General features: G+C 40.5%; 1 protein-coding gene across 1 annotated transcript; it reads right to left on the reverse strand.

Annotated features, from left to right (window-relative positions):
• Positions 1–22,980: 22,980 nt before the first annotated feature.
• On the reverse strand, positions 22,981–55,330 carry tesc.S (tescalcin S homeolog). Its single transcript, XM_018244237.2, has 8 exons — positions 55,005–55,330; positions 40,870–40,939; positions 34,696–34,776; positions 31,626–31,765; positions 30,129–30,190; positions 29,931–30,038; positions 27,501–27,548; positions 22,981–23,365 (listed from the first exon to the last, which is right to left on the reverse strand). Exons 1-8 carry the CDS (start codon positions 55,060–55,062, stop codon positions 23,288–23,290), a joined length of 645 nt encoding a protein of 214 aa, XP_018099726.1. The 5' UTR covers positions 55,063–55,330; the 3' UTR covers positions 22,981–23,287.
• Between the last annotated feature and the right edge of the window lie 16,759 nt (positions 55,331–72,089).

The raw sequence follows: 72,089 nt of genomic DNA on the forward strand, positions 1-72,089 counted from the left end.
ATCCATCCAACCTGAGCATCTGCCGGTCTGGTCTGCCCCACTGCTTGGATACGAAGGTAGGAAGTCACACAGCTACTATTAGTTATACCTTCATTCGCCTTCATGTGGGGACAGAACAGTCAAAAACTGCCTTAATGCCCATACCCCAAGCCACAGATTACCTCACAGTTCAGTACCATACTCAGAAATCTCCCTGGCAACAGGCCCACCTGCAGCAAATCTGCCCAGATACAGTGCACGTCACAGAAGCCAAAGAGCAAGCACCACGTGTCTGCAGTATCTATACTCTCACCTGAAAGTCCTCCACAACCCATCAAGCCATTCCTACATCCTGTATTAACCTTTGCTTGCATAGTACAAGAATTGCGAATGCACGCGGGGTCCCCACCTTACCAAACCCCGCAATTCACCAAAAACACTTGAGGAACCTTGTCAGGGTGCCTCAGCGGAGCCGCACCGCTATTTTCAGCCCCCAATTCAAAAGTTTATTTTCTTAAAGAGACAGCGCACCTTAAATCAAAATGGCCGAAAAAGACCTCCCACAGTTCCCCAGTGATGAAACAACGATAATGCAACCTGATACTGATCATTATGAAGAACAGGAAGCAGATTCCACACTTCCAGCAGACCAAGTCGTGCGACCAAGACGCTCTCTCAAACCGACAATAAAAGTCAGAGAAAACTATCAAACCAGGAAAGATGAGCTATGCGATAGCCTGGAAGAGCTATGGGAACGAGTCTCCTCCATCATGGCAGGACTTAAATCCTTAGGTGATGCCACAAGCTTACAAGTTGCTATAGAACGGCTGAATACAGCTCATGAAAGATATAAGAGACTGTCCACCAAGTATATAACCTTTCTAAAAGATGTTAATAATGATGAAGCCCCGTCAGAACTAAGCAAGGCAGAATTAATAGACAGTCAAAGAGACGCCATGGTGCTGCGCGCTAAAGATAAAGCGGAACTCCGTATCTCCCATCTGCAAGAAACTAGATCCCACAGATCAAATTCATCTAAACATTCCTCTCGGTCATACAGATCATCGTGCTCAAGAAGCTCAGCTCTAAGCGACCGACTACTAGAGGCCCGCATAAATGCAGAGCAATCCAAGGTGAGACGCTCCTTCACTGAAAAAGAAGCTCTCGCAAGGGCAGAAGCAGAGACAAAAAGAGCAGACGCAGAGGCCAAGAGGGCAGAAGCAGAGGCTCGAATAAAGATTCTTGAATCAGAGATGGAAGAGGAAATTGCATTAGCTAAAGTAAGACTACTTGAGCAAGCATTGAGCCAAGGCCTTGACCCAGTCTGCTTGCCACCACAGGAGATAGATGATCCAGCTGATCGCACCAGTGACTATGTACTGAAGCAGTTACCTGCACCACCCCCAGTTTGCAGTACTGTCCAAGCCGACAACACTGAAACCCTCAAGTCAACTCTACCTACAGTGCCAGTGCCACCCACAGCACCTGAGCAACCTGATGACGTTCACCCAGATGTGCCCTACCAAGGACAGGTGTTACAGCAAAAAGGCTACCCGGCATTTCCCGGCCTACCGCCACAGCTCAAGCAGCAGTCATCACAATCTACAGAGGCTAGACCACAGCTCAAGCAGCAGTCATCACAATCTACAGAGGCTAGACCACAGCTCAACCCTGCAGCAACATCATTCTACCCGGAAGCATCTCACCCTTTCACGCCACGCAGCCCACACGCCCTGGAGGCATCACAAGTTGTCATGACAACAAGCAGTGAGAAATCGGATATGTCTGAGTTTGCCAGGTTTATGGTGAGCAGAGAGCTAATTAACACAAGTCTCTCAAAATTTGATGACCGTGCAGAGAGCTACAGAGCCTGGAAAGCAACCTTCAAAGCCGCCATTGCCAACCTCAACCTGACCGCAGAGCAGGAGCTCGACCTCTTGATCAAATGGCTGGGCCCAGGCGCCACAAGTCGTATTAAGAGCCTCAGAACTGTCTATGTGGGACAAGCGGAAGCAGGTCTCGCTGCCGCCTGGCAGAGACTCGAACGTACATTCGGCAGTGCAGAAGCAATAGAGAAAGCCCTATTCAAGAGACTGCAGAACGTCCCAAAGATCAATCTCAAAGATGTCCATAAGCTTCAGGATTTGAGTGATCTGCTCATGGAATTAGAGCTTGCCAAAAGAGACACTCGCTTGACCGACCTGTGCTACCTGGATACAGCCCATGGAGTGAACCCAATTGTCGTGAAGTTACCCTACAGTCTGCAAGAAAAGTGGGCGGCATCAGTCTCAAGGTACAAAAGAGTGCATGACGTCATCTTTCCCCCATTTATTCATTTCTGCAGATTCATCGATGAACAGTCCCAGATGAGGAATGACCCCAGCCTCGATTTCCTGGAGTTCAACACTACAGCTTCAGCGACACCATCTTCAAGGTATGAAAGTGTCTTGCATAAAAACAGAGACTTTAAGAGCAGCGTGAGTGTCAGAAAGACTAACCTACCATCACCTGCAGCACCCACGGGTAAACAGTACAATACCTCATCAGGAGACAAGTCCTTCAATCGTGAATGTCCCATTCATAAAAAACCACACTCACTGAACAAATGCAGAGGGTTTAGATCTAAAACCATACAGGAGCGGAAGAAAGTCCTCAGCGAGCTTGGGGTATGTTTCAGATGCTGCGCTTCATTGGAGCACATGGCTAAGGACTGTAAATCCATCATCAAGTGTGAGGAGTGTCATAGTGAAAGACATGCCTCAGCTATGCACCCAATTCCGCTCACCAGAGACTCATCAGCTGTCTTCACCACCAGTCCCGCTCCAAGTCATGGCGGGGAGCCTCAGAATCACACTAACTCAGCCACCGCCGTTTCCTGCTCATGTTTGGAAGTATGTGGCGACAGCCAGAGTGAGAAATGTTGTGCCCGAATATGCCTAATCAAGGTCTATCCAGAGGGACTACCAGAAAAGGCAGTAAAAATGTATGCTATCATTGACGACCAAAGCAACCGGTCCCTAGCAGGACCTAAATTCTTCGATGCCTTTGGAATTGAGGGACCATCAGAACCCTACATCTTAAACACCTGCTCGGGCCGCATAGAGACTAGCGGAAGGAGGGCACAAGGATTCATTGCTTCTCCCATCAATGGGAATACAGAAATACCCCTACCAACACTCATCGAATGCGATCAAATACCTAACCATAGGGATGAGATCCCTACCCCAGAAGCTGCATTTCACCAGCCACACCTAAGGCACCTTGCCAACGTTATCCCACCTATGGACAACAACGCAGAGATTCTACTCCTGCTCGGCAGAGACAATCTAAGAGTGCACAAGGTGCGCCAACAATGTAATGGTCCCGACTACGCGCCATATGCCCAGAGACTGGACTTGGGATGGGTAGTCATAGGAAATGTATGCTTGGATCAACCAAGAATTAACTCCTTCAAAACGTACGTGCGTGGAGATGGACGCACAACTTGCATTAAGCCGTGTCCTCATCATTATGAAGTGAAAGAGAAGTCTCCAGACCTCATACAACCACCTGACATCATTTCTCCCCTCTTTGCTGACAACTTGGGGAGATCGGTCTTTCACACAACCAAAGATGACGATAAAGTGGCCTTGTCAGTAGAGGACAGAGAGTTTGTCAAGATAATGGACAGTGAGTTCTTTAAAGACAAAACCAATCACTGGGTTTCTCCATTACCCTTCCGAGCCACTAGGCCTATGTCTATAGGTTCTTTTACTAACTGTTCTTGGCTTACAGGTCCAGAGTTTCTGCTAGGAGAGGCGGATGAACGTGTACAGGAAGATTTCAGCATCCAGGATCCGGATAATGATCCAGAAATCCGCGCTGAAGTTAGTGCATTAGTCACTGAAGCAAGGCAAGCCTCCAGCCTCCATTGTCATCGCTTTGAACGTTTCTCAAGTTGGATGAGACTCATCAGAACTATTGCAAGGTTAGTGCACATCGCTAGATGTTATCGCAATGCTCAGGAAGATAAAGATTGTCATGGTTGGCACGTCTGCCATAAACCCTTCTCTGCTGGGGACATTTCTCATAGCGAGTCTCTCATAATACGTCATGTCCAGCAGGGAGAATTTAACGTAGAATGGAAGTGCTTGTACAACAGACAGCAGATTCCTATAAAGAGTCCTCTTGCCAACCTAAATCCATTTATAGACAGTTTTGGCCTGCTCAGAGTTGGTGGTCGTTTGAATCAAGCCCGCCTAGGAGTTGCAGAACAAAATCCTCTAATTATTCCCAGCAAACATCATATCACCATGTTGCTGATCCGACATTACCACAAAAAGGCTGAACACCAGGGCAGACAAATCACTGAAGGCAAGTTAAGGTCTGCAGGTCTTTGGATTATAGGTATGAAAAAACTTGTAGCCCGAATACTGCATGACTGTGTGCACTGTCGCAAAGCAAGAGGGAAACTGCTACACCAACAAATGGCCGATTTGCCTGCAGATAGACTATGTTCAGAACCGCCCTTCATCTATACTGGCCTGGACGTCTTTGGGCCATGGATGGTGTCCGCACGCAGAACCCGTGGCGGTCACGCATACAGTAAACGTTGGGCTGTGCTATTTACTTGCATGAGTGTGCGAGCCGTTCAAATAGAGGTGATAGAATCCATGGACACATCCAGTCTCAATGCCTTAAGACGGTTCTTCGCAATCAGAGGACCAGTGAAACAGTTGAGGTCAGACCAAGGAAGTAACTTCATTGGAGCCTGTAGAGAACTGAACATCGACACTAAGCCCATTCAAGATCAGTTGGCGGAGAAAGGTTGCACCTGGATCTTCAATCCTCCTCATAGTTCCCATATGGGGGGTTCCTGGGAGAGAATGATCGGGATCTCACGCAACATCTTAAATTCTATGTTGATGGATGTAAACTCTTCAAGACTCACACATGAGACTCTTGTCACCCTTCTTGCCGAAGTTTCGGCTATTATCAATTCAAGACCCCTTGTGCCGGTGTCTATGGATCCTGAAACACCAGCCATACTGACTCCAGCTACTCTACTTACCCAAAAAACTGAGAATATACTAATGCCTAGTGGAGAATTTACTCACGCGAATATCTACCAAAAACACTGGAAACGTGTACAATACCTGGCGGATTACTTCTGGAACAGATGGCGAAAGGAGTATCTCAATATTCTTCAAGGAAGAAGAAAATGGCAACACCAAAAACCAAACTTGAAAGAAGGAGACCTTGTATTGATGAAGGAGCAACAAACCGAAAGGATTGCCTGGCCTATGGGACTAATTACAAAGGTTTTCCCTAGCAAGGATGGCAAAGTCCGAAAAGTGGAATTGAAGATCTTCAGGAAGGGCGAGCTTAAAACGTTCGCAAGGCCAATTAACGAACTCATTTTGATATTACCAATCGAGAACGTTCCTGCAGGATGAACAGGACTGATGTTGAACTATAGACATCTTCTTCATTACAAGCCAAGAAAGCCAACTATATTGTTATGTTTATTGCATTCTAACATGTTTTTGTTGCAGGTTTGTGTTATATTTCATGGACATTCGTCATAGTGAAATCTCCAAAGTAAATTTCAGACGGGGAGTGTGCTGTTCTCCTCATAGTTAATTGCATATGTTATTATCAATCCTTCTTTATCTATGTTATTTTCTGTGCATTGTTGTACTGCTGCCATCTGCTGGCCAAAATTTGCATGCTGCACACCTCTGTTCTTGTTAGTAAAGTTTTTCCTCTCAGGGTGTGGTTTTCTGCCAGCTCTGTCCTTCTCACTTCCTGCAGCCATTTTTAGTGCCTCATTACTGTGTGACTGGACATTCAGACATTTTGGGCTTGTGAAGGCATCAGTTTTTGACCAGCAGTTAGCCTCAGGAAAGTCATCTACAGGACAGTATTGATACCACTACTACAGAACAGTATTGTATCACCGTTTATTGCTGTATTCTGGATCAAATAAACTCAGGCTGATTTCATCTCTGTGTCTACGTTTGGATCCATCCAACCTGAGCATCTGCCGGTCCGGTCTGCCCCACTGCTTGGATACGAAGGTAGGAAGTCACACAGCTACTATTAGTTATACCTTCATTCGCCTTCATGTGGGGACAGAACACATATGTGAGCAGGTTCTTTGTAGAATCCGACCGATTAGTTGTGAGATGAACTGATGAATATCATAAGAGAAGCCATATGCAGGATGGACGCCTTTCTGTTTTTCTGCTCATATGGGTCGGCAGCCTAAATGATTGGAACAGCAGGAAGTGCAGAGAAGATACAGCTCCTTTTCTTTACCTGCAGATTTATGACCAGTTTTATTCCATATTTAACACTTCAACTCAATCCATGACTTCCTGGACAGGGATAATCCAAGCTGCTATTTTTAACATAGTTTTAGGTTTTAGGTAAATTTCCTTCATTCGATTCATGGCTCTAGTGATAATGATTTACCTCTTTAAGGTAGAAGAATCTGAAAAACTCCTGCACTCGACATATGGCCATCCAGTCACCTGCTTGGACATCTCTCCTACCATGCAACATTTGGTGTTAAAAGCTTTGGCTGGTTCTCTAATCATGGCAAAAAGGTACTAAAGGCACTTTCCATGGAAGGAACAGCATGCACTCACAGATCTCACAAGCAGTCATGGTAAACAGCAGACTTCATTTTACGCAAATATAATGCATATATATTTGCTTGAAATAAGGTCTGCAGCTTCTTTACAATGGCTGTTCACGGGCTCTGTGAGTGTCTGTTGTTTTTTCCATGGTATTTTTATCCTCAACTGTAGGTGAGGGGCATGTGCACCCAGACCCCTGGTTTGGCTATTGTGGTCATGTACTTAAAAGCCCATCATTCGTTTTCTGTTACTTAAACCCTTGCATTGTATATGTTTTAAGCAACTTTTGGAATTCTCATCTACATGGTCTTGGTTTCCTTTTATATGGATTTCTTGTTCATTCACTTCAAAAAGCAACCTTAATACTGTGCCCTAAAGCTGGCCGTAGACGCAAAGATTCGTACAATTTTTGAATCGTGTGGAGTGTCCCGACATTTATCTTGCCATGTCGCTCGGTCATTCAGTCGATCGGACAGGTTAAAAGATTTCTGTTGGCTGACGATCATGTCTCTGCATGTATTGCCGATCTGACAATCTTCAGTGGGAGACTGTCAGCTTTGTCGGACATAAACTTTCCTACGATTGCTGTAGGGCAGAACTTCGGCTGATCTGTTCTTTACTGCTTTGTTTGATCTGAATGGTTAGTGGCAGGTCGGGAGATGAGGACTTATGATCGTTCGTCCGATATTGCAGGGAAATCTTTGCGTCTATGGCCAGCTTAAGGGAGGTCCAAGGTAGTGTAAACGTTTTTACAGTTGGTGTTTTTCTGGGGTTTTTTTCCTCCCCAAATGGTATCTATGTCACAGTAATGGTATTGGATTAACAAGAAGAGAATGTATCACTGGGCTGGGGGTTTCTCCAGCGGTCTCTGACACTGACACAATTCTTGTCAATGATATTATAAAGTAATCAGATAATCTGAAAAATTAGGGACACCTGCTAAATGCAAGCTTTTGGGCTCCATTGATTGCAGACTAATTGCATTGCAGACATTCAAGGATTTCTCAGATGTGTCCCAGAGTTTCCACAGACGTTAAAGCATCGATATCACTTTAAGAAGGTATCTGACAAGAATGTATCTCTTCCCCACCATCACATTCCTATTCATGTTGTAATACATCTATCTTGCCTAGTTGTGATCGGGCCCACCTAAGTGTCTCCTTAGCAGTAGCTAAAGAGCGATGCAGAAGAGTAAGTGAGCCACAGCAGAGTATGTCTGAGTTCCAAACCCACATGGGCCCATGCCACTACTGTGTGTCATTTGGTGGGCTGCTGCCATTGTACTGCCGGTATCTTCCTGTCAGATTGAACCAAATCCAACAATTCCACCACCCAGACATATAATGAGCCTTTTTGCTCATCAATTAATTACTATCATCGGAATGGTAAGTTTAAATATAAGATATTTTCCAGCTTTTCACCAATTACATCTATTGGTTCAGGTACACTCTGCCCTGAAAAACCCCCTCCCCTCCCGAAAAACGTTTAAGTGCTGTTCAATAAATTTATCACTTACCAGATCCGTATCCTGACCCGGGCACAGCCACCCTGAGGGTAAACAACAATGTCAAGAGTCTGCAGTTGTGGCAGCGCATTCTGGACCTCCACAGATATCGGCAACTCCAGGATTTAGGTTAAAAAGATATATGTTTTATTTAATGCATTTGATATACAAACAAGTGTCCGAGGTCTGACGCGTTTCGTGTCTACACACTTCCTCAGTCTCTGAGGACCTTTTCTATATGCCTGATCAAAAGGAAGCACAAATGTTATTGTCTTGTTTGAATGGTTTTTTCATTGATAAAAAAAGGGCCTTTTTTATGAAACGGCCCACTGTTCTGCCTAGGCCTAAATGGGTTAAGATAATTATTAATGTGTAAATGAATCACATCTCCAGAAATTAAGTAATCCAGATGGCTGCAATGTGCTGGGGACAGAGGACTGGTACTTGGCACTGGTTTCCCAGCTGACATCACCCTGTGAATCCGTCCATGCTCTTAGTATAATTATTTCATGTAACCTGAGGAGGGAAAAATTCTATGATTGGGCACAGCCATTCACGGAAAAATCACTTGAATGGTAGAAATTATTGAAGAATATTACATTTGTGCTGTGTGGGTCTTGTCTTTGTCATTTCAGATGCATGTTTTGCATTTGTAAGGGGGGAATGCTGGGAATGCTGGCAATGGCTGCAGTCCCTGCTTCAGTAATCATGCAATGGATCCTTTGTTTTGAAATGTAATTATGATCAACTTTTCAATACAAATTGAGTAGAAATTTTCAGCAGTTTTTAAGTCAATGTTATTGACCAAAGTACTGTTCTCTTTCTGCAGTGCTGGTTCTGACTCTTGACATGGTGTAGCAGAAGCCAGCTAAAGAATAGTCCTGGCAAAGAAGCATTCAGTATTGGCTGGGGGTGAGCTGTCTTCTGCTACCTTGTTTCAAGAGTCACACCAGCAGTTAATAAAGGGACACAAACACATACTGCATTTAGTTACATCATTTAGAAACACAGATATGGGACCTGTTAACCAGAATTCTTGGGGCATGGGGTCTTCCAGATAACAGATCTTTCCATAATTTGGATCTTCATACCTTAAGTCTACTAGAAAATCATGTAAACATTAAATAAACCCAACAGGCTGATTTAGCTTTCAATAAGGATTAATTATATCTTAGTTGGGATCAAGTAAAAGCTACTGATTTATTATTACAGAGAAAAAAGGAAACGATTTTGAAAGATTTGGATTATTTGATTATTATGGAGTCTATTGGAGACAGGCTTTCCATAATTCATAACTTTCTGGATGATTGTTTTCCAGATAACGGATCCCATACTTTAAAAAAACCCTAATTACATTTTAATTCATTATACAAAAAAAAAGGTTGGAGTTCGATTCGGCGAAAAAATCGTGAAACTGCGCGAGCGTTTTTGATGCCTGCGTCCGTCTTTTTGATGCCGGCATCCATTTTTTATTCACGTTGGCCGAATTTTCGTGGCGGTTTCGTGAATTCATTCGCCGGCGACGAAACGCCGCAAAGTCACGCCTGGCGAATAAATTCGCCCATCACTACTGATGACACCTGAACCTCCATACAGTTCTCTTCTGCCGCCTCTGCAAAGTATTCATTGGCTGTTTCTCTTGCCACTTTATAGCTTATGTATTGGAGGCTGAGTAGGTTAGAGGGGATCTAACCCAAACAGAAAATGAATATGAACATTTAGAGGCACCTTTAAGTACTACTATGAATATTAAGGGGCCGATTCACTAACTTCGAGTGAAGGATTCGAAGGTAAAAAACTTCGAATTTCGAAGTTTTTTTTGGGCTACTTCGACCATCGAATGGGCTACTTCGACCTTCGACTACGACTTCAAATCGAAGTAAAAATCGTTCGACTATTCGACCATTCGATAGTCGAAGTACTGTCTCTTTAAGAAAAAACTTCGACCCCCTAGTTCGCCATCTAAAAGCTACCGAAGTCAATGTTAGCCTATGGGGAAGGTCCCCATAGACTTTCCTAACTTTTTTTGATCGAAGGATATTCCTTCAATCGTTGGATTAAAATCCTTCGAATCGTTCGATTCGAAGGATTTTATCGCTCGATTGAAGGAATTATCCTTCGATCGTTCGATCGAACTATCTGCACTAAATCCTTCGACTTCGATATTCGAAGTCGAAGGATTTTAATTCCTAGTCGAATATCGAGGGTTAATTAACCCTCGATATTCGACCCATAGTGAATCAGCCCCTTAGTATTTATAAAGCACCAACACATTCCACAGCACTGCACAGTTAAAGGTTGTATACAATCAGTAGGTGCTATTGTACATATCACCTCTCATTCTGGTGACATAACCTTATGTTTAGTGTTTCTAATTCAAGTAGAGTGGTTGAAACTTCGGTTCACTCTATAGCTTCTCTTTCTGATAAAGTAAGGCATAGCTTTGAGGCAATAAGTGCTTTTATAATAACTCTCCTGTGTAATGTTACACTGTGAAAAGAAAAAAAAAAAACCTTAAGTGCAGTGGGTAAGAAAGTTTACTATTGCCAGCCTCCCATCACCTCTAGAATGGCATAATGGCATAAGAAGTCAATTGTCTGATTGTAAGCAGATCCAATAAGTTATGTGTGGCCCTGAAGCCTCTCCTGGCATATTGTCAAATATGACATCAGATTGGAGTAAACTGCTTTTTAAATGAAACATATATTATTCATGTATCATAAACTACTTTTTTGTAACATCTTAAATATATGGGATGAGACGTTAGTGTCCCACTTGGGAGAGACATAGATGGTATCAAACAAGGCCTAGTGATTGTTTGTGGAGGAGAATGATGTCTTGGCTGGTAAGCTGGCAGCAGCAGGGGGGCATATGCACTGGTGTCTTCCAAGAAATGAAAAAGGTTTAATGTTCATATCAGAAAAATCACTGTAAGGGAAAGTCTGCACCACAAAACCCCCACCCTTACATTTAATACCAGTAAACCCCCGATTCTCTAAAGAATCGTTAATGAATGAATGGTAACAACAGTGAGGCAGCAAAATGCGATGGGTGCTGATTCACTCTGCATCCCCAGGCAGCAACTGGCGACGCTAATTTGTGGGGATGTAGAGTGAATCTGTGCCTATTGCTTGTTATTACCTATCTGCTATTAGAATTCTTAAATTTTAAGTTTATTGGTAGTAAAGTGTTACTGAAAAATTTCTTTATAAACAACATTTTTTGTGAAAATGTTCTCCTGTCCTTGAATGAGTTCTCCCTGGTGAGCTGTACTTAAAATCTTGACTTTAACATCAGATGAACGCTGCACTCTTGAAAATGCAACATAAAGTTGACCATGACCAAACACAGGCTCAGATAGGTAAATGCCGACTTTATCCAATGTTTGTCCTTGTGATTTGTTGATTGTCATGGCAAATGCAGCCTTAATGGGGAATTGTCGTTGTTTAAGTTTAAAAGGTAATTCCTGGTCAGAACTGGTAAGGTCAATTCTGGGAATCAAAACAGTATCACCGCTATGGGATCCTGTAAGCACTTCTGCCTTGATAACATTTTGTCTCATGCTCTTCACAACCAACCGTGTACCGTTACATAAACCTTGCTTAGTGTTAAGGTTTCTTAACAGCATGACTATTGTTCCTACTTTGAGTATAAGATTGTGTTGTGGTAATCCAGCAGGGTTGATAGTGTTTAAATATTCTAATGGGAAATTAAGTTTCTCACTTTCGTCTTCAGAATCAATACAGTCAGTACTCAGAAAGACACAGCTTTGTCCAGGAAGTAATGCAATCACTTGGTTGTTTATCATGTCAACATCAATATTTTTTGGAGATAATATAGCCCGTTTTGCTAAAAATGGCCACCCACGCAGGTACGCAACCGGTTCCCCTCCTAGAGTGACGCTAGCGCCGCCATTAGACAAACTTGCAAAGGAGTAGCAAGATGGCCGACGCTTATACAGACTTTAGTGGGCGGATGACAAACTCGCAGAGGAGTAGCAAGATGGCCGACGCTTATACAGACTTTAGTGGGTGGATTTGGCAGTGGGCGGATGACAAAGTCGCAGAGGAGTAGCAAGATGGCCGACGCTTATACAGACTTTCGTGCAGGTACGCAACCGGTTCCCCTAGTGTGACGGTGAGCGCATCTGCCTCCCTAGATCCTAACCTTCCAGCGGTCGCCGCCTGAGTGAGCAGGAAAGAAGAGGCGGCGGGAGGCAGAAGGAGACGGTGAGCGCATCTGCCTCCCTAGATCCTAACCTTCCAGCGCATCTGCCTCCCCGATCCTAACCTGTTCTGATCCTAACCTTCCAGCACATCTGCTAATCGAAGGCCGCATCTATGTCTTTCGGCTGAAGTTGCGCGCGCATCTCATAGATCCTAACCGAAGTTGCGTGCGCATCTGCCTCCCCTCCACTCGGGACATAGATAGGCCTTCGATTAGTATATAGGATTGTTACCTTTAACACTAGTATCTTTAAAATATTTCATTCGTTTTTTTCTAATCACATTATCTAAATACAGAACAAAAAGAGAAGTTCTTGTGTTATGAAAAGGAAATAGAAATAAGATAGTGACTAAGCTTTTGAATATTGGCTGTGGGACATTGTCTTGTGGTTCTGATATTGTATATTGCTGTGTTGCTCTTCAAAAACTGAATGCTCATCTTGACTTTTGTATCCGTTCCTCACAGATTCATGAGTATAACCTGCAAATTGGCCACTGTCTTTCAACTTTGGACAACTCAACTGGTGACTTTACCTGCATCAACCTTAAGTATAGTCCTCCAAGCCTTTTGGTGACTGGAAACAGGGATAATAGGTAGGTTGAAGTTCCTAAACCTGACTGTTTTTCCAACCCGACTGTCCCTTCTCAACCTGTCAGTTAGCATTTCTAATGCTAACAGACTCCTGAAGCTCAAATGTGGCAGCCCCCTCATACAGGAACATGGGGGATCAGATGGGTAATGTAAAAGCATCTGCAAATACTTTTATGGCAAAATTATAGATCACATGCAAAGACAATATTATGATAGATGCTTAAAAAAGTTTAAAAAATTCCTGGTGTCAGTATTTCTTAAACAGATAAATGAAACACACTTAGAGGTAGGAAAATAATAGAAGCACACGTAAAAGAGGGAGGAGAGGAGGCTTTTTTAAGGCAGGGAAAATGGATGGGGCACTTAACTTAGGGGGGATAGATGAGGCACTTCTAAGGGAGGGGGGGATGGATGAGGCACTTCTAAGGGAGGTGGGATGGATGAGGCACTTCTAAGGGAGGTGGGATGGATGAGGCACTTCTAAGGGAGGGGGGATAGATGAGGCACTTCTAAGGGAGGGGGGATAGATGAGGCACTTCTAAGGGAGGGGGGATAGATGAGGCACTTCTAAGGGAGGGGGGATAGATGTTCACCTAAAGGACAGAGAATAGCTGTGCACCTAAAAGAGGGAGAAAACTCGTGCACCCAAAGGAGGGAGAAAACTCATGCACCTAAAGGAGGGAGGATAGACGAGGCACTTCTAAGTGAGGGATCATAAGTCACCTAATGGGGCTAGTGTACATAAGCTAAAAGTGAAACATGGGGCAGATTTACTCCTGAGGGAATAAGTGCCAGTGGGTTGGGGATGCAAGAGGTGCACCTAGGGAGGAGGGTTTTACAACAAATGTCAGTGATGATCTGGATACAGTTAAGAGAGTAAGGGGTGAGTAGTTGCACATAGAGAGTTGTGATAAATACATCTAGCAGACAGGTAGATTGGAACATCACTCTGATGGAGGGTTGGGTTACTTCAAGCGTTTCCCAAATTCAGGATGTAATAGGGTTTGTTTGTGTTAGTGTGTAAGAGAATGGAACAAAAAGGTTGTATCTATTAAGCCAGTTAAGTATAGCACATAGATTTCAGAGATGATAACCTCCCTGAGCCGTGGGAAACCTTTCCTATAAATGTTACAAGACACTTTTACTTAACACACAAAATACATATAAAGATGCGGTTTCCCAGATTGAGCTGCAATACTAATACAGTGATGCTTATTAACATCATCCAAGGTGCAGGATGGCTCAGGTCAAATATATATGAAGAAAGCAGAGTATCTACGGTAAATGCACTTACCTACTGTAAATAATTCCAGAAAAATTAAAAAAATAATACTTATGGCCAAGAAATGGAAAGCAAAAGTATACAATCCCACTAGACCAGTGCAATGGCACATTGAATTATTTCATGGGGACAGGATGAGTTGATCCAACACTTCTTGGTTCTCTTTATTGAAATATCCAGCTTAGCATTTATAGAAGTAAAAACATTTTAGTTCCCTTGCAGTCTCTGCCCAAACTGGCAGTTTTTGACAAGTGATTCAGTAGAATAGTAGTAATCGTACTACACAGTTGTATTATTTCAACCTAATGTTCAAGGCTTCCTGTGTACAATTGCAAATAGCACAGAAGGCACAGAGTGTTAGTTAAAATCTGAGACAATCTGATGTATAACCATATTCCAAAATGTTTTTTTTAATTTTCATTCTTGCCACCTTTGTTAGTGTTGCACTTTGTAGAATATAGAAACTACGGCCTTTCTCATATGTACTGCCCCAACCTTTGTAGATCCTAGTAAGAAGCCCCTGCCCTTCGACAGTAGTTAATTCGACGGACATTGTCAAGAAATATAAACAGCAGGGATATACTGTATCTGTGCCTAGCAAGCTGCAACAAGTCATAATGTTCAGTAATCTTTATGCAATGCTAATATTAACCTGCCAACTGTCATATTCTATGTCCTTTTCTTTCATTGAAAACAAAAACAGTTTTATTAAAAGAAGCCCCTGCCCATGTCCTGTATTGTGCCACTGGATCATCAGCCTATAGGAAAGGGGTAAGGGAATATGAGCAGCACCCTGAGTGCAATTCAAATCTGTAAAAGCTTTAAATGTGCCTCGGGGGTCTCTCTGTGTAGTGTGGGTAGCTCTTCAAGGCACAGTTAATGTCCAACATGTATACAAATATGGCAGAAGGCTTGGCACAAGTCCACAGCTTATCTCACATACATTCTGCCCCTTCCTTGGTTAATTAGCATGTTAACGAGTCACATGGTGTAATGTATTGTGATTATACAATGTGACTATGCACAAGTGGCATATTCAGATGTAATACGGTGGCTAAATAGATTCACTTATCAGAGAAAATAACACATTATCCTATGTATTCTGTATATTAAACCACTGGGGGTTTATGGTTTGGAGTTGGAATGGTCACTGAAAGAAATGTAGCAGAACCTGTCAAATTAACAATAAAGTTTTACATTTAAGGCTCAAAGAATAGTCTAGTGTGTCGGAAAGGGCTTCTGAAGGTGCACTCAGGTCTCTTTGCCTATGGCGATATGTCTGCTAATTAGCTGGAATCAGTCTGTGTTGGAAGGCTACGTTTTTCTACCTGGGGGCATTGTATAATTTCTGTGATGGATTGTCAGCCTCTGACCCATTCTCTTCTCATTTCCCTGTCTGAATGTGTGTTTAGTGATATGAAGCAGGGACAGTATGGCAAATATTGACAAGATGCTTTGCAACCCAGTAACAACCCAGTAACAACATAGATGTGACTGTAAAGCTGGTCGGCCAGAAACACACACAGAGCCAGTTCCCCAGGAAACGTCTGTTATATGGTCATGACCCTTATCAGGTCTGGGCTCTCTGATGACTGGACAATACATGCTGTCTGTGTTTAAGAGAGACCAAATGTTCTGTGTGGAAACACTCATTGTAATCCATTGGTTCATAGAACTGCCGAGTGGCTCTTCCCAAAGGCTGATGCTCTGTCAGCTCAATGAATATCAACCAAACTGTCTAACCATATTGGTTTACTCAGATGGACCCATATCGCTGCTGCAGTTTTTGTAGCATTCAATTGTTCTGTGGATATTGTGTAGTTTGGCCAAGGGATCCAATAATGGTACAGTTTCTGCAGTGCAGGGGCCCTAGAGTAGATTCCAGCCAGGACTCCATCTTCTATTATGTTTGTTCTCCGCGTGCTTGTGTGGGTTTCCTTCAGGTTCTCCGGTTTCCTCCCACACTCCATACATACTCCGTATACACACCATACACACTCCATACGCACTCCATACACACTCCATACATACTCCATACATACTCCGTGTACACACCATACACACTCCATACGCACTCCATACACACTACATACACACTCTACTCCAAACACACACAGGCAGGGCACATTTCTCCTGATAATATTGACCATTGTGACTGTTGTAAGCTCCATTCACAAATGTTGAGTTTGTGTCACTTTGTAAAGAAAAAAAATAATATCATCAGGTTGTGTGTGTGGCAAGTGTGGTTTGTCATCAAGGTGTAAGGGCCCGAGGATGCTCATGAGGACACTATGCACTGTTCTGGGCTGGACTGTTGCCAGCTTTTGCTTCTCCTAGCCTGGTGGCATTGCCATGCAAAGGCATCATAAGGCCAGTTGTACAGACAATGCTTGTTAAACTCCTAGTAGTCCATACCCCCTGCTTATGGAATCTTCTTTTCCACTCTTTTTTCCATTCTTACCTACTCACCATTACAAGTAAGTAATATAGTGTCTGTGTGTCAGGGCCGCCATCAGAAATCACGGGACCCCGTACAACAACATTTTCTGGTCCCCCTTGTTCCCTCCCCAGCACGACTCAAAGCCCCACCCCACATTAAAAAAAGCCACGCATTCATCTGAGCTAAAACACCCCCCCATAAGTTATAAAAACAAGTTATAAAAAGCCATTTGTGGTCAGGGCGTACCTACAAGTTAAAAAAAATTAATTGGTGGCCAGTCCCCCTTCCACAAGTTATAAAAAAAGTTGGTGGCCTGGACCCCCCACAAGTTAAAATAAGTCATTGGTGGCCAGGGCCCCCCTTGTTAAAAAAAAATTGGTGGCCTAGGCCCCCCTTAAGTTATAAAAACAAAACATTGGTGGCCAGGGACCCCTTAAGTAAAAAAACAAAACATTGGTGGCCAGGGCCCCCCATAAGTTTAAAAAAAATGGTGTCCAGGGTCCCCAATAAAAAAACATTGGTGGTTAGTGGAACTTCCCTTTAAAGGTCTTCTTCATTCTCCTCTTGTTCGGCTCCTTCTCATCTTCTTTGGCTCGATTCATCAGCTTCGGGTCCTTTCGGATCTTTCCAACTTCTTTGGGTCCTTCCAACGCTTTCGGGACATTCCAACGCCTTTAGGACTTTCCGACGGCTTCGGGTCTTTGCGGCGGAGACGGCTTTCGAATTTTCACGGCTTAAGGGGGGCCCAGAAATCAAGGGAGTGTAGAACCCCCCTTCACGCTTCCAAGACCGCCGGGCCCAGTACAGCTGTACCCGCTGTGCCCCCCTGATGGTGGCCCTGGTGTGTATTATACTACATCTATACCTGGGTGCCACAGCAACAAAAACATATAAAGACGAACAAAGCTGCTGCACTCTCAGGATTTAATAAAATAGCAAAAAAGATTTATTTTAACAGAAAATACATGCAGAATACTCAACATTTTGGTCCTATACAGGGACCTTCATCAGGAGCATGTACACTAGTAAAGTTACACAAGTTACTTTTGAACATTCTCCTGATGAAGGTCCATCTATATATATATATATTATCATTCTTGGGTATCAAAGCAAATTCCAGGATGTAAAACCAGGTGGCGTATGAGTAAACTGGTACCACGTATTCATAGGTTATTGGGAATAGTTGCTTTATAGAAACTTCAGAAATGTACATAGTGTATATGATTTTTATAACACAGGCCTCTGCCAACAAAATACACTGCCAATATGGGGTAAAAAGCCATAGACAATACATTAACTACATAAACAGTATCATTTTAGTTGTCATTTCTTTACTTCACAGCTTTCTGGGGGGACGACTGGAAGGTAGTAGGACTTGAAGGTAGTGTCTGGAGGAGTAGAGGGGCTGACCAGTGTCTGGGACCAAAGAATGGGCACCAAACTGTGGGAGATACACGCTAGATACGGCACTGCCACCTAATTAGCTTGCTTTGTTACTGATCACTTGTACAGTGCAATGTGCACTTGTAATGGATAATTGTTTTAACACTGCCCTGTGTTTGTGAAGACATTGTTTCTGCTTTGCAGGACATTAAAAGTGCCTGGTGTGTGTGTGTTGCTTTGTGTTGAGGCCTGCATTTTGCTTGGGTTCCTCTAGAAATCAGTTATTCAGTAATTCATTATAATGGCACTAGAGGGTGCTGTAACCTTATTTTGCTAGTTCCTTATGCAAATGCCTACTGGGAATTTCAGCAACAAAATTGTAGTTCAATTAATTTCATGGAGAAACCACCCAAAATGCACAGAGCCACAATATTATTTATTATTAGTGTAAAACTGCTTCCTGAGCACAGACACAACATCTGTTATTTTATATGTTATGAACAGTGTTTATTTAAACTTACACAAAACAGTCCCTAGAGCAGGCACCTAAACATTACGGGACACCCACAGTTTAAAGGGAACCCCGGGTCCTTCTCCCACAGGACTAATACCCCAAAGCGAAGTGGCCGAGCTTTAGACATTTACTTCCGAACCAGTTATGACAGCGTTATACAGTATTTGCTTTGGCTGCCCTATTAGGTGATGTTTCTATGTTTTCATCTCAAAATACGTGTGTGCATGAAGCACAGACACAACATTCATTATTAGGGTATAGTGCATATCTAGCCAGAATAATGCCAGAGCTTTTGTGGAACTATAATTCTCCGCAACCCTCTTCTTTCTAATGTAGTTGATTACAGGACATTTGCAGTCTGGATGTAAATGTTGAAGTGATATGAGTAAAGGTGCAGCTTGGAAGTTCTATATGTGCTTTTCACACCTTACAGACAACCTGTTCACTATATCTGGTTCAACTTACACAGCTTAATCACTACCAACATTCCTGATGATAAGAGCCCCAGAGGGGGCCAGCATCATGGCCGATGATCTTACTGGCCACCGCATGTAATTCTCAAGCCACATTCCCCATTGTCAGGTTGACTTTGCTGCAGCTTTAATTCTTCTGCCTTGGAAATAGCCTGGGAACCTGCAGCCACCTGCAGCAGTAATAGAAACTGCTAGACACAGACACCTTTAGTACAGGCATTTGCATCTACAGGTATGAGATCTTTTATTCACAAAACCCAATATTACGGGAAGGCCATCTCCCATGGAGTCCATTTTAAGCAAATAGTTCTAATTTTTACAAATGATCTTCTCTTTCACTGTAAGAATAAAACTTTTTACCTTGTACTTGATGGTAACTAAGCTGTATGAATCCATATTGGTGGCAACACAATTCTATTGGGTTTATTTAAGATTTTAGTGGTTTTAGTAGCCTTAAGATATGGTGATACAAATTACAGAGAAGGCTCGTATACAGAAAATAGTAAGTCCCAAGAATTCCAGATAATAGATCCCATACCTGCAAGTAACTAGCTCTGCTTACTTTGGTTGCACACTTATCACTGTCACTGTATCTGACGAATTGGCCCATAGATCAAACTAGTGTACCAGTGGCCAAACATATACATGCGCATCTTTCCATTGAACTTCAGGCCAACAGTCAAATGACTGGAATGGGAGGAAAATCCTGCAGCAGTGACAGAAATATAATTATCATTAGGATTTGGTGGTATATATGCTGCTGTCTATATATACAGTTGTGTTCAGAATAATAGCAGTGTGTTTAAAGGAGAAGGAAAGCTTCGGAGGCATTTTATTGCCAATAGATTAGCTGCAATAGTGCAAGCTAGAATGCTATATTTATTCTGTAGAATGTTTTACCATACCTGAGTAAAAAGCTCTAGAAACTCTCTGTTTGTTTAGGATAGGAGCTGCAGTATTAATGTGGTGTGACATCACTTCCTGCCTGAGTCTCTCCCTGCTCTGGGCTCAGATTACAGTAGAGAAGGGAGGGGTGGGGGGAGAGGAACAAACTGAGCATGCTCTTGCCCAGGGCAATGAGGTTTAAGCTGAAGGCAGGAAGTCTGATACAGAAGCCCATGTGTACACAATAGAAGGAAAGAAATGCAGTGTTTCTTTTGACAGGACAAACCCATTTCAAGGCCATTTAATCTTCAGCATAAGGCAACATGATCTCTTCAAGTATTTTGATGTATTGAAACTGATCCATGATCCCTGGTATGTGATAAATAGACCCAACACCACAGTATGAGAAACATCCCCATATCATGATGCTTGTGCCACCATGTTTCACTGTCTTCACACTGTACTGTGACTTGAATTCAGTGTTTGGGGTTCATCTGATTTAGCAATGTTGCACCAATTCTCTTTAGGCCACTCAATGTGTTCTTTGTAACCTCTTCAGCATGTTTTTTTTCATCAATGGGACTTTGCGGGGGCTTCTTGCTGATAGCATGGCTTCACATAGGCATCTTCTAATTATAACAGTACTCATAGGTAACTTTGCACCTTCTTTGATCTTCCTGGAACTGATCATTGGTTGAGTCTTTGCCATTTTGGCTATTCTTCTATTCATTTAAATGGTAGTTTTTCATTTTCTTCCATGTCTTTCAGGTTTTGGTTGCCATATTAAAACATTTGAGATCATTTTAGCTGAGCAGCCTATCATTTTCTGCACTTCTTTATGTTTCCCCCTCTCCTATTGACTTTTTAATCAAAGTACTCTGTTCTTCTGAACAATGTCTGGAATGCCCAATTTTACTCAGATTTTCAGAGAGAAATACACTATAACCAGCATGCACAACATTTGCTCCTTCCTTCCTTAAAGGAATTGTTCAGTGTAAAAATAAAAACTGGGTAAATAGATATAGCTAGATATAGCTGTGCAAAATAAAAAATGTTTCTAATATAGTTAATTAGGCAAAAATGTAATGTATAAAGGCTGGAGTGATTTGATGTATAACAAGTCAGTCAGATCACTACTTCCTGCTTTTCAGCTCTCTTGGTTTACACTGACTGGTTACCCTGGCTACCAGGCAGTAACCAATCAGAGACTTGATGGGGGCCACATGGGTCATATGTGTTGCTTTTGAATCTGAGCTGAAAGCTGAGGATCAATTGCAAACTCACTGAACAGAAATGTACCATGTGGCCCCCCTTCAAGTCGCTGACTAACTCAGAGTTATAGAGCTGAAAAGCAGGAAGTTGGATTCTGGCTCTTTTATTAGACATCTGTTCACTCCAGCCTTTATACATTACATTTTTGCCTAACTAACTATATTAGAAACATTTTTTATTTTGCACAGCCTATCTATTTACCCAGTTTTTATTTTCACACTGAACAATTCCTTTAAATAAGGGATGTAATTGACACGTGTATTTTTACAGAATGAATGACTCACTAATTGAACTCCACACTGCTATTATTTGGAACAGACTATTATTATTTGGAACACTGCTATTAATTAATGAATCAATTACACAGAATCAGCAGCATGCATGTCATGACTGTTGGCTATGTTGGTTTTCTATTGCTGTACTACATCTACTAGTAAATTAAGTGCCATGTAGAAATATAATTTCAACGAAAAACTGCTATTGCCATATTGCTGTCTGTTTGGGGACCATGTATGGGTCAGTGTGATGCCAAACTTCACTCAAACCTGTCTTTGTAACACTCCCTTTACCCAATGTTTGTGTCTTTGAACCATGTCCCAGACGACAATGAGCTGCAGTTTACTAATAGCTGAAAAATGCACCCCTGGTAATTGTAGGAGCCTTTTCTAACTGTAAATTAGTCTCTTCTAGAGCAGAGGGTGCAATTGTGATATCTGGACTAGAGATATGGCCCACTCCCCCTCAGAAAATTAAGGTGTGGAGTTAATATTGTGAGGGCTACCTCAGGGCAGAATCACTTATACCTTTAGCTGTTTCTGAGGCTAACACTGCTTTCAGTTTCCATGTAGACACCGAGGCACAATTAACGTGTAAGAGTTTTTACTGGACCAGAAACCAACAGAGAAGATCCTACTAATTTGTACAATGAAGTGACCGATTACAATTACAACATTGGCCTGGCAGTTCCATATGATTCAGTGTAAAGGTGCAGATCAGACTCTCTCTCTGGCCTGTTGTTAATATGGCTGTGGGCAACTGGAGATTTCAGAGAAGCTCATTGGCTGACAACATCTCAGAGCTAATTAACTGGACAATAGCACAGTGCTGGCTGTATTAGTTCATTGTAAATAGATTTGCTTCCTATTTTATTATGAACAAATGTTTTAAACATTGTTGTTTGTAAATATGTTTTTATCAATGAAATGAACCAGACTTCAATAGGAATCATTTTACTCTCGGTGGAAGGTTTTTCTTTGATTCAAGGGGTATCAAGATGTTCTATCAAGAGAGCAGAAGCATCTAAGGGTAGGCTGAGAATCTGTTCCTTCACTACTGCTCTGCTCTCAGTTGTGGAGTTATTGCCTCTTCTTGGCTGAGGAGGATTTAGGCGCCCAGAACATGACATTATGCATTTTCATGCCACAATCTGCTGTGTCTGCCTGTAACTGAGCACAGGCAATATATTCAGGTGGCTGCAGAGTGGCAGATTCTTAGCCTGTATTTATCTGCAGGCCAAGAGCCATGTCTGGCTCTACCCTACAGGATGACATATTCTGGCAATTCCATTGAATACACTGGGAGGCAGAATGTGGAGGTTTTGCTTGGCAGCTTCCTCTGAACTTTGGGCATCTGCTAAGACTAAGTGCCACAACGTACATTAGGGGTAGCTGTACCCATGAGTTCCATGACACCTGCTCCTGAAGCTGTATCCAGAAGAGAGAAAAGGTACATTTAATAACATTTACAGTCTATTTGATTTATGTTAAGGACAGCTGCTTAATATTATTAATGCACAAAACCAAATGCATAACCACAAACAAATCTTTTATTACAACTCAGTATTTTTACATACAGCTAATATAGCTCTCTTATAGTTTTAAATACTCCAAAGAAACGAGATATAAATACAAATTTGCATAGACTTTAGTGTCACCTTCCCCTTGGAGTTGTCCCATACTGCCATTTCTTTTCTGCTGCACATTACAGCATGGGATTGGTCACTTGTGTGTCATAACCAACATTGACTCTTCCTCACAAGCAGAGAAAACAGCTTAACCAGCTGTTGGGACAAATAGTCTGGAGATCACAAGATCTGTGGGTCAGAAGCTCAGAATTCAGTGACAGGATGGAATGCTCTCCATGTTTAGGAATCTGATGTGCATTTTAGTCTCAATATCAATTCCCTCCCAGATCTAGATAAAGAGAGAACATTTTTCACATTATTATTTATTATATCTCAGTGAGGATCAAGTGCAAGGTACTCAAGGTTTTTTCAATGTGAGTAGCAAAGTTTATATTTGTGCTAGATGTAGTTGTTAATGTTAATGGAAAAAGGTCCATTTTCTTTAAATTATGTATCTCCGTCCCTCTTATGTTTCATTTCTTATGTTTTTACTGTATGAAGCAGCCTTTTTTTTGGGTGTGAGCTTTGAAAGGCTGGAATATGGGTGCCAGTCAGGCTCAGATAAGATACGCTTTTGTACTCACCTGCATTCTTTCTGCTATCTTTTGTTAAACTTCATATTCCTAAACACCAGATAACATTATTGTCTCCCACTATTTACAGTTCCAACCAGTGAAATGAGTTTCATGTTAAAAAAATGCAGATATCTGGAGTGCAAAATATATGGACTTCGTTCTGCAGCTGTGTGTATAGTGAAATCCAACCTTAAGCACATACAGTCCTTTATCTGGTTATGCTGTGGAATCTTTCCTTTGCTTTTGTGTAGCAGAATAGTGCAAACGAGCTGATTTTATTTTCTTTTAAAACATCTCTAATGGGATATTATATTGTAAATTTCGAAATAATTAACCTTGGCCCAATACAGAAATACACCCAACAATATCACAACAATCCTACAGCTGTCACACGAGAGATCAATGCCAGATTAAATCCCTGATTGTGCTTATATCAAGGCCACTACAAAAGTATCTAAAATAATGTTTCTGCTTCTCTATTCCCCCCCCCCCCCCCCCGAGAACTTTAGCCTAGAAATTACTCATTTGTTCAGTTTTAGGGTTCGTTCACACGAGGAGATTTGGGGAGATTTTGTCGCCTTGTGACTAATTGCCTCGGATTCTGGGTGACAATCTCCCCAGACTGCATCAGCATGTCTTCCCATAGGCTATAATGAAAAGTCGTCTGCGCTAAAGCACACGCGGCGCTTTTCTAGCGACTTCGGAAAACACAGCGCAGCGTGTGCTTTAGCGCAGGCGAGTTTTCATTATAGCCCATGGGAAGACATGCTGAGGCAGTTCGAGGAGACAAGGCGATTAGTCGCCAGGCAACAAAATCTCCCCGAATCTCCTCGTGTGAACTAACCCTTATAAAGTTTTTAACAGCAAGTCAGGCACTGTGTGTAGGGTCATAGGGGTACATTTTTTTGCAGCCTATCACTCTGAAAAAAAGAAAAGGCTCCAGCGTTTGAGGAAAATTTATGCACTCCAGTGCACTTCACCTGGTCTGAGCTGACGAAGGCAAGTCTAACGAAAGAGGTAACGTTCAGTAAAATCCGCATCTTAGTGAATTTGCGGAGTAACTTCCATTCGCCAGAGCAAAAATCGCCTGGTGATAGAGTGCGAATCACCACTAGCGTCTATCTCCTTCACTAGCGAAGTGATACCTGCGCCCGTTAGTAAATCTGCAAAGTCCCTGAAAACGGTAACGCTGTTGAATCTTCGCCAGTGTTAGTCACTTTGCCCTTTAGTAAATCTGCCCCATAGTGAGAAAGGCTGTGCTATTCACATGGCTTATCTGATAGAACCCAATGTGTAAATGTGCTGGCACACAGGACTTCCATAGTTTCCTCCCCCCAGGCATTCATATAAATCACTGGTGGGAAAACACATACTTGGGACTGCTTTGGAAAGCACAGGCAATGCACATGTTTTCCCATGGGCCTCTCCTGTACTAATAGCTGTAGGGCTTTAGCTGCAAATTTGGCCCTTCAATTTACCACTGGGGTCATTTTGCTGCCCCTAGTAACTTGCTGTCTGATGCAACGTCTTCATGTTACTTCATGGCAAAAATTGTAGTGATTTTGTTGGTGTTATTGGCCCTGCTTGAATTTTTTCCTCTATTAAAGTCATATGGACCATGATAGAATAGAGGTAGAACTAAGAACTTGGTGTGTAAAGGTTATTGGAAAATCTCAGGTTAATGTAAATAACCAACACCAATCCATTGCCATGCAGCAGCATCGACAGCGCATACAAAGGGCAGATATTGGCCTAAAAAACACAAAACTGCAGTGGCAGGAGATTGTTTGCTACAGTGGTAGCTTTTTTGGTACCCCTGAGAAAAATGGTCCAAGAAATGATACTTGGGATGCCTTGCAGAAGGAAAAATACATTTAAAATTTCCTTTGATTTTGAAATATCTGTCCTGGAACATATGTGATGTAGGCAATTATTATTATTCAGCCCAAATATCCTTCTCAGGAAGTGAAAGCCAAGCCCTTAAAGGAGAACTAAAGCTTAACTAAAGAAGTAGGTAGAAATGTTGTACATTATGTTTTGTGCTTCTGTACCAGCCTAAGGCAACCACAGCCCTTTAGCAGGGAAGATAAGTGTCTCCAAAGATGCCCCAGTAGCTCTCCATCTTCTTTTCTGCTGATTCACTGCACATGCTCTGTGCTGCTGTCACTTACTGAGCTTAGGGACCCACTCACAACCTACAATACACATAGAATATAAATGTAACAATGAGGCAGACTAGTAAATAATTCAGATTATTGATTTCTGGCAGCTCAGAAACCAACACAATTGGCATCAGAATTTAATAATTAGCCCAGTAGCATCAGCTTATATTACAGACAAACTGTTTTCTGCTGAATAATTTGTGAGGACCCCTAAGATTAGCTTCTCAACAGCTGCTCAGAGCCCACTGAGCATGTGAGTGTCGCAGACACTTTCCAATATGGTGACCTCTGTGATAAGTTTAAAGTCCTGGATCATTGCTGCTATTGACAAGCTGAAACTTTAGGCTGGTACAATAAGTTCTGTGTATAAAATATGGCATTTTAGCCATACTCATTTTTAGGGTTTTGTTCTCCTTTAAGGCATGTTCCCCAAAGCAGCTAAGTTTCTGCAGGCCTCACTCATCCTACATAAGTAGACAAAGACCTGCTGGGAGCAGATTCCACCTGAATATAATATAAAACTCTTTTAAGCTCTTCAACAGGAGTTTCCACTCAAGGCAACTGTTGACAACATTGGAAAACAAAGGATTTACAAAGGATTTACTTTATTGCTGGTGGGAAAGCATTTAGAGGAAATTTGTTACCCGTGGAATTGCAGATTTTAATGTGGTGACAAATCTACCCATGTGCCCATACCCTAATGTGCTACGGGCTTAGCAACTGCAGCAGTTACAGATGGTGCCAATACATTTTGTATTTCCTTCATCAGGATTTATTCCATAAAGATGTGATGACTGTATGAGCACTGTGGATGGGTCCCTACACCATACTGCTAATCCCCTGTTCTGACATATTGGGATTCAACCCACTGGGAATATTAATAAAGGCTGGGACATTAACTAGCCGGTCACTTTCATTTCTAAATGCAGCTGGGGTGGGAGCCAGAAGAGGAGACATTTGACTTTATTACTAGGAATAGCTACACTGAAAAAATAACTTGGCAGTCATATGTGCTCATCTAAATTCTTCCCATTCCTCTCTAAGCCCATATAATGATCCTTCTTGTTAATGTGCATTCAGAGCATTGGTTGATAAGCTGACAGTTGCTACTAAAGAACTTGGCTGGACACACTAACAGTGATCCTTGCCAACAAGTTCTTTCCCGAAAGACCTGCTGTCCCATTCTCACATAGGCACGTAGGTTTTTTCCATACTTGAAAACAGTGAATACTGTATATTATGCATACTGTACTTGTGTTGCTTTTCTATAAACTTTATGCCAGCACATTTACTACCACCATTCCAAGCATGACAGAGCAGCACACATTCAGGGGCAGATTTATTAAGTTTCGAAGTGAAAATTCGAATTTGAATTTTCTAAATTTTTTTTTTTTCAAAACTCTCAAATTCGAATTGTGAATTATCCAAACACAATTTGAGTTTTAGTTTGAATTTCGTGATTTATTATACTGTGGCCCTTTAAGAACTCAAAATTCGACTATTTAAACCTGCTGAATTGCTGTATAAGTCAAAGGTCCAAGTTAGAAGAGAGTTACCACTTCCTATAATTTTCAGCTACTGTTTATATATATTGAGAAAAAGGTGTGTTGCAGTGCTCTCAAGGGAGTTTTCAGTATGAAGATGTGACTGTGTGTATTGTGGCAAATTAAGCAAAACAAATAGTTACCTTGAGGAAGTCATCGAATGTAATCCCTTCATATACCTGGTCAGGTTCCTGTCAAAGCACAAGATTGCAATGCCTCAATAAATGGTTTCAACATGATGGGAGGGGACAAGCACAGTAGCTACTGTTGATGTGCAGAATGGGATTCTATTGTTGTTTGCACTATACAGAATACAGCAGGGGCAATCACATACTGTATGCCAGTTTATACACTCTTTTTGCTTTTACCATATGTTTGGCAGTATCTGATATAGGCTGATATAGGCTGCATTACACTCTTGCTTCCCCTATAGCAGATTTAATGTTCTCTTTGTACAACTTAAAGGGGTTGTTTACTTTTAAATGAACTTTTAGTATCACGTAGAGAGCGATATTCTGAGACAATTTGCAATTGGTTTTAATTTTTTATCATTTGTGTTTATTTAGCTTTTTATTCAGCAGCTCTCCAGTTTGCAGTCTGGTTGCTAGGGTAATTTGGACTGCATGCGTTGATTTGAATAAGAGACTGGAACATGAATAGGAGAGGCCTACAGTGTATTTGTAGCATTACAGAGCATTTGCTTTTAGATTTGAAAGCTGGAAAGATTCAGAAGAAGAAGGAAAATAATTTAAAAACTATAAAAAAAATAATAAATGGCCAATTGAAAAGTTTCTTAGAATAGGTCATTCTATAACAGGTATAGGCAACCTGTGTCTCTGGAGCCTGCTGCGGCTCAGTCTTGCGGCTTTGCCTGTCACATCATCTATACAGCCCTCGCACTTGTTGGTGACTTCTTGAGGGTCATTTATAAAGTTCGCGCAGCGCATATTTTTCGCAAATGGTTGTTTTGCACATGTTTTTTCCTGAACGCTAATATATTGCACTGCTCTGCCCGTCTTTCCGCTTTTTGCGAATTCGCAGTGTGAATAAATTTTCGCAAATGGCGCGCAAATGAGAAAGGAGTTTGCGCGAGCGCACCCAATGTGCGAGGTTGTTGTGCGCGAAAATAGCGTTGCAAGTAACTTAACCGAAACGGTTTTGCAAAAATTTGCAATTCTGTTTGCACCCTCTTATTCAGCTTTATAAATATAACCATGCGCAGGGTAAATATATTCATTTTGCGAACCAATCTGCCCTGCGCAAAGTTTATAAATGACCCCCCTTGAGTGTGCGACAGAAGTAAGCTATTGGTTAGCTTACCGCGGTTGCACACTCAGGAAGCCGCCAGCAGGAGCAAAGACTGTATAGACAACCCAGGAGTGACAGGCAAGACCGAGCCGCAGCAAGATGATTCAGCATGGTGCTAACTGCGGCCACACACTCAAGACAAGAGAGGGAAGATCAGCATGGAGCTTCAGAAACAGAAGTCACATTAAACAGATGAGAACATTAGCATTTAATAGGGCTATTCAGTGTTTAATTTATTTCAAAGTAGGCCTACAAATACACACTGCACTTCTGTTTGTTGTATTCTGTTGTTGTAACAGTTAAAATTAAAAAAAGGTTAAAACTTTTATAAAGTTTATAAGCTGTGCTGTGTTATGTATTGCGGCTCCAGACTATTTTTCTTTAGTGGAAGAGGGGGCAAAAGGGCTCTTTTGATAGTAACGTTTGCTGACCCCTGTTCTATAACATACTAAAAGTTAACTTCAAGGTGAACCACCCCTTTAAGAGATTTTACAGTGATATTCTCCATGGATTGTGCTCTAGTCTCACTGATTTTCTCATATCAATACAACATAAGCAAACAGCTAGCCTGTTCCTGGCACGTGTAAGGTTATTTATATAGTGCTACGCAATAAACGTAATATACTCCAAGGAGACATTTAAAATGGTTAAATACTTCTGGCAGTCCTTGGGCCGGACATTGTACAAACACCAAGACAGAGTTTATTGTGGATTTTATTGCCTTTATCAGTTGCTTATCAGTGTGTCTTGCTCAGTTACCTCTTAATGTCAGTTTGAAGAACACTGATTGGATTAAGTATTGAAGCAGCTGGAATAATGTACAACTCTTGCCTGATATAAAATTGCCCCTTTTTATGGTAGGGGATTTAGGGCTAGTCCACACGAGGAGATTCGGGTAGATTTTTGTCGCCTGGCGACTAATCACCTCGCCTTTTGAGCGACTATCTCCTCGAACTGCCTCTGCGTTTTTCCCCATAGGCTACAATGCAAAGTCTCCTGCGCTAATGCACACGCGGCCAAGCCGCGAGGCAACTTTGGGCGACTATTGAAGACGCATCGCCGCGTGTGCATTAGCGCAGGCGACTTTGCATTGTAGCCTATGTAGAGAAATGCCGAGGCAGTTCGGGGAGATAGTCGCTCAAAAGACAAGGCAATTAGTCGCCAGGCGACAAAACCTCCCCAAATCTCCTCGTGTGGACTAGCCCTTAAAATGGGCACTAATCTGGATTCCATTTAACACAAGTATCTAATGATACGATAATTACCATTTGCCCAACACAAATACTTGCAGCTTCCATCATTGCTCCATCTGCAATGGACCTTGCTGTTTCCTTTTCAAGATGAGGATTTCCAGATAAGAGTTCTTCTACCACCTGAGCCAGTAACAAAACAATATTAGCCTGGGACAGCTTCCTGGTATATACAGCAGGTGCATAAAAAGCAAGGTGAATTGTATACGTTACTTTTCTGTATTCCTCCAGGGTAATCTTGCTATCATTGTCTGAATCATACATGTTGAAGAGAACTGTGTTTAAAAGAAAAGCCATGTTTACAATGCACCCCTAATTAGTGAATTAGCGAATTTATTCAGCATGCATTGATTCGCAGTAAATTTCCGCAAAATTCGATGTGGAAAATTAGACTCGACAGGAAAAATTGTTGCTTGTCAAAGAATAAAATTGTCGCACACATAACAATTGTCGTACGTAAATTTTTCAGATGCCTGGAGGGGGGTAGTATCTGGTGTGGGGGCCTCTAAGGGGTGGTGACAGAGGTGGGGGGGCGGAGAGCCGAGAGAGGGGTAGGGGGCCCTGGGGCGGAATCCCCGGTGGGCCTTTGGGCCTCCAGTCCAACACTGGATATGGAGTAATGCACTGCCTATTGAATTACATCAGGGGTCCCCAACCTTTTTTAAACATGAGCCACAATCAATAGTAAAAAGAGTTGGGCAGCAACACAGGCATGACAAAATTTCCCGGGGGTGCCTAATAAAGGCTGTGATTTGTTTTTGGCAGTGCCTATTTGGACTAGCAGGCTCTGTTTGGCAGCATTGGCAGGTTATTTATTAAATGCCAAAAACTTAAAAAATTCTTCTCTAAAATCCAGTTTTTTGTGTGGAAAAATAACTCAAATTTTTTGAGATTTATTATACCTCGAGGATGGAAAAAGTCTGAATCTGACAGTCCGGCATCTCAGACCTAGGTTGTATATAAGTCCATGGGCGAGATCCCTATCCTATTTGGAAGTTTCTGTGGTCTGCGCTAAAATTAATAAAATCCGGCTTTTCGGGCAAAAATCAGAAAAATTTGGGCTTTTGGGGAAAAAGCCTAAAAAAAAAATCGAGAGATTCGGATTTACGCTCGATTTTATCGAGTTTGTCACAATCCGATTCAAGTGTGCTTTTTTTTATTAATAAATAAGGTTGCATCGTGGATTCTTCTAGTTTGGTCTTTTTTTTATTTAAATACTCCGAAAAATTCTGATTTTGATAAATAATTCCATTAGTATATATACAATTTAAGATTGCCATCAAACATGGAATGGAGAATAGGCACCTTCTTTGAGGCCACTGGGAGCAACATCCACGGGGTTGGTGAGCAACATGTTGCTTACGAGCCACTGGTTGGGGATCACTGTACTACATAAACACATGTATTATCTAAATCCTGTAGAGACTGTATTATATATACTAGTGTTTGGCCCACAGTGCTGATATGGAGCCCCCTGTCTGTGCCTGGAAAATCTGATAGCCTGCATGTAAACTACTGAAGTGCTTTTGCTTATGAGGTCAGTCTGTAGCCAGCAATGGAGGATGTTGTTTACAAGGAACAGTGCAGGCTTTTTCAAAAGTATGTAATACAGTAAACGGCATTATAGGAGCTTGCTGACAAGGTTTAGTTCCCCTTTAAATAGTCTATGCAGGCCATTCTGTAAATAGGTAATAGGGAAACACTACTCACATCTCAGCTTGTCTTTCCGACACACACTTATGTTTTCTTCGTCCATATTCTGATTCAGAGGACGAAAATAGGACATTATTATCAGAAACTCTTCAAAGTTAATTTCTTCTACATATCCGCTTGGCCCTTTCCGTAGGTTCCTGCAAGAGAGACATTATGTGATGCAGAGCTGCCTGGAGGATTCGCTACAAATGAGAACTGGTCTCAGCCCTTTCCAGTCACCAAGATCCCTAGGAGACAATGCACAAAATAAGTCAAAGAAAACTTTAAAATGGCTTCAGTAAATCAGTGGCCTATGAAGCACAGGGCAACCCTGCAGCTACATATGAATGAGAGAGGTGTAAATAATTACTAAGGCTTATTACTGTGAAACTGGGTGTGAGTAATGACTGGAACGTGTTGGTATTCAACCCAGGGACCCTTGGTATGTCACCTTGGGATATTCACAGTCAAATTGGACATTATGTATTCATGACACTGAACTCTAGTGCAGTTATTGGCTAACAGGCTTCACAGTCACTTTTACTAAAGATGGGATTTTTATAAAATGTCATTTATTTGATGGAAAGCCATTTCTGTACTTGGCAATGTGCGAATTACCCTTAAATTAGGTTTTCTCCATTTTGCTGAACTCTACATGTAGGTTACAACAAGCCATACTTAATATTAACTTCTGAATAATTCATCAGCTTTGCGTATCTGGGGGTGTAATATACCACATAGAAAGTTATAGGTCCATGGGCTTCCGGTTATAAAACCAAACTATTATCTGCCGGTGGTTTGCCTCATCATAGTAACAGCAATGTACAAGGGCCTGTAATTTGTCCCCAAAATTACTCTACAATAGACCTGATACTCATTTAGTTTTTGCACTGACCGTTACTGCCCAGTGGCTCCCTGGTGCTGCACAAAAAACATCAGGTGGACAATGCTGACTCTGATTTTAAAGCCCAAGAGAAGAGAATAATTACCCTTGTCCTTTTTCAGCGGCTAAGATCACAACATGAAATATATTTGGGTAAGAACAGTTTGCAATTGGTCATCATTTTGCATTTATTTATTTGGCAGGCTTTAATATTTCTTTGTATACCTCACCGCTGCGCATTTAAAAAGTCACTGTCCCTAGAATCTCTTTTCATTTCTTGGAGTAGTTTAAATCAATGACACGTCACTAACTCCCAACATGTGGCAACGCCCGCTTTTGTGGCCACACCCCCTAATTACCATGTCCATTTTACAAAATTTGGCAGATTATGTGAATCTGAACACATTTCTGTGGTTTTTATGTATTATTACAGTTTTGCTAATGAAGGTCACGTGCCCTTTAAGCTGCAAATCCCAGTTTCCCCAAGAAACCTGTATCTTAAATTGTTACAAAAGTATCTAAGTATCTATTCTGGGTTCTCTTCCAATAGCCAATTAAGTTAGAAACTTTGTATCTCTTTCTGGCTGTTCAATGCAGGAGATCAAAGAGAAAGTTGGGACATTTCAGTAAGACTGTGGGTTGAGCTGTCAAAATCGGGACTGTCCCACGAAAAACGGGACAGTTGGGAGGTATGCATTGTCTACCAAGCATGTAGAGCATTGTATTTGGTTTAGAGCATGTCAGCAATCAGAAGCATAACTACAGAGGAAGCAGAACCTGCAGGGCTAGGAAGTATAGGGGCCGCATTAGGCTCAAATAATGAGCAAACAATGTTTAAAATTGCGTTTTTGTGAAAGTTAAGTGTTGCTCCCAATGTAAAATCACTGGCAAATATTTAATTTCTAAGCAAAAGTTAGTGAAAACACCTGCTCTGGAGTTTTGTTAAATTTTTTGTCGCAAAATCCGGTTTGCAATTGCAAAATGTTATTACATACTGTACACTGCGAATGTTTGCCAAAGCCATTTGGTTGTAAACTTAGAGTAAATTGTTGAGGTCTGTAATAGGTTAATAAGGACACAATCATGGTTGCTAACATTCACAATGGTCTTTGTGAACTTTTTTCATATTACGTTCCCATTACATTCCTCTCTTTGGGGAAAATTTACTAAGGCGCGAAGCGCCGAACGCTAGCGTTAATTCGCTAGCGTTTGGCATTTTCGCTACTGCGCAAATTCACTAACGAACGCTGGCGTAGTTTCGCTAGTGTTACTTCGCAACCTTACGCCAGGCGAAACTACGCAAATTCACTAACTTGCGCAGTGTACTGAACGCTTCCTTTTACGCTAGACTTCCTTCGCCACCTCAGACCTGGCGAAGCGCAATAGAGTAGATAGGGATTGTTTCAAAAAAAGTCAATTTTTTTTCGAAGTCCCAAAAAACGCTGGCGTGTTTTCTACATGATGGCTGATAGGCTGAAAAAGATCGAAAATTTTTTGGGGCTCCCCTTCCTCCCCCCTACATTTCCTGACTCATGGCAACTTACCTAGACAGTGGGCACATGTGTAGGGCAAAATAAAAATTTTATTTGCAGATTTGAAGGTTTTCTAGGCATTTGTAGTGCAGATACGTGTTCCTCCATTGAAATTTGAATTTTGCGCCGTATGCAAATTAGCCTTCGCTAGCGCAACTTCGCTTTATATAGCGAATCAACGCTAGCGCAACTCCGCAACCTTACGCTACCCCTGTGCGCAACTTCGGATTTTAGTGAATTTGCGAAGCGCTGGCGAAACTAAGCCTGGCGAAGTGCGGCGAAGTTGCGCCTGGCGCAACTTCGCATCTTAGTGAATTTGCCCCTTTGACCTTTTGTGAGCCCTGAGGAAAAAAATATTCTTCCTGAAAAATGTACCAGAGCAGTCCCCTTATCAGTGTTAATATATTTCAGAACCACTTTCTAAAAGCTATCTCATGTATCTGCTGCTTCAGGGAGAACATTTCACAACTTAACAGCTCTTGCCATTAAAAAAATCCTTTTGCGTCTAAAGCTGAAATCTCCTTTCCTACCTATTACTGCCTTCTACTTTCCAATTACAGCACATCGGTGTTTTATTCTCAAAAGCCAACGCTGATTAATAGAGTTAAATTATAAAGTATATTGTCTGTACTTTAAGAATCTTCTTTATAACAGTGGGTCAAATTTGCCTTACCGTTTGTCAAAAAAGGCATCTATTATTTTTGATCGGATAGGATTCAGGACCAAATCTGAAATTTCAGACAAGTGCCTTTTCCTGTGAAAAAGAGATGTAGAGGGTAATTAATATATTGTAATGGTCAGAAACATATCAAACAAATCATTCCCATGATACAAACAAACAATTTGAAGTGTTTGGTTATGGTTACTTCTAAGTAGTGGTACTTCCCTGCTGCACCCACAGGGTGGGGGTAATGCACTAACATCATGCTCCTGGTGGCAAAGGACTATACATTGCTCCACCATACACTATGGTCATTTGCTGTATAATCAGAAAGACCTACTGATTATGTTACAATAATTATTCATGCACAGTTACCATCTGGCCCTAATCCTTATTCCTTCTTATCCAAGGTTTATAATACAAACAATAAAACGGGTTTCCAGAACAGAAAGCACCTGCTATGGACGTTTCTCACTGCAGGGTTTGCATAGGGAATCAAATGGGGACTTATAACCACCCAAAATTGTAATCATTTTGCTCATTTTTGCACCAAAACTGATTTTACTGCTCTGAGCTGTCAAATGCAGGTCTCCATTTTGGGGTTTACATCCCCTTTAAGGATTTTGGCCCAGCATTCTAGGCCTCCAGCCCCAGTTGGACAGCCATGTCATGAAAATAAATGAGAAATATGTAAACTGGAACACAAAATTGCTGAATGCAGAAAATGTGCCATACTAAGTGCAATTCAAAGTAATGTTATGTTTTTATTTTCACTTCTCCTGCTCTGTGAAAACCTAGTGGTATGTTATTAATCTGAGTTAGTGGGTCTAATTCATTCCTATTGAGATCCACTGATAATAAGAAACATTAGTGCTCTAAGCTGGCATTTTTGATTATGAGTCCGTAATTGCACAATGCAACCCGATTACCTGAAATAAGAAAAGATATTCGTGAAAGCAGACATAATACTGATTATACTCAATGGGGCGGATTCACTAAAGTGCGAAGTGGCCCACGCTAGCGACATCTTGCGAGAAATCCCATCGGCATGGACATGGCCAATTCACTAACAGGAGTAGAAGACAATTCACTAGCGACCGAGACCATCGCTGGCGTTCATTAGCACCCTATCGCCAGGCGACTTTTCGCTCTGGCGAACGGTCGTTACTCCGCAAATTCACTAAGATTCGAATTTTTCTGAACGTTACCTCTTTAGTCAGAGTTTACTTTGCCACCTCAGACCAGGTAAACTGATAAACTGAAGCTACATCTTCCTCAATCTTATGTAAGTGACATCATATCCTGTATGCTAGAAATGCATTAAAAGTTGTAAAAAACGCTGACGACTTTTACTTTTAAAGCTTGATTGCCATCTATTAAAAATTTATGTGTGAACATTTTTTTACAACTAATTTGAGGGGCATACACATTTGTTTAACAGTGGGCTCATGTGTAAGGCATTAGAGGACCTGCCCTATTCAAAATAACCTAAGCGCAAGAGTGCAAGCAACGTTTCACTAGGCAGAAATGAACGCTTGTGAAAATTCGCTATGAAGTGCTCGCCCAGCCGAAGTAACGCTAGTGAAAATTCGCCATCGTTCGGCTACTCAGATGCAATTTCGCATTTTAGTGAATTAGTGTAGTGGCAACAAATTCCTACCTGGTGAAGTGGCGTGGAGTGTGGCAAAGCGGTCACTGGCGAAAATACGCCCTTTAGTGAATTTGCCCCATTAAATCTTAGAACGCTGGAGTCACTTAAGAATTGGCTGAAAAAGCTGCCAATGACATTTTTTAAAACACACGTGATTGGTGATGCCAGTTTCGTGCCCTGCTGCAGTCCTTAAAAGATGTTTTTTGACAACTGTTAAAATGTAGAACTTTCTTTTTTTTAAATACAGATCACCTGGATCAGAAGTTGGGGGGGTCGGTAACTATGGGGCTATGTATCAAGATGGTACTACAATAATGCAGTGCCATCATTTCTATTAACACTATGCTGTAAGTGGACACCACTGCTTAGTTCACTTCATGTGTTGCCTGGTGCATTTCTGAGCCACAAGCAGTAGATGTGCCCATATAGCCAACACAGGTGGATAAAGCTTCTCCTGAGCCTCTGGGCCGCCATGCTGGATTAGTAGACAATCCTGCTTCGTGTCTTCCTATATAAGAAGGCAAATTTCATGCTGCAAAATAATAAGTTTCAACAATGTTCTGATTAAGACTTAATTTTATGCATTTGCGACTGAGACACTCCACAATCATTACAAATGAGGGTGAATAGGAGGTAAAAAAACAAGTAAGACTGACTGCATATTGGGATATAAATACCTATTTCCGAGAGCCCCCATACATTCTGACAGCAAGTAAGCTGAGCTGTGGCTGTGCCAGTGCTGTGATGCCCTCCCTGATACTAGAGTGCATTGTGATAAGCCTTTTCCACTGCTTGTCTCTGCAAATGAAGGCAGGGCTGTAATGTGGCAACAATAAGCAATGGCCAGCGTGATGACAAGGAAAAGGTCAAGTACAGGGAGAACATGCAGTCCAGCACTCCTACAGAGAGTCACAGGGAACCCTGACAACAACGCTCAAGCACTGCCAGTACCATGCTTCTTACATTTCAAGCTTTATCTCTATGCTGGTTTACTGGCAAATATACATTATATCCTATTTCTAAGAAGGATTTACATTCACTTTTTTCTTGTAAATCTTCAGTAAACCTTTTGGTAGATCATTCTGTAGATCCTGTGCCTATATGGTGCATTTGAGCATCAGTAGCATTGTATAATCCAAGTGTGGCGAATTCTCAGGGATCTACATAAGCATATATCTACCCCATCCTTCAGTTTGATATTATAGCCTTTTTCTGTTAAGCTTCATGTACGGCTAAAGCAGCCTGATAAATAAAAACTGTGCACTTGGTACAGGTATGAGATCCTTTATCCGGAAACCCATTATCCAGAAAGTCCAGAATTACGGAATGGCCATCTCCCATAGACTCAATGTAATCCAAATTTTTAAAAATGATTTCCTTTTTTTCTGTAATAATAAAACAGTACATTGTACTTGATACAAACTAAGATATAATTAATCCTTATTGGAAGCAAAACAAGCCCATTGGGTTCATTTAATGTTTTCATGATTTTCTAATAGATTTACAATAAGAAGATCCAAATTACAGAAAGATTAGTTATCCAGAAAGCCCCAGGTCCCGTGGATTCTGGATAATAGGTCTCATACCTGTACCCAATACCATTAAATATTATTGATAAATCTAGGAAAAGCATGTTATGTTTTGTACAGTTATGGGATCCGTTATCTGGAAACCAGTTATCTAGAAAGTCCTGAATTACGGAAAGGCTGTCTCCCATAGACTCCATTTATTAAAATAATCAAAATTTTTAAAAATTATTTTATTTTTCTTTGTAGTAATAAAACAGTACCTTGTACTCGATCCAAACTAGGGTATAATAAATCCTTGATGGAAGCTGAACCAGACTATTGGGTTTGTTTTATGTTTACATGATTTTCTAGTAGACTTAGGGGTATATTTATCAAAGAGTGAAGTTAATAGTGAAGTTCCACCACTAGAGTGAAATGCTGCCACTCTCCATTCATTTCTATGGGATATTTATAGGCGTATTTATCAAAGGGTGAACTTTCACTTCACCCATTGATAAATACGCCTTTCAAAATCCCATAGAAATTAATTGAGAGCTGCGGAATTTCACTCTAGTGGCGGATCTTCACTCTTTGATAAATTTACCCCTTAAGGTATGAAGATCCAAATTATGGAAAGATCTGTTTTCTGGAAAAGTCCAGGTTCCGAGCATTCTGAATAACAGGTCCCATACCTATATATACAGTATATATACACAGTAAGCATACCCAACATGTGGTCCTCCTGCTGCTGGTATTACATAACTCAGCTACACATTAGGATGGCAAAAATACTCTTCTTAGACTTGCTTTGCTAGTTAATCAATGACTCCCACACATCAATATGACCACCCATGATGGAACAAATCTGGAGCAATCCAATAGTTCAGCAATGGGTCAATCAATCTGATCACAGGGTTTGTGCCAATCGGTTGGCAGTGAACTGTTTCCACGGAACCGTGTGATCTCTTATCTGATTGTAAATTTCAGCTTACTCCCTACATCTGAACAAGCCTAGATCATATATTGATCACGGCTCCTACACAGGCCAATAGAATTACAAGTTGGTAAAGAGTAGTCAAGTCAGGAGCCAATAGCTGGCCAGCTTAAAAAACTCTTCGCAAGATGCTTATTTACTGTAAGCAATCAAGGTGGAGACATGGAACCCATACTGATGCAAAGTGGGAAAGAAGAATGCCTGTTTTTGAATGTTAGATCCTTTTATATTTTATTTAATACAAACAAAGGTTCCTGTGGTTTTGATAATATTATTTGTTTGGTCTTGTTAATAATCTGTGCTGAAGGCCACTATGTTTAGCTGCTTGCTCTTCAGTTCTGTCATGGCTGCAGGTGCCCCCGCTCCTCTTATATCATACCCGTGCCTGCACATATCAGCTGGATCTCAGAACATTTCCCGAATTAGAGCAGCTGCTAACAGGCCTGGATTTGTGGCGAGGCCACCAAGGACCGGGCCTAGGGCGGCAGGATTTTAGGGGGCGGCATGCTGCCCAACCACACCCACATTGGTTCAGACTGGTGATGCACATGAGATACAATAGTTTTTTAAATTTCGTGTGCGCCAATCCCCATTCCTCTGGTGAAAATGATGAATGATGAAGGATAAAAATTTGAGCGAATAAAAGAGAGGGGACTGGGGCAACGAACTACAGCGGGCCTAGGGGCGCCTGCTATGTAAATCCGGCCCTGGCTGCTAAAGAGGACACGGTTGGAGCAATTAACAGTTTATTAACAGAAATCTGCGCCCCAGTTCTTTAGACAGTTGTACTGTACATAATTGTGGATCTAATGAAGGATAGCATAATAGTACTGCTTAGGAATTGTACATATAATATCATAATTTCTAAAGCCCTGGGATAACTGAAGATGTTTGTGAGATTTGTAGCTATTTCCTTTAGAATCAGAATTTTAATGCCAAACATGCCAAGTTAAAAATACTAAGCAGAGTGTGTCATCCCTGCTGTAGTCTGTCTCTAGTCTTTACATTGCATATGTTTCAAACAGCAAACATTAGGATGCCTACTGTATATTCATATTCAATTGAGATAACTGTGAAGCTGATTTACTGGTCCATTAAAAGAGGCCATGACCTATGCAGTAACTTGATATTTCTAGAATCAATACAGTTAGCCACACCAATTAATTTGAGTAATAAAATGCTTTGCAAAACAGCTGCTCTCAGATTACATTGCTTGGCCCTGTGTATGCCAAGTGCTAACTATTAATTGTCTTAAGTGATGAGCCTCCAAACAACGGAGATCTTTTATATACAGCAATGATGGTCACCTAACATATGAAATCACTTTCTAAAATGATTTGCAATGTGGATGCAGGCAAGCTACACTAGTTTACTACACTAGTTTAGGGGAATGCATCAATATACTAGTTGAGTAGTGGTAGTACTGGTATATATATACGTATATACATAAATAGCTTGCCAGCACATTGCTGATCACTGCAGAAGCCCATTCAATTATTATGGAACACGAAACCAAGTTCTAGTTTGAGTATCTGTGGTATATTTTTATCTATAGTGTTCTTCTTCCGATCAAAATAAAAGGGAAAAAAACAACAACGCAATAACATAAAACTGCTCTCACAGGTCTTGCAAAGTAAAAGAATAATACTGGGTTCAATAAATTACCACTTTTTGTATGCTTTGCAAGACCTGTGAGTGCATGAGTGCAGTTTTATATAAAGTTAATGTTATATTTTTTTTATTCGCACTCAGGCAATTAGCTTATGTAAACGAAGTGCAAACTACATGCTGTTGTGTATGTGTGTATTTATATCCTAATGAGGACCAAAACGTTGGACTCTAATATGATGTACTAAAATAAAGAGGTGAAGATTTTACATGGTTTTGAAATTTGCGGATATATACATATATATTTCTTGCATATATTCAAAATTCATTTACATTTACACAAATTTTGTACAAAATAATCATCTGTACATGTATGGTCAGCTAAAGGTTTAATAAAAGAGGTACAGAGGAACTGGGGGCATTACCTGATGGTTAGCTGGTCTCCACTTAAACTGTTGAATCTCTTGTGTAAATGTTCAATCTGTTCTGCAGAGACTGTGAAGAAAAGGAAAATAAAAATCAAATACGTTCCTCGCTGTCAGGCCTAACACACAGCATGAGGATAACTGCCTGTCATACATCTCACCTGGCACGGCTCACAATATGGAACAAGGAAGCTCATATTAATCAGAGATGACATCTAGTTGGCACTACTCCTTGATTCATTGTTACTGGCTCATATTTAGAAAATGCCTTAACAAAAGATAGCGGATTGGAAACTGGGTTGTGGTCGTGGCAGTCTCTCACCTTTAAAGGAGAAACAAATTCTTGCTAATAAAAATCCCTACCCCCTACCCTACATAGACCCCCCCTCCCTAGGTCTAGGTGGTACCTTTGGTAAATGCCCCTAATTCTTTACTTACTCCTGGGTGGAGATTCAGGGCAATGGAGTTCACGGTAGCCATCTTCTTCTTTTCGGTAATCGTCGGGTCTTCTTCCATCGCATGCACAGTTGTTGCGAAGCAGAAGATTACCGAAGAGAAGAAGATGGCTGCCGTGAACTCCGCTGGACAGAATTTGCACTGAGGGGTAAGTAAAGAGTTAGGGACATTTACCAAAGGTACCACCTAGGCTGGGGGGGGGCAGGGAGGGGGTCTATGTAGGGTAGGGGGTAGGGGTTTGTATTAGCAAGGGTTTGGTTCTCCTTTAAAAGCTAATGGTAGGGGAGGATTAAGCCCTGTGTATGCAGGGAGGTGCCAGGCTATAAAAAATGATTGGACGTTAGGGGTCTCCATATGGGGTTTACCTTAACATGGTATGGTGGCTTGTCAATTGATCATAACTTTGTAACTCAATATCCCTGTTTTTGAAACGTGCATAGCTACTAAATGACATGTAAAACAGGGGGCCAGGGAATGTGCATTGATCAAACCCCTCTCTTGGCCACATCAGTCACAATACTTGTGTATTTTACTTTGCCTTGGAGTGCTCTCACAACCCCCCGTTTTGTGTAATTTAGTAATGTATCCCTCCTTATGGATGAATATATGAGAAATGAGGGTCAATGGAAAGCCAACATACAACACAACAAATATCATTAGAATGCTTTGTCAAGTGTAACATTTTTAACTATACATATTAAACCAGTGGTCCCAAACCACTAGTTCATGAACAACATGTTGCTCACTATTCCCTTGGACATTGCTCTCAGTGGCCTCAAAATAGCTGCTTATCTTTGAATTCCAGGCTTGAAGACAAGTTTTGGCTGCATAAAAACCAAATGTACTGCCAAACAGATCCTTCTGTACGCTGCCAGTCCACATAGTAGCTACCAAATAGCTAATCACAGACCGTATTTGCTACCCCAAAGACTTTTTTATGGTTGGGTTGCTCCCCAACTCTTTTTACATTTGAATGGTGCTCATGGGTAAAAACTTATGAGAATCGTATACCTTCTAGACTGAAAGCATGTTAATAATGAGCTGGTTGACTCCAACCCATTGATCAGACAGGATCAGATTCAATATTTTTTTTTTTTTATGGGACAGGGAAGGTGTCAGTCCATCCTCCACTAAAATAGCATATACGTATACAACAATACTGCAGACTCAAAAAGTAACACTCCCCATTCATTTGCCTCTTTCTCCCTGCTTTCATTGATGTCACTAATGGGAATTATTGGTAAATAAATAATTATTGGTAAATGAAGAGGATTCGGGTTTGGGAGTTTGGTAATTTTTTTTTATTGTAGTGAGAAAAAAAGTCTAGTAAATAGGCCTCCGGTGTCTAAACATCAGTTTGTAGTCAATATCTACTTGGCATGGCTAAACCATTGCACCAATAGGCAGATACATGCATATATACTGTATGATTGGCCAAATTAATGAACAGCTGTCTAAACAGATTATTTCATTGGTAAAAATGCCAAATAAATTAGCCTAAGCCTGTAATGGTCAATTTGTCTACCAGTGTCAGAAGCCAAAATTGGCAGCAATTGGACAGTTAGACTCAAGTAGGAATCTAACAAGGACACTAATTTGTAGACATCAAAGCTACAAGGTTTCAGTTGCAAATATTGCACTGGCAATGAACTTAAACTTTAAGTTTGAGTGGGGGTTACAGCTGTTTCTATGTGAGGAGCTGATGTGTTCTCTAAAGGTGCTGATTATAAAGTGCTGCTTAAACTGCTGCTTTTTAGCCTAAGTACAATTACGAATTCATAAACAGCATTTGTACTATGTGCAACAATAGCCCCTGATGGAAACTGCAAGTGAAGGTGGTTTGCACGCTAAATGCATATGTTTCAATCAAATGTTCTCTTGCATAAATGTGTATAATTAAATAAACATACCACGAAAAAGAATAATTATAATTACTTGCAACACATTGAAGAGCTTATCTAAAAATAAAATGCTTTTTCTTACAAATAACTACAAAGCACACAGGTGACTCCTATTTAGATTTTATTATATATTTCGCATTCATTCTAAAGCCGCTAATTTAAGGGAACAGTGACAACAAAAAATGAAAGCATTTTAGAGTAATGAAAATGTCATATACTGTTGTGCTTCAATGGTACAACTGGTGTATTTGCTTCAGAAACACTACTATGGTTTATATAATCAAACTGCTTTGTAGCCATGGGGGCAGGCATTCAAAGCTGAAAAAGGAGCAAAGGCACAGAATAAACAGCAGATAACAGATAAGCTCTGTAGTATACAACGGGATTCTTCAAAACTTATCTGTTTTCTATTGTGTATCCTGTGCTGGAATGGCTGCCCCCGTGGCTACACAGAGCAGCTTGTTTATATAAACTATAGTTGTGTTTCTGATGCAAATAAACCAATTTTATCAGTTCAAGGCAACAGAACATTATACTTTAATTTTTTGATGTTATTGTTCCAGCTATGTAAAATATCTTCCAGGCTTAGTTATGAGAGAACCAGCTCACTGCTCACCTACCGAGTCAGTTAGCTGAAGCAGCAGAGTATGAAAAGGGTCCATATATTGTCAGCAAATTTCTGGGCAAGTGCAGTGTGATTTTTCTGGTTTAACTTGCCTAACTGGCTCAGTCACAGACAACACAGCAGCACAGAACATTTCTTTCTATGTGTAAGAGCTGTAGCAAACATTTTTACAATGAAATCGATAATCCTCTACGGAGCAAGTACTGCTCTCTGCAGTTTGTGGTTGTTACTAAAATTACAGGTATGGGACCTGAATCACAGAATGCTGGAATCATGGGCTTGCTAGATAACGGATCCTTCCATAATATGGATCTTCATACCTTAAAGGGGCTGTTCACCTTCAAACACTTTTTTTCAGTTCAGTTGGTTTCAGGTTCACCAGATATAAAAACTTTTTCCAATTATTTTCTATTTGTGACATTGTTTCTAAGATTGAAGTGTAAAGTTTCATTGTTCATCTACTAAAGCAGCTCTGTCCTAAATGGATACATTTAATTGATACATTGGTTATCTGTGTCCCTGCTGAGCAGAATCCCTGAGTTTCATTACAGGCAGCTGTTAGAATTGATACAATATTTGCTAATATTCCACGGAAAGAAAGAAAAGTCTTTGTTTATGGCGAACAATCTGAAAACAATTGAACTGAAAAAAAAAGTGTTTGGAAAGTGAGCAACCCCTAGAAAATCATTACAACATTAAATAAACCCAATAGACTGGTTTTGCTTCCAATAATGATTAATTATATCTTAGTTGGGATCAAGTACTAATACTGTTTTATTATTACAGAAAAAGGAAATAATTTTTAAAATTTTTTGAATATTTGTATAAAATGGATGGCCTTTCTACAATTTGGGACTTTCTGGATAACAGGTTTTAGGATAACAGATTCCATACCTGTACAACAAAAAAAAATGCTTTCCACTGTGCATCTAATATATCTAAGGACTTACAGGGTATTTTTTAAATGCATTTACAAACGCATTGTGTTTATATGCATTTTTTAATGCAATGAAGTGCATTTTGTGAATTACACACGCATGCTTTTTATGCTATCTTGAGCAGGACCGCCATCAGAAATCGCAGGGCCCCATATGACAAAATTTCCTTGGCCCCCTGGGCTGCAGCCGACACAAGCCCTACCTACAGGTCCTCCATCCCCACCCCTACAGGTCCGCCCCCCACCACACAGTAAAAAAACAAAATAAATATTGGTGGCTAGGGTTCCCACATGTTAATAAAAAATAAAAAGATATTGGTGGTCAGGGCCCCCCCATAAAAAAACATTTGTGGTCAGGTCCCCCCCATTTAAAATTTTTGGTGGCTAGGACCCCACATGAGAAAAGAAAAATTGGTGGCCAGGGACCCCCCCCCCAAAATTGGTGGTCCCTTAAACATCCATGCCTTCCCGAAGTCAGCGGGCCTGGCTTATCAAGTAAGTGTGGGGTGGCAGGGCCCCCCTTACCCTCAGGGCCCCCTACAACTCTCCCCCTTGTCCCCCCCTGATGGCTGCCCTGCTTTTGAGTGCATCAAGCATAAGAAATGCAACAAGTTGTGGCAAAAAAGTGATAAAATGTGAAAGCAATCTGGATGCAACAAGTACAACGAGCCAGAATATAATGTAATTGATGAGCTGGCGTGTTTAATGTCCTTGTGTTAAATAATAGTACCTGAATTCCTTATGTAGCAACAAACAAAACAGTACTATTTAAGTGACATTTAAAAAATAAATAAACAAATTCTTTACTTTTGGGGACAGTGTGATATTTATATGTGAGTATTTATCTCACATGTGCCCCATGCCTCACATTGCCTGCACAGAATGATTTTACTGATCTTATGAGCAAAATTCCCAGAAATCTGCTCTTATTCTGTATGGACTGGGGGAATTTAGCCAGCATATTTCAATAATCCTATTTATATTTTATTTATTTTACATGTATGGGACAGGGGTGAACTTGGTTTCCTTTTAGAGCAGGTCTCATGACGTACAGCCTCAGTAGCTAAGTGCCATTAGAAATTATTTTCTGTTTATAAATAATATAGAATTATTAAAAAATTAGATCAAAATGATGTAATGCCTTTAACTGGTCTTAATCAGCCTCAGCTGCACGTCCGCTTTGAAAATATTTGTTACTCTAACTATAAACTTGTTCTCTAAGTCTCTCTGGGGAAAAACGTTCCCACAATATTTTTCCATGTCTTTCAGCCTGATCTCACGTATGATCTTTTCTGAATTAGTGACAAAAAATGGCATCCTATTGCACCACACATCCCAAAGTAGCTCACTGAAGGCAGCCCTAGGGCTAGGAGTATTAGACTGGGCATGGACTTTGCAATTCAAATGACTCTTTGCTTGGCTATCTATAATTCCGAGTTTAGAGTTGCACACGAATGAGAAACAATATTTCATATTTGCATAAATTAATCCAAACTAAGCTGTTGTATCTCAATATGCCTTTGTTATTGAAACTATGACCTATTATAGAGGTCATGGTTTGTTTATCAGCAGCAATGTCCCAATGTGATATAGATTGGTAAGGAGCCCATTTTGGACATGTGTATACAAATGGCAACCTGGCTAGTCCAACCTGTGTACCAATCCATGTCATCTATGCAGTTTTGATTGCTGAGAAATGTCTGTATTTACCTATTCTTTTACTATGTGTGCACATCCACCTAAAAGAACCATTATATCCGCTTACTTTAGATTTTGAGAAATAATCAGTTTATGACTCTGAGTTAGCTAATTAGTCCAAACATCACTGTCTGGAGCATTCTAACATTTTTCATTCTGGGTTTTGGTGGCTTTTCTGGGTAGTAGATCTATGTACAATATGGCAATTGCCACTCCTCTTTATAAAAACAATGCAGCTCATGGATATGGGTCCCTTCTGGATATCATATGTTTTGACGGAATATCTAAAGGGCTATTATTATACCCCACTTACAAAAAAGGTATCCATCTCAGTTAAGTGTTTGGCACTTGACACTGACATCTGTAGCTTTAAGGAGTCTTGGGTCACCATATTGTTTCCATGAAATGATCAACTATGAGGTTATAGGTCTCAGAAAAGAAGAAGAGCAATGAGTGCAGTTCTAATCTCTTGCAATATAAATGAGCGTTCTAATAACAGGGGTTACGGTACGTATCTGACGGAAAAAGAAATCTATCAAATTTCTCTTGAGAAGCAGAAGGTTTTGAAAAAAATATGTTTTCTGTTGATAGTAACCTCTATAAATAGCTCCAGTTATTAGACAAGAGCAGCTGCGGCAGGTGACACACAAAATGCAGACTTCTACAGAACATTAGGTTCCCTAGACAAGGTATTTTAAGATTTCATATTTCATATTTTTAAATGAGTGTCAGTCAGTTTATATATTTCAAATATTACTCTGTACACTGTTTTTTTTTTCCACAGAGAGGCTGTTGTAAGATGCTATAGACAAGTCACAATATAGGGCCTTTATATACCTGAAATATCTGGGCCTACTTTGACTCTCAGTCTCGACCTGGTGTAAACATTGTTCGTCATAAACATCACTTGCTGCTGTGAGTTCTATGCAGAGTCCACCAAGGCTGTCAGAATATTGCATTCTGATTGTTTTGGTGCTACTTCTATACGGATCCATCAAGGGTGTCAGAACATGGCATTCTGATTTGCTACTGAAATACAGAGTCCCATTTAAAATGTCACCGTTGCAGCTCCTGCCATGCTCCATTCTTCTGCCTACTGTTGCCCTTATGTCTTTATTTACCAGCATGTTTAATAGCTTCCAAGGGCATCCCCATCATATAGCCATTACAGTGATGTAGCTATATCCTTTCTTTTTCTATGAGGGATTTGTAGTTTTATTTGTGCACATAAAATACATCATATTTGTATATGTAAAAAGCCCGCATTTTCATAATTGATAAGGCTGAAAAAAAACGTTTTCGATCATGAGGAAGGAAGGAAAAAAATAAGTGAATAAATCCTACTTCCTGTAACCACAAAATGATTTTATCAAGTGCTACGCTGTTCCGATCCCTTTCATGTACCCAGTGTCCAGATATCAGCAGCCTGGCAGCTTTTCAGAAAGTAGGTCAAAAACACAAAACTCATCTCAACTCATACTTTTCATTTATAAAACAGGTCAGGGTGCCCAAGAGGTACACTGTGATATTAAAGTAAATCAATCTTAAGTCGGTAACCCATAGATCCCAGAATTGTGACAAAACAACTTCATTAAGTCTCTATTTCCCATTCTCATTTTTAAAAGGGGATATCCACCAATAAAATGTATTTGCATGAAAGAAAATGTAATTCTAATCAACTTTTCAGTATACAGTACATTGATTAAATATTAAATGGATTTGAGGTTAATTGTACATTTAATGCATTCCATTTAATGCAAGTCTGGGGGAATAAGTATAGAATAAATGACAAATAAACAGAGCAAGAGATGATTCCTACTTCTTCTGTAATCAGACTGGCTAGTCGAGCAATGACAGCACCACAGTCCTTAGGTGTGTGATCAAATCACATGCAATTTGATCCATCACACTACAGATTAAAAATGATCTGTGAAAACCCTATAAAAGCTTTATTCTGCATAGCAAGATATCTAAGTGCTAAGGGGACTTAGTTTCCAGCAGGCAGGTTAATTGGCTTCTGATGAAATTGACCCTAGTGCGTTTGTGTGTAAGCTCTACTGGGGCTTGGGTTAATGATGAACAATCTCTGTAAAGCAGTGTGAAACGTGTTGCTGCTATATAAATAAAGCATAACAGAAATAGAACACTTAATACTTTATACTGCAGAGCATCCCCTTTTCATGTAGATGATAAGCTCTTTGGCACAGGGCCCACCCTCATTGGCATACTGCCTTTTAACACTAAGCCAAGCAACACTGTGTATATCTGTCACTACAATGTTATTTTTGTATGTGTATATTGTGTTTGTGTTAAAATACTGGCACCGCCCCAAGTCAATCTGTCTTTCCTTAGAAATCATGTAGCGAAAAGGAACAAAATCCGACGGGGTAAATCAGGCAGTAAAGACAGTGCTCTAAGCAGAACCCAGAGAGCAGCAGCAGCCACTAACCAGGACTTATCTTGGAACATTTCTGACTTCTACCTTACCTGAATTATTATGTCATATCAAATGGTGTGTAATGCACCTTTTTATATACAGTATGTTTTAGTATAGTTTCAGATCATCTTCCAACATGGTGTCACTACTCTGTCAAATTTGCATCAGAATGGTACATACTACAGAGGAATGCCTATTACTGTGTTCCTTTAAGGTACCTTATTAAAGGTTCCAACTTTCAAGAAAACCTAGCAAGTTGTCCTTGATATGCAGAGATCCATTTATGGTCCCATTACGTTTGCCACATTGCCATGGTTTGGTTCAATTTTATCTTCAAATACTAGCATTAGTAATATGAAAAATATAATTTTGCCATAAAATGGAGGGTAGGAGGAGAATGCGACGGAGGGGAGGGTGATAGAAGGGAGGGGAGATCGACATAGAGAAGGAAGAGGAGTAAGAGGTGCAAACCCTAGGCAGCTGCCTCTTCTGCCTTCCCCTAGTTCCGGCCCTGCAGGGCACTATGAAACATTGTGTATATATGTATCACAAACCATATATGTTATACACTGACACTGTGGCACTATTTAAATGAATAATATGTTTATGATTTACTCTCCCTTGCAACAGGGTGGAGAGGGAGTTTGAAACAATACTATGATTTGTTTACGAACTAGTTTCCCTGCATTCCTTTATCCTTTTTTACGCACTAAAGCAGATAATCCATAGGGCAGTCCCACCACCTACATACTTACTCACCTACCACGCAGTCATGGCTCTTTATTCCTCCAATACAAGTACAATATATCCTTTCAATAGTGTACAGGTATAAGATCCATTACCAAGAAAGTTCTGAATTACAGAAAGGTTATCTCCCAAAGGCTCCATTATAATAAAATAATTAACATTTTTTTTAATGAATTCCTTTTTCTCTGTAATAATAAAACAGTACCTTGTACTTGAAACAAAACCATACTATTGGGTTTATTTAATATTTACATGATTTTTTAGTAGACTAATGGTATGAAGATCCCAATTACAGAAAGATCTGTTATCCGTAAAGCCCAGGTCCCGAGCATTCAGGATAACAGGCCCCATACCTGTTCAGCAAAATAACAAACTTAGCGGCAGCAGGTCTATTGGGGTTATTTACTAAACTTCGAATCGAAAAATCACCAAAAATTTGTGATTTTCTTTTTTATAAAATCTGACTTTTAAAAAATCATGAATTTTTCAGAATTTAGTAAACCCTGGATGGAAAAAGATCTGAAAATCCGGCATTTCAGACCTGTCGAGGTTGCATATAAGTCAATGGGAGAAGTCCCAAAGATTTTTTGATGTGTGCTGGGTTTTGGGTAAATCGTGAAAATCTGGTGAAAACATCCGAAAAATTTATGAAAATCTGATTTTTTACCGCGAAGCAAATTTTCGGGAAAATGTAATAATAAATAAGAGTAAAAAACCAGAGCGGATTTGACCGGAGTTTGTAGCAGAAAATATTGAGATAAATTCTGATTTTGATAAATAACCCCCTCCGTGTACTCAGAGGGTGAATAAGCAGCTTCCTTTGCAACTGCCCCATCTCAGATAACTCAGGGGTCCTTTTATAGACCCGCACCTACCTGCCCCGCCGATGATGTCACAATGAGGGGCAGGGCGAGCAGATGCAACACTATAAAACTGGAACCCGGAAGTTGGATGACGGCATTTGAAGGTGGCGGGCGGGGAGAGCAGGAGAAGAGCTTAACCCGCACCCGCCCGCAAGCAGCACTGCGCGGTCAACCTGAACCTGCCCGAAACCGCCCGCTCCAGAAGGTATAAGAGTTGAAAATTGAGATTTATGTTGTTTTATAGGAAATAACTTCTGTGCTGTGTTAGTTCCAGGTTCAATATATACAATAAGGTCATTTCAATTTGTTTTTAATAAACACTGAACCTGTCCGACCCTCGGCATTTTTAAAATTTTGGCTCAACTTGTATTTGAGTTTGACACCCTTGATCTACAGTATATACTGTTCAGAGTAAACCTAGTGCATGTGTTTCCTGACTAAAGGTGGCCATACATGGGCAGATTAAAGCTGCCGATATTGTTCCTTTAGACTGATTCGGCATCTTATCTGCCCATGTGTGGTGGTTCCCGACAGGTCCAACCGATCAATATCAGGCAAAAAATCGGCCAGATATCGATCGGTCAAGTTTGATTTTTTGTACGATTAAGGACTGCATCGGCTAGTTGATACGGTCCTGCGACCTGTCGGAGCCCATTCATACTATCTTAATCCGATCGTTCAGCCCCAGGGCCGAACATTTGGATTCATCTGATATCGCCCAGCCGTTAGTGGACATATGGGGTCAAGATCCACTCGTTTGTCAACCTTGCCAAACGAGCAGATCTTATAGTGTATGACCACCTTAATTGGCTCTTATATTTTAACACAAGGCAGACAGCACTAATACTTTTAGAGATAAATTCCTCTAACCACATCTGTGGACTTAAATAGACATTACATTTAATGGGAAATTCTGCACTGAAACAGTTTCGGTTATGATGGAAGTTATCTAACCAACTTTGGAAAATGGGTTTCTTATTATATTGTTTATAGATCTAAGTTGTTTACTTTCTATTTTTCCTTTCTCCAGCCTTGAAATCAAATCACTGTCTAATTACAGAAACAAACAGACAGTAGACTGGGAGGCTAGATTATTATGAATGTGTTTTGTTACTTATCACTACCTCTCCTTTCAGGGTCCCTTTCCTGCTCATTCTCCATTCAAACTACCAAACCACTGCCTGATCTCTGGGGTCACTGACCACTTAGCACTTTAAGTGCACTCCAGAGGCTGCAGAGCTGCTCGTAAGAAAGCTCAACAATTCCTTTTTTGAACCAATGCCATAAGCAAAATGTAGCTCACCAAAGTCAAAATAATTGCGGCATAGAAAGGGTTAAATCAAGGCAAAATCGGTATAATATTCAAAAAAATGGTTCAGAATCCTCAAGCAAATGACCATTATGAATAATATATACTTCACTTCCTTGTAGATCCCAGTGGACTGCCCTAGAGATTACACAAACAGGATTTCCCTACAGCACAGGAATATTGTACATAGGACTCACAGCATTACAGGATTAAAGACACATTGTAATGGTATATTTCCTTTTAACAATATCATCTTTCTGAGACCAACTCCACTGGCCTTTAAATATGAAGTACAGTATTAAAGCCAATTTATATATTAGTGAGGCTGCACCGAAATCCTGACCTAGAGAAGATCAATGAGAGTTCTGATCCCAAGTCTAATCAATTAAAAACATTGCCTCAAACTGACATATTTCCATTTACATCATACCTCGTCATCTTTGCTTGCTCTATAACAATATTTAGCACAGTAGCTGATTATCCTTACAAACCTCACGGTATGGGGAAGCCCTGGTTCAAAACACTGTAGCCACACGGACTACTGGCTTTCTCTATGTCTCTAACCTGATATATGGGTGCAGGCATTAGTTAGAGTAGGAATTAATCTGCGTCATTCCTACGCCGTTTTTACCGGTCATACACTGCCACATGTCTGAACCTTATGTTTAAATAGAACTACAACTCCCATGACCCTTGCAGATTGTGAGTTAAAGTTGAGAAGCATCAGTTTTTTTCTATATTCACAGTACATAAGAATAGTAGTGGCTGCTGAACGGGGGTGGGTGTCTGATTTAAGCCACATTGCTTCTTTACAATAATAATACTATGCGACAGACAACCGGGGCTGTCACATTCTTTGGTACACATACTTGGCTTCTTATATCCTAGTAACACTGCCATGGGTGAAACGGACTGTTTTTCACTCCTCTCTAATTGCTATTAATTGCTCCAGTGTCGAGGTGATGCCTTGGGAAATACAGCAATGATCCCTTTAAACTGCGCTTATGTTAACAGGTATTTCCTTTTAAATTGGTGGAACAACTTGAGCCTCTTTGCAGAGAACATTCCCCTTTCTTCTCAATTGTAGTTATGGACATGATAAAAGCAGGAGCTGCCATATTCCTTGCCTCAGCCCTGGCATCTAAAGCAAACATGCTGCTACATAATAAAGATGACTGGGAGAATCCCTATACACAGTGTGCCCAATAAATCAAAGACATATATGAGAATCCCTAAGCAGTGGGAACAATTATCCACTTCATTCCCTTTAGGAAATTTGATTTCCAAATGCAATGAGGTAGGAACAGTCTGTGCCATATATCTATATAATACACAAAAGCCATGAATATCTTGTAAATTATATCCTTATAAACGGTGAGTAGTGATGTCATCAGTTATAAACGGTGAGTAGTGATGTAATTTCTGTCACATGACTCACTAAAATTTGTGTATTATAATAAATAAAGTACCCCCAGTTGTAAAATATGAGGATATTATAAGTTGCCTCGGAGTTCCATGACCTGTATAAAAACACTCGGCCTTCGGCCTCGTGTTTTTATAGGGTCATGAAACTCCTCGGTAACTTATAATATCCTTATATTTTACAAGAGGGGGTACTTTATTCACTATATATATATATATATATATATATATATATATATAGATAGATAGATAGATAGATATATGTATAGTGACAAGTAACTCTATATAAAATAGGGATGCACTGAATCCACTATTTGGGATTTGGCCGAATCCCCGAATCCTTGGTGAAATTGAATTAGGTATTTTTCCACTTTTTCCTTTTCTGACCCTAATTTGCATATGCATATGCAAATTAGGGTCAGAAAAGGAAAAAGTGGAAAAAATTCTTCTTTTGTGATGAAAAGTCATTTGATTTACCTATCCGCCCCCAATTTACATATGCAAATTAGGATTCGGTTCGGCCCCGCACAAAAAAAAGGCTGAAAAAGGCCGAATCCTGAACCGAATCTTGGATTCTACGCATCCCTAGTACAAAATGACATAATAAACAAAATATATGATTATAAACAATGGTTTCAGTTATTATAATGATATAAAATGACATAATAAACAAAATATAATATTATAAACAATGGTTTCAGTTATTATAATGATATAAAATGACATAAATAAAATATATTATAAACAATGGTTTCAGTTATTATGATGATATAAAATGACATCATAAATAAAATATATTGTTATAAACAATGGTTTCAGTTATGATGATATAAAATGACATAATAAACAAAATATATGATTATAAACAATGGTTTCAGTTATTATAATGATATAAAATGACATCATAAACAAAATATATTATTATGAACAATGGTTTCAGTTATTATGATGATATAAAATGACATCATAAATAAAATATATTATAAACAATGGTTTCAGTTATTATGATGATATAAAATGACATCATAAATAAAATATATTGTTATAAACAATGGTTTCAGTTATGATGATATAAAATGACATAATAAACAAAATATATGATTATAAACAATGGTTTCAGTTATTATAATGATATAAAATGACATCATAAACAAAATATATTATTATAAACAATGGTTTCAGTTATTATGATGAAGGCACAAGCTCTGGACTAGAAAGAACTATGTGGGTGCAGGTAATACAAGGCTCCCCCTGCTGAAAGCACAGACATCACGCCCTTTCCATGATTAGAAGTGAACAGGTGCCTGAAGACACAGAGGACATTTGGGGGTGGTCAGAGGAGAGCTGGGGCAGTTATTTGGGAGGCTGCCAGTCATTATTGGAGCTGAAGGGAATCAGGACAGTGAGGGAGGCCATTGTATAGATACAAAATGCCCAGGTACAGACACCAGTACCAGCCACTTCGAACTCTGAGCTGCCCAGAAGCAGTGACAGGAGGACAGTTCCCTATAAAGCCCACCCTCCTGCCTTCCTATAAGTGTGACTACATCTCCCAGCATCCCCCACAGCCTGAGCTGAAGTTGCTGTCCAGCAGCCCGGGGTGAAACTGCCTCACTACAGAGCAAAGCCGGTTCCACTCACTTCAGCATCGCGCTAATAAAAAGAAACAAAGTCGCAGCAGTAGCACCTGTGCCCGTGTTTGTGAGTCTAACACTAGCGCTGCAGAAGGCTCCTACTTACAGCCAGTCTTCTCCGCTAGTTGCCGGGTCTCCACAGAGTGAGAATGTGATAATCCCATTGCAGCTGCCCGAGGAGCCAATCTGCCAGTGCCGGGGACAAGCTAAACTCGGGCTCCCCCTGCGGAGCGAGTTGAGGGGATGAGAGTGACAGTGTAGTTACCGCTCCCCCGCTCTTATATTATCTGCTTCTCCAGTCCAGGAAGCGCGGCACTTCCACTGATAGTCAGACTGCTGCTCCCATGGGTCCCTGTGCCTGCCGGCTGTTAGTCTGTAGTGTACCTGTAGAGAGAGGAGCTGAGCTATGTGAGGGGAGGGAGCTGCTCGTGTCAGAACTAGTGCTCACATGCACAGGGCTCACGTGTTCCTGCCCTCAGCAACAAGGGACTCTGCTGCTTCTACTGAGGAGTGTTCAGTCAGTAATCTTGAGTTGGCCATACACGGGCCAATAAAAGCTGCCGACAGACCGAGTTGGCAGTTTATTGGCCCGTGTATGGGGCCCCCCGACGGGCTTCTCCGATCGATATCTGCTTGAAAGTCGGCCAGATATTGATGGGACAGGACTAAAAATGCTGTTGGATCGCGGCTGCATCTGTTCGTTGATGCGGTCACGCGATCCAACCGCCCGTTAAGGTGGCCATAGACGCAAAGATCCTATCATACGAATTGAGGATTCGTACGATTTTCGGACCGTGCGTGGGAGTCCCGAAATTTTTCGTCCGGCGGAGATCAGTCGTTTGGTCGATCGGACAGGTTTGATTTGGTCCCGACCGATCCCGCCGGAGCCCATTGCGCTCTCATCGTAATCTGAACATTTGGCCAAACGTTCAGATTACCCCCGATATAGACATGCCCGTTAGTGGCATATCGAGGAAAGATCGCCTCGTTTAGCGATGTCGCCAAACGAGCAGATCTTTTTGTCTACGGCCACCTTTAGCCATTATTAGGATCCGATCGTTGGGCCCTAGGGCCCACGATCGGATCAGCCCGCTATTGCCCACCTCAAGGCGGGCATATCGGGGAGAGATCCGCTCATTTGACGACATTGCCAAAATGAGCGGATCTCTCTGTGTATGGCCACCTTTACATGGCCCGAGGCTGCAGGTGAGGCAGGTGAAGGGGAGGGCACCATTAACATCTCACTGGAACCATCCCCAACCACTGATCCCCAACCACTGATCCCGATGAGCAGCATGTTGCTCTCCAACTCCATGTTAACCCCAGTGGTCTAAAATTCTGGATGGAAGGCAAGTTGCATGAAATCCAGGGCTGTATTTACATCATGTGCACTGACGTCACGTCATTGACGTCAGCACGCGTCACTTCCACAGTGTTCTTTGGGCCTCCTACCCCTCAGCTCCGTCACCAGATTTCCTATTGAAATATGTGGCAATAAAAAAATAGGTGCCCCCAAAACTGTGGCACCCTAGACACAGGCCCTCGTGGTAAAAAATGTTTCCCCCTTCCCATCCCTAATTTGCATATGCAAATTAGGATTTGGGTCGGCATTCGCCCAAATCTTTCGTGAAGGATTCAGGGGTTCGGCTGAATCCAAAATAGTGGATTCGATGCATCCTTAATAAAAACACCCTCCTGTATGCTGCCAGTACACATAGGGGCTACCAAATCTTATCATTACTCATGTGTAGTCATATGTTCATCCTGAATGGGCAGATATTGCTGCTGCAATGTCACTTTTGGCAACAGAGTTCCAACTTCAGTATATTGGTGCTTGTATGGGATGAAATGATTCCTGTTGCTCACCCATTATACCTCATTGGGTCAACCCTCAGCTGTACATATATCTTTAGTTTTTTAGTTATATAGCACCAATGCACCTGCCTTCTACAGAAATTATATATATCACTGACATCAGTCCCTGTCCTGTGAAGCTGACAATCAATTGTTTCTGTACACACACACTAGGGGCAATGGCTATGTTTGGCTGTTAGTTACAAAGGCTGCAGGGTGTGAACATTGTCAGAGCACAGGCTACCCATCCCCAAACAAATCAATTGCAAAATGTGATATCATGCAATAACATGTATGAAATTTCAGATGCAGTTTTTTTAGCTTGGGAAAAACAGCATCCACTTTGCCTAGGCTCATTGGGAAATAAATATCACAAAGGGAAACTCCTTCCTCCACCTACAGAAGCAGCATACAGGGAGTCCAACCTTCCATGCTAAGCACTGATTGAGAAACTTGTCTGTGCTGTAACATCCTTTTCCTGTAAGAATCATTTCTGTTTTCTCATTAAATCATGTATGGGCCTTTGCCTGTTTTTTTACTTTTGGTTTTACAAACAGTGCAAGGTCTGTGGTTGCCAATGCCACACATGCTAGAAATACTGTAGATAAAAGCAGTGCATGCACACAACTATCTGCAGGCTGCTCAGAAAGCCAATGGGTTAATGCATGATATAATATGCACCCTAGTGTTGAAATTTACCTTACTGCTCAAAACTTACATAATAAGGCAGATGTATTGTGCAGGAACAAATTGACACGGCAATGGAAAATTGTAGCAGTCCAGCAGCTGTGGCCTTCTCCATAACCATAGAATATGTTAGTACACACATTTAGAAATATGGCCCTTTGCACTATTAATCACTTCATTTTGGAGACAGGTGTATGGCTGGCCCCTATTAGTAATGTTACTGTACTCATGCAATTACACCATTAACCACTGGCATAAATAAATCAATGTTTTTCTTTTTTTTCCCTATGTTTCTTGTTAGTGACCCTCACCCCCAAGCAAGAAGTGGCAAAGGAGTAGAGACCACATCTTCTGTAGTGCCAACTTCACCCAGCAACCAGCCGCTGCCTATATCTTCAAAGGCACAGGGTGGTAGGCTGATTGCTTATATACAGGTTATGAAACGTACCCTCTTATTTGAACGTGTTGTATATTGTTTTTCATAATACAAAAGTTTCAATGGGTCATGTGACATGCAGTATTCACTAATCTGTGCTTATAAGGACATATTCACTTGCTATTCACGTTCTATGTCAGACACAGGGCAAGACATGGGTCCCAGTGGTACTGCACACTTTTATTGTGGATAATAACTGTTATGAAGGTAGCATTAAGCCTGAAAGAGCTGTCATCATCAGCCTAGAGCCCACTATTGGTCTGAAGCCATTTTAACTATAACAAACCTGAGAGAAAAAGGGTTGTGCTACATACACACACACCTGCCGTGAGTATGATCTATCAAGTGTCATGCTGGAAGAGCCAGAGCTTTATGTCCTTCCCTACAGGAACACGCTGCATGCAACACAGACCTTTTGTCCAGCAAGAGTGAGTGAAAGAGAGATTTAATGTATGTCAATGAAAAGGACAGACAACAATTACTAAGCAAGTATGGGCCTCATTGGAAGCCAAATAATCAAACACCTTTTCTTCTTACTTTTCCCTCTCAAGTCTTTGCTGCTGTCGTACAAAGAAAAACTCCTATCACATACGCTTTGTACTTGTTTCTGTGTTTGCTCGGCTTGTATGTAGAAGCCTAACAGGTTATAGAATCGCCCCTCTGGCAGATTTAGTTCTTATTGCTTGATAGGGTGTGTGCAACAAGAAAGATCCATATTTAACTTAAGAACATAATATGCATTCATTTGCAGAGATCAGCAGTAGCTACAGTAGGGATAGAACTCCAGCTTATACTCCTTTCATCCCCTTCACCAGCAAAGCAACATTTGCAGCATTAGGACAGACCCCCAATAAGATATAAATCAGCCAAACTACCTAATCATATATTTGGCGTAACGGACAAGATGGAGAAAGAAAGTTAATTCTCAAGCTGATATCTGATTCAAGTGCAGCACTGATTGTCCAAGGGTACTGTGGGATTCCGCCAACCCTCTTTAAACCTATATGTATGTACAGTAGATAGATAAATATATATATACTGTATACACACATAAGCCATATACATCCTGCTAGAAGTTCTATAAATGCAGATGGGCAGAAAGCATGCTACACTTCTTTATACTAAGCATTAAAAAATTTACTTAGTGAAAAGTTTATCATTAATGTCAGAATGAAATGACTAAAATGTACACTAGAAGCTGTTCAGTCATGTTTTAAAATTCATGTTTGTCTTAGAGGAAAGGGTATTTTGTAGCATTTATAAATATTTATTTAAAATTCCTAATCCTTTGCAGAAAGTATAATATTTTGCATCCGTGCGTTGTGCCAAATTGCTTTAGTGGGAGCACTGTTTAGGTTTTCTGGTAGTTTTTTGATCTCTCACTGTAATAATGTGCTGTCTTTTACAGGAACACTACTTTAAGAAGCCAAGTCACTTTCTCTTGAGCAGAACAACAAAGAATTAAGTATTTTCTTTCAAAACATGGGGTCCAAGAAAAGTCCAAGTCCAAGAAAGTCCTTGGGTCCCTGGGCAAAACTCTGTATGGGCACCCTCTATGTTAACCCTTACTCTCCAGCCTCTATTCACCAAAACTTTACTTCTCCATGTGTAGTTGTTCATTAGTCCCTTTAAAATTATTTTTTTTTCTCCGGTAAAAATATTGATTTTTGCCTTCTGTGCGAGCCTCCTTGAACACCAGGGCCCCATGTCAAAGCCGAAGCCCTTCCTTATTCCTTTTAACTACAGCTGCAAAAATATGATATGGCCTCAAATTTGATATTCTGAGATTTAAAAGGGGGATAAAGTGTTGAGAGCAGCCATTGCTGTGTATTTTCTAATTTCTGTGCTTCATAATACAGCTTTTGCATGTCTTGACCAGTGGATGAATACAAACGCTGGTGAGAGGAAAAATGGAAATTCAGGCAGGGTATATATCAAAACCACAATATCCGTGGTTCAAATAGCTTGTTATGTGTTTCTAGATAGCAGCTTTCCCTAAACTCAATCAGTTTAGAATCCATGCATAATTAATTACCAATTAGTTTAGCACTGGTCCACAAAAAACTCATATACTTTATTAAAATTCACCTCCTTAGTGTTTGTGTTTATTATTTACTGAAAAGTTTCTAAAGTTAAAATTTGCCAGCTTCACAAAATTGGTACATTTAGTTCACAGAATAGATTTGTTTCTTTTCATAACCATAAAATTAGGGTATAACCCAAAATTCCTCTTAAATAGAACTAATTTGTTACCTAAAATACAATTCCTAAAAAGTATTGTTATCGGATGGCATACAGTATTTTTTACTGTATTATTTCACAATGACAAGGTGAGTAACTGTTTAACAGATATGTGTAGAATGAAAGATGACCCCACAACACTTAGGGGTCGATTCACTAACTTCGAGTGAAGGATTCGAAGGTAAAAAACTTCGAATTTCGAATTTTTTTTGGGCTACTTCGACCATCGAATGGGCTAGTTCGACCTTCGACTACGACTACGACTTCGAATCGAAGGATTCGAAGTAAAAATCGTTCGAATATTTGACCATTCGATAGTCGAAGTACTGTCTCTTTAAAAAAAACTACGACCCCCTAGTTCGCCATCTAAAAGCTAACGAAGTCAATGTTAGCCAAAGGCTTGGCTTACTTTTTTTGATCGAAGGATATTCCTTCGATCGTTGGATTAAAATCCTTCGAATCGTTCGATTCGAAGGATTTTATCGTTCGATCGAAGGAATTATCCTTCGATCGTTCGATCGAAGGAATTATCCTTCGATCGTTCGATCGAACTATCTGCGCTAAATCCTTCGACTTCGATATTCGAAGTCGAAGGATTTTAATTCCTAGTCGAATATCGAGGGTTAATTAACCCTCGATATTCGACCCATAATGAATCGGCCCCCCAGTTTACCTTAATTTTCCTTTTCCCGGCCAGGAGATTAATATGTTCTTAAAAGAAAACTCAGTTCAAGTTTTCCTGTGTGTGTTCCTTTGTCCGTGGCCTTCGCTCTGCGTCTTGCGTTACGTACATGTTGTAAGACACTGAGTAATAGCCCTGAACAAAGGAGCGGCAAAGGGAAAACTTGAGTGGTGTTTTATTTTAAAAATGTTCTACTGGGTGCACATGTAACATGATTAATTAGTAGTTAGGAGTTTGTTGTCCTTCATCCCTAACAATGGATTCTTAAAATATATTTTTTTTAAATTAGGTTGTCACCTAGTAAAAGCAGCAGGGTGGTCATTTAAGGGAATGTAATTACAGAACTGTTCATTATGTTATAAAAGCATCACAAATCTTACTCCTGCACAATGACGTCCTAGAGGATTCTGGTGGTATCTATGACAGACTGTGTGATTAGTTACATACACCTGCTCTAGGCAGTTGCTACTGTGCTGTTTACTTTAGTAAATGTTCTGGTTACACCACACCCACACTCAAACAATTCTATAGAGATTAAATATCAGACTGCACATTTTTGGATCAGTCCTCCTTCCTGTTCACTTAAATGGCCATTATGGGTGTCTTGTGGGGGAGTCACAAGGTGTATATTCAACTGAAAGGATGTGTATTAATGTATGGCAAGGACAGGGACAGTTTTGTGATCTGCTGATTGTATTAGCCAGAGTTCTCCAGTACATGCCTATATTCTACAGATGAGATGATTTAAAAAGAAACGTACCAGCCCAAATCGATAGGAGGAAATACTCAGTACTGGATACAGTCCATATAGCAATTCCAATAGCCTCTGTACTGTATAACAAGTCAGTGAGTTATCTCCATTGGTTGTGTGTGATATAACAGTCCAGCTAGGGGAATTTAGTGGGATTGTCCCTGGTGTATATGTCAGAAATGTGACCCATGCAGAAATGAAAATGTGAGAAGTCTCTTCTCAACAGAGACTGAAATGTACTTGAAAAGGAAAGATAGAGGACACACACTATTTGGGAATAGACTGTTGATGATGCTGAGGGTAGGTCTGAGAGTCGCTGGAGCTGGGGTAATTGTTATGGATAGGTTAGTCAGTGTTGGTAGGTAAAAGACCTGAGTTGATGCTATACAGTATATAGTATATAGTATATCTACTATAGGGAACGCTATATTTATTGATGAATGGATGCACTACTAAAGATTGAGATTATACAGTGTATACATTAATAAATTGCTACAGAGACACCACTATTCCTTATAAATACCAGATCACCAAGAGGCTTTGTATAATAGAACAGGGCTACAATAGGAATCTGGCATATGATGCCTATGCCACAGGACAGAGATTAGAAGTCTGTTCTATTGATAGAAATGCAAAACAAAAGTGGGGATGTAATTCAAAATTGCAAAATGTTTAAAATGGCGTTTTTGCAAATGTTTAGCTCTGCTCATAAAGTAAAATCATTCGATGATGAATATTACATCACTAAGCAAAAAATAGAGTTTACTGCTCTGGAGTTGTCGCAAAATATACTTTGTGATTGCAAAATGTTATTACATACACTGAATGTTTGCAAAAGTCATTTGGTCAAACTTTGCAAGGAAGTCTGTAATCAGTCAAAAATGGTGCAAACATGGTCGCTAACTTTCGCAATGGTCTTTGCGAACATTTTTTGCGCCAACAAGACATATTACATTCCCCCATTAAATACTTCTAAAAAACAGAATGTATTCCTATGCTTCATGCTACACACATATATTCCTATGCTTCATGCTACACACACATAGCAATGCTTTAAAACCAAACTCAAGGGAATGAGGGAATTAAACCCTTACTTATGGAATTATGGGTGGAGATATGCATTTGACTCCCTGTGGCCAACTATGCATCCAAAACAGCTGGTTAAATAGCACGAATCCAGACAAATAATTCAAAGCTATGTATCCAAACTCACAGCCTGTTTAGATTCAGCAGTGGTTCCACAAAGACTGATAGCTAAGTGCGTATACAAATGTACTATAGCTTCTGTGGAGAGTATGCATTATTTGGGAATGGGAAAAGCAATGCCAAATTCTCATCTTTTTTCACGATGGTATTACCCAGCATCCCACACACCAGCTCAGCTGAACATTAGATTGCTAAATGCTACCTATACCTAGCAGTAGGGATGGGCGATTTTTTTCGCCTTGTTTCGCAGTGGAAATGACGCCCATAGACTTGTATGGCGTCTTGCGACAAAAAAAAAGATGCTCGTCAAAAAAATATCGCCGCGCCTCAAAATTTTTTTGACACCCATACACTTTAGCCGACGGCGAATTTTTGGCTAAACGAAACGGGTCAAATTCGCCCATCTCTATCTAGCAGCCTATGCCATGGCATGCAGTTATAACAAGGGGTGTATTACTAGTGCCATGTTTCGGTTGTGGCTGTTTCATTTCGGCAAAAATTCTCAAAACTGCAAAATATTTGGCAAATGCATTGGGCATTTCTTTGCGAAACATTTTTTTAAAATATACATTAGAGTCTATGGGCGTTTTTTTGATGCAAAATATTTCACTCATCCTTACTAGTTACCCCTTAAATAGGCAGGATAATTACTTTAAAAGTTATGTTTACTGGTATTCTATGAAAAAACTGCCCTACTTCTATTTCTAGAATAAATCAGCAGCAATATCCTATTTACAGGGAGGACAGATGGTCTTGCACATTGGAATACTCTGCGCATTTCTTGCTCTAAGATTTATTTTCAGCATGATACATGTTGTATTTGCTGGGGGAAATGTGCTGCTTACAGTTGTTTTGTCATCAGAAGATAGATTTTGCAGCCAAGGAGTGATATATTTGTTGTACATTTGTTGTCTGAGCTCTGTGTTCCCATGAGCTGGAAACAAACAGAAAGAGCCCCCATTAGGTTTATTTGCATTGCACAGGAGGAAATCCATATTATTTACAGTCCATATTGGGAAATAAACTCCTGGAGATAGAGAGAGATATTTCCTTTCTAGGATCAGAAGTGGAAAGCCGGATATTCCTGCTGAAGTTAAGGTCACATTTCTTATGGCACTCATTAGTACTAGTTAGTCTTTAGGGATTCCTGATTTAATTTTTTTTGTTACTGGTTAGGACATATGACTAAGGGATACAATCCCGAAACGCGTTAGGCGGTACACAGCAGCCTTTTCCCAATAAATCTATCCAGAAGTGCCGTCTGTCTGCGGAGTTTATGTTAGGACATAACCGCCTCATCTTAGTACAAAACACTATTGTCAAAACATGGTCACAAGGAACAAGTGTGACTAAGATGCAGTGATGTGTATGTCAGCTAAGTCAATAAAAGGGGAAGTGCAATAAGCAACATAAGATATGTTTAAGCAACTCCAGAAAGGATGGGGATACGTCACTGCATTAGTTTAAGCAGAAACAGGTAGTGATTCTGTGGTTGCAAGGTACTGTAATGTTATTATGATGGCCCCTTAATCTTGCCACCTTTCCCCGCCACTAACTCTGGCGCGTGGTGACAGGGCCGCCATCAGGGGGGCACAGAGGGTACATCTGAACCGGGCTGAAAGGGGGGCCTGGCTGTGCTGCACTTTTCCAATTAGCCAGGCCCTTGACAGGGCCGAAGAGCCAAAGTCCCGAGGAGCTGAAGACCAAAGCTGTGAAAAGACCGCAAAGCCGCAAACAGAGCCAAAGCCATGAAAAGACCCGAAGTTGAAGTCCTGAAAGAAAAGTTAGGCACCCCCAATTGACTAGTCTCCCCGGGCTGGTGCTCCTATCAGCAGAAAACTGCGTGGTGTCTAGAAGAACCCCAGGCTGTTATGGTTTTCTTACCGGCCCGGGGTGTCAGGTAAGTAATAGTAGTCACTTAAGGGGTGCCTAAGTTTTGGAACCCCAATTGTAGAATGGTATTCATTCTCCTTGAAGCTACGAAAAAAACCCTGAGCCACGAAAGGAGCCTAAGGTAAGTTTCACTAAACACCAATAGGTTTTTTTTTTTATTAGACCCCCTGGCCATCCATGTTTTTCTAAAAAAAAACTTTTATGTGGGCCTTGGCGCCAATGTTTTTTTTTTTTAATTTTATAGGGGGGCCCTGGCTACCAATGATTCAATGATCAACCTCAGGGAATCTTGCCCGATTTTCCTCCCAAAAACTGGGCTGTCTGGGTTAAAACCAAACAGGTGGCAACCCTTTGTCCCCTGGTTTTGTTTTATTTCACTATATAGATATTAAGCAGGGAGCAGAGATATAGAACAGGCCAGCTAGAAATGCCCCCTAGCCTTAAGCTGGCCATTGACGCACAGATGAAGTTGTAAGAAATGGACCTCCTGTGGACTATTAATTGTACTGACAATTTTCGTACCATGAAATTAGTCATTTAGTCGGAAGGGTAACAATAATATATTGCATGTATTGCATATCTGCTGATATCCATGGATGACTGTCACTGCTATTTCTGGGACATAACTTTCGTACAACTATTTTCTGTCAATTAATGGCCAGTATATTATCTGATTTCTTACTTTTCCTACTTAAAAAGGGTTGTTCGTCTTTGAGTTAACTTTTAGTATGATATAGAGAGTGAAATTCTGAGATGATTTGCAATTTTTCATTTTTTATTATTTGTGTTTTTTGTTATTTAGCTTTTTCTTCAGCAGCTCTCCAGTTTCAATTGCAGAAATTTAGTTGCTAGGATCCAAACTACCCTAGCAGCCATGCAGCAATTGGAATAAGTGACTGAAATATGAATAGAAAGATGAGTAATTAAAAGTAGCAATAACAATAAAGTTGTAGCGTTACAGAGCATTTGTTTTTTAGATGGGGTCCATGGCCCCTATTTGAAAGCTAGAATGAGTCAGAATAAAAATGCAAGTAATTAAAAAACAATAAAACATTATGATAGATAATGAAAACCAAATGAAAAGTTGCTTAGAATTAGCCATTCTACAACATACTAAAAAGTTAACATAAAGGTGAACCACCCCATTAATCCAACAATTTAAATCTGAATGTTAGTTTTAGATTATTGCATCGAAACGAACAATCTCCATCTGAATGTGACAAGGAATGAAGGAACAAGGAATGAAATCTTTCTATGGCCAGCTGTAATTTTGTATAACAGGCCAGCTAGAGATCCCCCTCACCTTTGTATTGTATAACAGGCCCGCTAGTAATCCTGTAGGTCTGTTCTGAATAGAGATGTCGCGAACTGTTCGCCGGCGAACTTGTTCGCGCGAACATCGGGTGTTCGCGCTCGCCGGAAGTTCGCGAACGTCGCGCGACGTTCGCCATTTTGGGTTCGCCATTGTTGGCGCTTTTTTTTGCCCTCTCACCCCAGACCAGCAGGTACATGGCAGCCAATCAGGAAGCTCTCCCCTGGACCACTCCCCTTCCCTATAAAAACCGAAGCCCTGCAGCGTTTTTTCACTCTGCCTGTGTGTGCTGAAGAGATAGTGTAGGGAGAGAGCTGCTGCCTGTTAGTGATTTCAGGGACAGTTGAAAGTTTGCTGGCTAGTAATCGTTTGATACTGCTCTGTTATTGGAGGGACAGAAGTCTGCAGGGGTTTGAGGGACATTTAAGCTTAGGTAGCTTTGCTGGCTAGTAATCTACCTTCTACTGCAGTGCTCTGTATGTAGCTGCAGTGGGCAGCTGTCCTGCTTCAGATCTCATCTGCTGACTGCTGCAATAACAGTAGTCCTTGTAAGGACTGCTTTTATTTATTTTTTTGTTGTTTTACTACTACTACTACTACTACTACTACTACTACTATAAGAGCCCAGTGCTATTAGTCTAGCAGTGTTGGGGAGTGGGACTGGTGTCCCTGAAATCACTAACAGCTCTCCCCCTACACTATCTCTTCCAAGCACACACAGGCAGATTTTTCAGATACATTTTTGCCCTTGATCCCCCTCTGGCATGCCACTGTCCAGGTCGTTGCACCCTTTAAACAACTTTAAAATCATTTTTCTGGCCAGAAATGTCTTTTCTAGATGTTAAAGTTCGCCTTCCCATTGAAGTCTATGGGGTTCGCGAACCGTTCGCGAACCGCTCGCATTTTTGCGCAAGTTCGCGAATATGTTCGCGAACTTTTTTTCCGACGTTCGCTACATCCCTAGTTCTGAACATCAGTTCAGCTACTGAGCTCAGTCCAGGGAGTGATCTAATGATCTCTGTACCGTATAATAATTCAGATACTAATCTAGTTATCTCCACTGACTCTATTCTGCATAACAGTCCAGTTAGTTCTCTAATGATACCCATAAGCTCTGTAGTGTAACGGCGCAACTGTGATCCAGTGGATCCAATGACACTGAATATAACAGCCCTGCTATTGCCAGTGATCTACTGTATTCTTTATAGATTCAATATAACACACCACTGAGGCTAGCCTGGGGTCTCACATCATATATATTCACAGATCAATCATTAATGAATGAGCAGCTTTAAACAATGGGGATGCCCAACTATGCAGAGTCAGAGCTGTTATCCATATGGCTTTGCTAAATTTCCACCATGCAAAGCATATGTCTGCAGTATTTTTATAAATGTGCCCTTTCCCAAGAACAGTTGGATGATGCCACATACTGTCATAATGCAACTGGAATGTTTGCTATAGTTATTAAAGCTGCCCACTGCTGTATTATCAGCACCCATTTGCTGTACCTAAGACAAAGGGGAAGAACTCTCAATATAAACAAACCATTTGCCTTGCCTGACAGCTGTGGGTATTTAAATCATTAAGTGAAATATTTGAACTCATCTCCTTGTGTTAGTCTGGTGACAGGGAATAAAGGTCCACTAGTGGCTAATTGCACAAGCTGTTACAAGAAACAGGAAGATCTAATTAAAAAAGGGAAAAAAAAGTAAATACCACAACCACCATATCCGGAAGCATTTTTTTTAAATACCATGTTTTGGTGGGAGGGTTCAGTAGCCTGACAAATGTCATATATAATTTCATACATAATTTAAGATGAACCAAAATTATTTTTTTGTTTGTTTTATTATGGCTTGTAGAGCAGTGAAGGGGGCTCTGCATTAGTACCGCATGCCCTTACAGTCATATGAAAAAGTTTGGGAACCCCTCTCAGCCTGCATAATAATTTACTCCACTTTCAACAAAAAAAGACAACAGTGGTATGTCTTTCATTTCCCAGGAACATCTGAGTACTGGGGTGTTTTCTGAACAAAGCTTTTTAGTGAAGCATATTCAGTTGTATGAAATTAAATCAAATGTGAAAAAACTGGCTGTGCAAAAATGTGGATGCCCTTGTAATTTTGCTAATTTGAATGCATGTAACTGTTCAATACTGATTACTGGCAACACCAAATTGGTTGGATTAGCTTGTTAAGCCTTGAACTTCATAGGCAGGTGTGTCCAATCATGAGAAAAGGTATTTAAGGTGGCCAATTGCAAGTTGTGCTTCTGTTTGACTCTTCTCTGAAGAGTGACAGCATGGGATCCTCAAAGCAACTTTCAAAAGATCTGAAAACAAAGATTGTTCAGTATCATGGTTTAGGGGAAGGCTACAAAAAGCTATCTCAGAGGTTTAAAATGTCAGTTTTAACTGTAAGGAATGTAATCAGGAAATCGAAGGCTACAGGCACAGTTGCTGTAAAACCCAGGTCTGGTAGGCCAAGAAAAATACAGGAGCGGCATATGCGGATGATTATGAGAATGGTTACAGACAACCCAAAAATCACCTCCAAAAACCTGCAAGAACATCTTGCTGCAGATGGTGTATCTGTACATCGTTCTACAAATCTGTATGGCAGGGTGATGAGAAAGAAGCCCTTTCTGCCACAAAGAGAGTCGCTTGTTGTATGCAAAAGCTCATTTAGACAAGCCACAGTCATTTTGGTACAAAGTGCTTTGGACAGATGAGACAAAAATTTAGTTATTTGGTCATAACAAAAAGCGATTTGGGGCTCTTGTTAAAGTCGAGAGTCGGATGAATTCAACCCAATATCAACAAATTCTTCAGGATAATGTTCAAGCATCAGTCACAAAGTTGAAGTTGGATATTCCAACAAGACAATGACCCTAAACACACCATGAAATCTACAAATGCATTTATGCAGAGGGAGAAGTACAATATTCTGGAATGGCCTTCACAGTCCCCCAACTTATATCATCGAAAATCTATGGGATGATTTGAAGCAGGCTGTCCATGCTCGGCAGACATCAAATTTAACTGAACTGGTGAGATTTTGTATGGACGAATGTCAAAAATACCTCAAATCAGAATCCAGACACTCATCAAAGGCTATAGGAGGCGTCTAGAGGCTGTAGCATTTGCAAAAGGAGGCTCAACTAAGTATTGATGTAATATCTCTGTTGGTGGTGCCCAATTTTATGCACATGTCTAATTTTGTTATGATGCATATTACATATTTTCTGATAATCCAATAAACTTTATTTCACTGCTGAAATACTACTGTTTCCATAAGGCATGTTATATATTGAGAGGAAGTTGCTACTTTGAAAGCTTAGCCAATGATAAACAAATAAAAAGAGGGGTTCCCAAGCTTTTTCATATGACTGTACATAAGCCAAGACCTGGGTTGGTCTTTACATTCAGGGGCTTGACAACTTTATGATCATAATTTTCTAGCTAAAAAATATAATTTGAAAAAAATATATATAATACATCTCATTATGCAAGATACTGGGCTTCATTTATAAACAGTGGGCAGTAACCCATAGCAACCACCCAGTAATTAGCTTTTGCCAGCCAGCTGCAGGGTGATCAACGAACATTACAAAATTTGATTTGGGTTACTGCCCAGTTGCAGATTTGCCTATCGTTTATAAATGAGCCCACTGTTTGCATAGCATCCATTTCTGTACTGGGGAAAGATATAACATTTGACTGGATGGGTCGTAGGGTCCCAAGTGCAAAATTGTTGAGAGTGAGTAACTCTAAACCTCAGCTACAGGGTTAAGAGAGGTGGGGCACAGGATGGAGATGGTTAAGCTGCACTAATGCAATACAGGTATGGGATAAATTATCCGGAAACCCGTTATTCAGAAAGCTGCGAATTACAGAAAGGCCGTCTCCATTTTAGCTCAATAATCCAAATTTTTTAAAAACGATTACCTTTTTCTCTGTAATAATAAAACAGTACCTAGTACTTTATCCAAACTAAGATATAATTAATCCTTATTGGAGGCAAAACCAGCCTATTGGGTTTATTTAAAATGTACATGATTTTCTAGTAGACTTAAGGCATGAAGATCCAAAGGCCTGGAGCATTCTGAATAACAGGTCTCGTACTGTACTGTACGTTTTGTACTTCACCAGTCTGTTGCTACCAGTTTGTGGCAGTTCATCTGCAAATGCCTTCTTTATTTCATTGAGGAGTATGCTCTAAGTGATTGTTCCAAATTATATTTTTCCCTTTCTCTTCACCATTTCCTTTGTCGTTCAAGGTTATATTTTGTTCAACAAATTAAATAAAAAGACATAAAGGCAAAGCACACAATATCTTCTATTTGTCTCTGTGCTTTTGTACCCTGGAGCTTTGTTGCATTGCTTAAACTTCAGCCTGTAGATCAATGAGGGATCATTAAGTAGAGGACTTTTTTTACAGACATCTGCACATTGAATGTGGAGTTGAGAAGATACTTTCATACATGTATTGTACTTATTTATATTGCATATCGAAAATTTCCACAGAAGAAAATGTAGTGCAAAAGATTGTTCCCCTATCTGGCTTTTCTCCACAGATGGGAAGACTTTGGCAACACCTGGGGTTTCTCTGATAAATGCTGTTTAATGGCAACAATATATACAGTAAGGGGGTTATTTATTAAGGTGTGATTTTTTTCGAGGCATCCGTTTTGATGATGAAAACTCAAGAAATTCGCTGTAATTTCGCAATTTATTATGCCCTGAATCTCAGTGGTGTAACTACTGGGGGAGCAGGGGGTGCAATTTGATCGCAGATCGCACCTCGCTGTAGCTGGCTGCAGCCACAAAGAAAATCAGCGTTACGTTACTGCTAAATCTGTTCCAAGTTTGAATCCGAAAATACTCCATCTAAAATCTGCCGAATTCATGTAAAAGTCAATTGCAGATGTCCCTATAATCATTTGAAGATGTTTTAACCTTCCTGAAATATTTGGAGTTTTGCAAAAACTAAATTTTTTGTGGTTTTCATGCGACAATCCAAAAAAGTCGCAATTTTTTAATCTACTTTTATCGAGTTTTTTTTAAAATAAGGGCACATCATGGATTCTAGTTTGGACTGGCTTTTTTCATTTAAAAAATCTGTAAAATTCGGATTTTGATAAATAACCCCCTTAGTGTATATATGAGGAAAAGGAGATGGGGACCAGTCTGCACACCAGAAAGAGCTAGAGGAAATGATAAAGGACTCAGTCCAGTAAGAAAGCTGCATGTGATACCTGGTGACAATAAGGTAGATCAGAGAGGCTTTGTAGGTGACGCAATGGTAGCAGAGATCACAAAAAGCTGAGAACCTTTTGAGTAATGTTCACCCAAAAAATTGTGTGTGAGAATCATTTGGTGCTTATTTTGATGCACAAATACAATAATAATTAAAAATAAAAGGCTTGGTGGCTCCACTGCAAGCTCCTAGTCCAGTTCTTTTATTGTCTGAATCATTACTGCAGTCCCTGGAACACAGGCACACATTGCTTGTCACTAGTGATGTATTAAAGACATTCTCAGTGCACAGTCTAGCTTTGCCAATCTATAAAAATCACTCTCTTTCTCTCTCTCTGTCTCTCTCTCTGTACCCAGGATGGCCTAAGATGATATTATATACAATAGCAGCACTCATCCCATCAACATTGTTCATTTAGTTCCATTGCAGTGCATTACGTTGTAAAATCTTCTCTGGATCAGAGTACATTAATAACTGAACATGAATCAACCAATACACACAATATACTGCTTCCCTGTTTTATTGGATATATAATACATTATCAGTCTGGAAGGAAATGACTATTGTTTAATTCTGTCCTATATCTCTTCCTGGCCATGTTAAGAAGTATAGACACCAGAATTGAACAAAAAATAAAATTATACTTCTGTTTATAGAGAATTTATACTTATGCTCTCTGATTATACTTTTTTTAAGCACAATAATGAAATTAGATGTACTTACTGGTGCAGAGCTTCATGCTCATTTCTGCTTTCATTTAAAGTTGGGGTGGCAAATGCTTGTGCACAGGTTAAGTCCCCAAAAGATAATTCATGAAAAGGGGATCTCCCAAAAATTGTGAGCTACAGTTAGTGATTGTAATACTTGA

This window comes from Xenopus laevis, chromosome 1S (genome assembly GCF_017654675.1).
Source record: "Xenopus laevis strain J_2021 chromosome 1S, Xenopus_laevis_v10.1, whole genome shotgun sequence".
Lineage (NCBI taxonomy): Eukaryota > Metazoa > Chordata > Amphibia > Anura > Pipidae > Xenopus > Xenopus laevis.

Coding starts and splice junctions, on each gene's coding strand:
- tesc.S (XM_018244237.2), bottom strand. CDS start 55,062: ATGGGATTATCACATTCTCACTCTGTGGAGACCCGGCAACTAGCGGAG. Junction 34,777..40,869: donor GGAGACCAGCTAACCATCAG/GTAATGCCCCCA, acceptor TCTTTTTCACAG/GAAAAGGCACTTGTCTGAAA. Junction 30,039..30,128: donor CCCTGGAGGAATACAGAAAA/GTAACGTATACA, acceptor TTACTGGCTCAG/GTGGTAGAAGAACTCTTATC.